Below are 72,089 nucleotides of genomic sequence, written 5' to 3' on the forward strand. Positions count from 1 at the left end.
AGATATGGAAGGTACTGGCGTGGAGGGCTATGAACGACATGAAGGAAATCTGGAAGTCGAACCTGACCAGAGGGCTTAAAAAGAGGACCTTCGTAGCAGTCATAGAGTCCATTCTCACGTACGGATGCGAGACGTGGACACTCACCAAGACCATGCGAAAGTCTCTAGATGGTTGCTATGCACGAATGCTCCGGATGGCTCTTGACGTGAGTTGGCAACAGCACATGACGAACGTCGAGCTCTATAATGACCTACTGATGCTCACCACTAAAATTGAGGAGAGAAGACTGCAACTAGCAGGGCACTGTCTACGCCACCCCGAACTATCTGCCAGCCTAGTCATCATATGGGACCCCAAGCATGGGAGGATGAACCCTGGGCGCCCTCCCAGGACTATGGTCAACACGCTCCTAGAAGACAGTGGCGCGGCTAATGTAGATGAATTGAACACACTGATGAGGGGGAGGGAGAAGTGGAGAGTCCGTCATGGTGCCCGACGCCGGCCCCCTAGGCCTGAGTCGACCTAGTAATAGTAGTAGTAGTGCCATTATGCACACCAACATCCCCTTCGTCCCCCTTATGATGACCTGCTCCATTTTGTGGAATATGGAGAAAAGACTGATATCACAGATTAGAGCTGAATGTATTTTGGTAGATCACCTTAAATTGTTTTATAGCTTATTTGGTTGCCTTTTGTTGGATCTTAAAAGCTTCCCAATCATCCAACTTCCCAATCACTTTTGCTACCTTATATGCTCTTTCCTTGGCTTTTATGCAGTCCCTAATTTTCCTTGTCAGCCACGGTGGCCTAGCCCTGCCATTTGAGAACTTCTTCTTTTGTGGGACACATCTATCCTGCAACTTAAGAACTATTCCCAGAAACTTCAGCCATCTCTGCTTTGCCATCATCCACGCAAGTACCTCCTGCAATCCACCTGGGCAAGCTCCTCTCTCATGCCTCTGTAATTCTCCGTATTCCATTGTAATACTGATACACATGACTTATGCTTCTCCCTCTCAAACTGCAGCATGAATTCAATTATATTATGATCACTGTCTCATAAGAGTTCCTTTACATTAAGCTGCCTAATAATTCAGGGTTATTTCAAAACACCCAGTCTAAGATAGCCTTTCCCCGAGTAGACTCAAGCACAAGTTGCTCTAAAAAGGCACTTCGTAGGCATTCAACAAATTCCTTCTCTTGTGATCTGACACCTACCTGATTTTCCCAATCTCCTTACATATTGAGGTACCCTATTACAATTGTGACATTACCCTTATAACATGCCTTTTCCAGCTCCCTTTGCAATCTTAACCCCACAACTTGGCAACTATTTGGAGGCCCAAATATGATTCCCATAATGTTTTTTTTAGCCTTGCAGTTTCTTAACTCCTCCCACAAAGAATTGACATTCTCTGCCCTATATCACCTCTTTCTAAAGATGTAATTCCATCTCTTACCAACAGAGCCAGACCACCACCTATGCCTTCCCACCTGTCCTTTCCATACAAAGTGTACCCTTTGATGTTAGACTCTCAACTATGATCTTCTTTCAGCCACGACTCAGTGATGCCCACATACTGACCAATCTCTAGCTGCGCCACAAATTTGTCCGCCTTATTCCGAAATGCTGTGTGCATTTAAATACAACTCCTTCGGTCCTGAATTCGTCGCTGTTAGGAATTTTGTTGTACAATTTAAATCTTTGTTTTGTTTGCAGTTGTATCCAACCATTGGCTTGTCCGTCCTTATATTCATATTACATATTACATCATCTTCTTGTAAACCTGCTGGCTCATCCTCAGCTCTATCATACTGGTTCCCATTCCCCTGCCATATTAGCTTGAACCATTACCAACCGCTCTAACAAACCTGCCCACAAGGTTATTGGTGCCTCTTGGATTCAAGTGCAACCCATCCATTTTGTACGGGTTACACCTGCCCCAGAAGAGGTCCCAATGATCCAGAAATCTGAATCCCCGCCACCTCCTATGCTCTAAGTGAATGGCAGCTTAGTGTTATTTCAAATCATAGTTTAATGAAAAATGTGACTACATTTTACTCCATTGGTTTAGTAAATGGACATAGTGTTCAGATACCTTCAAGGATTACTGTTAAGTCACAAACCACTTTAGGATGAAGAACTGGTAGTCCGATAAAGAATTCAGTAGAATATTGTGCTTGGCTAGCTTAACTCATCTGAACTGCACAATTTGCCTGATCCTTAAGGCAGCCAACATGTGATAAAAACAGATGGCAGTTTAAATCTGAACAGAGTCACTTGTACTTTGTCATTGGCTCGACAACTTGCAGCTTATTAGGGAGAGTGAACAGGAAATAGAGAGGAGCTACAGTGAGTTAGTCACCCCGAGGCTGCAGGAGTTAGATAAGTGGGTGACGGTCAGGGAAGGAAGGGAAGAGCTCAGACAGCAGAGAACACCCCTGTAGCCATCCCTCTCAGTAATCATTATCTTCTTTTGGATGTGGTTGACGGGGATGACCTGACAGAGGACGACCACGGCAATCAGATCTTTGGTATTGAGCCTGATTCCGTGGTGCAGAAGGGAGAGAAGAAGATGAGGAATGCGGTAGTCATAGGGGGTTCCATAGTGAGGGGAATAGACAGGAGGTCCTGTCAGCCTGATAGGGATGCCCACGTGTTGTGTTGTCTCCTAGGTGCCAGGGTACAGGATGTCTTGGATCGGGTGCAGAGTATTCTGGAGGGAGAGGGTGGCCAGCCAGAAGTGTTGCTACACATTGGTACCAATAATATAGTCATAGTCATAGTCATAGTCATACTTTATTGATCCCGGGGGAAACTGGTTAAATAGGAAGGAAAAGGGAGGAAGTCCTGAAGAGAGAATTCAGGGAGTTAGGTAGGAAGCTGAAAGGCAAGACCTCTAGGGTGGTAATCTCAGGATTGCTGCCTGTGCCACATGTTAGCAAGTGCAAGAATAGCATGATCAGGCGTATTAGTGTGTGGCTGAGAGACTGGTGTAGGGGGCAGAGCTTCGGGTTCCTGGATCATTGAGGCCTCTTCTGGGGGAGGTACGACCTGTACAAAAAGAATGGATTACACCTGAACCCAAAGGGGTCCAATATCCCAGCGGGCATATTTAATAGAGCTGTTAGGGAGGATTTCAACTAATTTGGCAGGGGGGGTGGGAACTAGAGTGATAGGGCTGAGAAAGGGAAAACAGAAATAAATCAAAAATAGTGTGCATCAGAGATTATAGAAAGAAATGGCAGGAGATGAGTCTTAATCACAGCCAGTGACATGACTTACAGGGCAATAGAGCCGTGGTGCAGTTAAAACAGAAAGCAACAAATATTGGACTGAGAGTGTTGTATTTGAATGCACGTAGCAAAAGGAATAAAATGGACGATCTTGAAATTCAGCTACAGATTGGCAAATATGGCAATGTAGCCATATCTGAAACTTGGTTAAAGGATGGCTGCCATTGGGAGCTGAACATCCAAGGATATACTGTGCATCGGAAAGATAGGTTAGTAGGCAGAGGGGGTGGAGTGGCTCTGTGTATAATATTAAATCATTGGAAAGAGATGGCAGAGGAATGGAAAGTGTAGAGTCTCTATGGGTTGAGTAAAGAAATGGCAAGGGTAAAAGGACCCTAATGGCAGTTGTATACAGGCCTCCAAACAGCAACTGGGATGTAGATTACAAATTACAGCAGGAGATAACAAAGGTGTGTCAAAAAGGCAATATCATGATAATTGTTGGGGATTTTAACATGAAAGTGGATAGGAAAAACCAGGTCAGTACTGGACCTCAAGAGAGAGAATTTGTAGAATGTCTTAGGGATGGCTTTTTAGAACAGCTTGTTGTTGAGCCCACTAGGGGATCAGCTGTGCTGGATTGGGTGTTGTGCAATGATCCAGAGGTGTCAAGAGAGCTTAAGGTTAATGAATCCTTAGGGAACAGTGATCACAATATGATTAAGTTCACATTGAAATTTGAGAGGGAAAAATAAAATCCAATGTGTCGGTATTTCAGTGGAATAAAGGAAATTACAATGGCATGGGAGGGGAACAAGCCAAGGTTGACTGGAATGGGACGTTTGCAGGAAAGATAGCAGAGCAGCAATGGCTGGAGTTTCTGCAAAAAATGAAGGAAGTACAAGACAGATATATTCCAAATAAGAAGAAATTTTCAAAGGGAAGAAGGACATTACCATGGTTGACAAGTGAAGTTAGAGCCAAATTAAAAGCGAAAGAGATGGCATACAAGGAAGCCAGAGCTAGTGGGAAGATAAAGGATTTTAAAAACTTGCAGAAGGAAACTAAGAAGGTCATTCGGAAGGAAAAGATGAATTATGAGAGGAAACTAGCAATTAATATAAAAGAAGATACTAAAAGCTTTTTTAAGTCTATAAAGGGTAAAAGAGAGTCGAGGGTAGATATAGGACCAATACAAAATTATGCTGGAGATATCGTAATGAAAGATGCAGAGATGGCAGAGGAACTGAATACGTATTTTGCATCAGTCTTCACAGTGGAAGATGTCTGCAGTATACTGGACATTCAAGAGTGTCAGGGAAGTGAATTTTGTGCAGTGAAAATTACGACTGAGAAGGTGCTCAAGAAGCTTAATGGTCTGAGGGTGGATAAATCTCCTGGACCTGTTGGAATGCACCCTTGGGTTCTGAAGGAAGTAGCTGGGGAGATTGTGGAGGCATTTACGACGATCTTTCAAGAATCGATAGATTCCGGCATTGTACCGGATGACTGGAAAATTGCAAATGTTACTCTGCTATTTAAGAAGGGAGGCAGCAGAAAGGAAACTATAGACCTGTTAGCCTGACATCAGTTGTTGCGAAGTTGTTGGAATCAACTGTTAGGGGTGAGATTACAGAGTACCTGGAGGCACATGACAAGATAGGCCAAAGCCAGCATGGCTTCCTGAAAAGAAAATCCTGCCTGACTAACCTACTGCAAATCTTTAAGAAAGTTACAAGCAGGGTAGACAAAGGAGATGCAGTAGATGTGGTGTATTTGGATTTTCAGAAGGCCTTTGACAAGGTGCCACACATGATACTGCTTAGCAAGATAAGAGCCCATGGAATTACAGGGAAGTTACTAGCATGTGTGGAGCATTGGCTGGTCAGCAGAAAACAGAGAGTGGGAATAAAGGCATCCTATTCTGGCTGGCTGCTGGTTACCAATGGAGTTCCACAGGGGTCAGTGTTAGGACGGCTGCTTTTTATGATGTATGTCAATGATTTGGACTATGGGATTAATAGATTTGTGGCTAAATTTGCCGATGATACAAAGATAGGTGGAGGAGCGGTTAGTGTTGAGGAAAGAGACATAGATAGTTTAGGGGAATGGGCAAAGAAGTGGCAAATGAAATATAATGTTGGAAAGTGCATAGTCATGCGCTTTGGTGGAAGAAATAAATGGGCAGACTATTATTTAGATGGGGAGAGAATTCAAAATGCAGAGAAACAAATGGACTTGGGAGTCCTTGTGCAGGATACCCCTAAAGGTTAACCTCCAGGCTGAGTCGGTGGTGAAGAAGGCAAATGCAATGTTGGCAATTTCTAGAGGTATAGAATATAAGAACAGGGATGAGATGTTGAGGCTCTATAAGGCACTCGTGAGACCACACTTGGAGTATTGTGTGCAGTTTTGGGTTCCTTATTTTAGAAAGAGTATACTGACATTGGAGAGGGTTCAGCGAAAATTCATGAGAATGATTCCAAAAATGAAAGGCTACCATATGAGGAAGGTTTGGCAGCTCTTGGGCTGTATTCCCTGGAGTTCAGGAGAATGAGGGGGGATCTCTTAGAAACATTCAGAATGTTAAAAGGCCTGAACAGATTAGCTATAGCAAAGTTATTTCCCATGGTAGGGGATTCTAGAACAAAAGGGCACTTTTCAGGATTGAAGGACGTCCTTTTAGAACTGAGACGCAGAGAAAATACTTTAGTCAGAGGGTGGTAAATCTGTGGATTTTGATGCAACGAGTGGCTGTAGGGGCCAAGTCATTGGATGTATTTAAGGCAGAGATAGGTAGCTTCTTGATTAACCGGGGCATCAAAGGGTATGGGGTGAAAGCAGGGGAGTGGGGCTGACTGGCAGAATTGGATCAGCCCACGATTGAATGGCGGAGCAGACTCGATAGGCCAAATGGCCTACTTCTTCTCCTATATCTTATGGTCTTATGGTCTTAATTTTTGTGGATAATTACACCTACTAGAAATGTAAGAATTTAAGCATTGTTTAGTACATAAGAGTCTAACACAGTACCAATGCACACAGTAAGTACAGAAATCAAAAGCCTGCATATATACAGTATGTCTTTGGGAATACTGCGTCAGTCATTCAGCATACTGGCAAGAACAATAACTGACCTAATCATAAAATACAACAAGCCTAGTGTTAGAGGCAACTATTCCTTCCAGAGAAAGGCGTACCCAGCACCTGTTCAACAACTGTTAGTTTCAAAGGGATCTGTCAGCTGGATCTGTTTCTGTCCAGGGTAAATCTGTCAGAGATAGTTTCAAGGGAATTACTTTGATCAAACTCTAACCAGATTTCAGCATAGCCAGCTTCATCGATGGGGGGTGAAATAAGTTTATTTTCATGTCCAAGTTTGTTTTCATGTCTGAAACAATAATTTATTACTTGTGAATTATATGCAATAGTGCTTTGACAAAATTTAAATCTATTCCCTTTTTGAAATGAAACCAGAAAAGTCTGGAAGTTTTCTGCAAGCCAGGTAGCATCCATGGAAAGGGAAAAAAAAGTTAACATTTCAGGATGGTGACTTTTCATCAAAGCAGAGAATCATTGGAGATGAAACAGGTATTAAAATTGAGAGAAAGAGGGGAGGAGAGACAGAAATAAAAAGGAAGGCCTGCATTAGAGTAAGAGATAGAGGAGAGAGTGCAAGGTAACAAAAGTCCAGAAGGGATAAACATTTCTATTCAATAATTTACAGGATTTGACATTACAAATAAAGGAGCACTAACTGCCCATCTCTAGTTGCCCTTGAAAAGGTATTGGATAAGCTACACACACAATTAGACGGGTATGGAGAGGGTAAATGCAAGCAGGCTGTTTCTACTAACATAGGGTGGGACTACAACTAGAGATCATGAGTTTATGGTGAAAAGTGAAAAATTTAAGGGGAACATGAGGGGAAACTTCTTCACTCAGAGGATTGTGAGAGTGTGGAAAGAGATACCAGTGTAAGTGGTTCATGTGAGCTCGATTTTAACATTTAGGAGAAGTTTGGAATAGGTACATAGATGGTAAGGTTATTGAGGACTATGGTCCCAGCGCAGGTCAATGTGAGTAGGCAGCTTAAATGGTTTGGCATGGACTAGATGGGCCAGAGGGCCTGTTTCTATGCTGTACTTTTCTATAACTCTATGAATCTAATTTTGATCTGCTGCAGTCCTTCTCGTGAAGGTACTGTGATAAGATTAAATAGAATTAGTGATTTCCCTGTTGCAGCAGCTATAAACTGGCTTAATATGTTGAGAAGATGGCTGACTCATGTTTACTGTTAGGCTTTGGTTACTCATGTAGGCCTCTCTGGGGCTATTTACTGGAAATCATTTGGTAGTTTCTAGCAAAGTGTGTAAACGTTTTTGCTTTATATGGAGGTTTTATTCACATGTAAGGGAGATAAGGAAGGCTCTGAGGTTGGTTCAAGGGATTTTTGGTGCTTCTCCATGGGCTGGATCATGACCAGTGCCTGTTGACCTTGATGCACTTTGGTGGAAGAAATACATGGGCAGACAATTATTTAGATGGGGAGAGAATTCAAAATGCAGAGAAACACATGGACTTGGGAAAATTGAAAAGCCGGACCTCCAGAGTAATAATCTCAAGATTACTGCCTAAGCCACGCGCTATTGAAGGTAAGAATAGCAGAATTAAGCAGATGAATGTGTGGCTAAGTAACTGGTGCAGGGGGCAGGACTTCAAATTCTTCGATCATTGGAATCTATTTTGGGAGAAGTATGACTTATACAAAAACGATGGTTACACCTGAACTCAAAGGGTACTAATATCCTGGCGGGATTATTTAATATAGCTGTTAGGGAGGGTTTAAACTAAGTTGGCAGGGGGAAGGAAACCAGGGTGTTAGGGTCGAGGAAGAGGAAAATTGAAATAAGTCAAAGGTACTGTGCAGCAAAGATGGCAAGAAGAACAGGCAGGTGAATAGACAGGGTAATTTGCTGTGTGATAGAAATATAGCAAAAATCAGTAACAGATACTGATTTAAATGTACTGTACTTAAATGCACGTAGCATTAGAAATAAAGTGGATGATCTTGTTGTACAGCTACAGGTTAAAGGATACGACATTGTGGCCATCACTGAGTCATGGCTAAATGATGGATGTGATCGGGAGCTGAATGTCCAAGGATACACAGTGTATAGGAAAGATAGGAAGGTAGGTAAAGGGAGTGGTGTGGCCCTGATGGTAAGCAACCATATCAAATCACTAGAAAGAAGGGACATAGGATCAGAAGAAGTAGAATCCTTATGGGTCGAGTTAAGAAATGGCAAGGGTAAAAAGACACTAACAGCAGTTACAATATATACAGGCCTCCAAACAGCAGCCGGGATGTGGACTACAAGTTACAGCTGGAAATAGAAAAAGCATGTCAGAAGAAAAATGTCAAGATAATTAAGGGAGATTTTAATATGAAAGTGGATTGGGAAAGTCAGGAAGGTACTGGATCTCAGGAGAGGGAGTTTGTAGAATGCCCATGGGATGGCTTTTTGGAGCAGCTTGTCCATAAGCCCACCAGGGGATTGGCTGTTTTGGATTGGGTGTTGTGTAATGAACCTGAGGCGATTAGGGAGCTGGAGGTAATGGAACCCCTTGGAAGTAGTGATCATAGTATGATTGAGTTCAGTTTCAAATATGAAAAGGAGAAGCTGGTATCAGGTGTATCAACATTTCAGAAGAACAAAGGAAATTACAGTGGCATGAGAGAGGAACTGGCCCAAGTCGATTGGCAAAGTAAGCTAGATGGAGGGACGGTAGAGCAGAATTGGATGAAATTCCTACAAGAAATAAGGAAAGTGCAGGAAAAATATATTCCAAGAAAAAAGAAAATCATGAATGGAAAAATGGCACAAATGTGGCTGACAAGAGAGGTTAAGGCTAAAATTAAAACAAAAGAGATGGCGTTCAAGGAAGCAAAAATTAGTGGAAAAACTGAGGACTGGATGACTTTTAAAAACTTACAGAAGGAAACTAAGAAAGTCATTAGGAAAGAAAAGATGAATTATGAAAGGAAGTTGGCAATTAACATAAAAAAGGATACTAAGAGTTTTTTTAAATATATGAAGAGTAAAGAGTGACACGGGTAGATATAGGACCGATAGAAAATGATGCTGGAGAAATTATAATGGGTAACAAAGAGATGGCAGAGGAACTAAATGAGTATTTTGGAACAGTCTTCACAGTAGAAGACATTAGCGACATACCTGATAGCCAGAGGTCTTGGGGAATAGAATTAAGTACAGTCAAGATTACTAGAGAGAAAGTACTTGGGAAGCTAAATGGACTAAGAACAGATAAGTCTCCCGGACCGGATGAGGTGCACCCATGGGTTCTAAAGGAGGTGGCTTTGGAGATCGTGGAGGCATTATAAATGATCTTCCAGGAATCACTAGACTCTGGCATGGTTCTGGAGGACTGGAAGTGAATGTAGCAAATGTAGTTCCGCTGTTTAAGAAAGGAGGGAGGCGCAAAAAGAAAATTACAGACCTATTAGTCGGTAGTTGGAAAGTTATCGGAGTCGATCCTCAAGGATGCGGTTATGAAATACCTCGAGGTGCATGACAAGATAGGCCCAAGCCAGCATGGTTTCATGAGGGGAAGATCCTGCCTCACCAACCTATTGGAATTTTTTGAGGTAATCTCAAATAAGATTGACAGGGGAGAGGCTGTGGATGTTGTGTATTTGGATTTTCAAAAGGCCCTCGATAAGGTACCGCATAAGAGGCTGCTTAATAAGATGAGAGCCCATGGAGTTACAGCAAAGATATTGGAATGGGTGGAGCATTGACTGATAGGCAGAAAGTAAAGGGTGGGAATAAAGGGATCTTATTCTGATTGGTTGCCAGTTACTAGTGGTGTTCCACAGGGGTCGGTGTTGGGGCCGCTTCTTTTTACAATGTATATCGATGATTTAGATTATGGATTAAATGGTTTTGTGGCTAAATTTGTGGATGACACCAAGATAGGTGGAGGAGCAGGAAGTGTTGAAGAAACAGAAAGGTTGCAGAGAGACTTGATCAGTTTAGGAAAGTGGGCAAAGAAATGGCAGATGAGATACAAAGTTGAGAAATGTACAGTTGTTCATTTTGGAAGAAGAAATAATCAGGCATATTATTATTTAGATGGGACGAAAATTCAAAAATCGGAAGTGCAAAGGGACTTGGGGGTCCTCGTGCAGGATATTCTAACGGTTAACCACCAGGTTAGATCGGCAGTAAGGAAAGCGAATGCTATGTTGGCATTCATTTCAAGAGGAATAGTGTATAAGAGTAAGGAGGTGTTGATGAGACGCTATGGGGCACTGGTGAGACCTCATTTGGAATACTGTGCGCAGTTTTGGGCCCCCTATCTTTGAAGGGATGTACTGCTGTTGGAGAGTTCAGAGAAGATTTACGAGGATGATTCCTGGAATGCGGGGCTAACATATGAGGATCGTTTGTTGGCTCTTGGACTGTATTCATTAGAGTATAGGAGACTGAGAGGGGATCTCATAGAAACATTTCGAATGTTGAAAGGGTTGGACAGAGTAGATGTGGAAAGGCTGTTTCCCTTGGTGGGTGAGTCCAGGACAAGAGGCCACAGTCTTAGAATTAGAGGGTACCCATTTAAAACAGAGATGAGGAGAAATTTTTTTAGCCAGAGGGTCGTGGATTTATGGAATTCGTTGCCACATACAGCTGTGGAGGCCCGATCATTGAGGGTGCTTAAGGAGGAGATTGATAGTTATCCAATTAGTCAGGGTATCAAGAGATATGGGGAAAAAGCCAGAAATTTGAACTAGATGGGAGAATAGTTTAGCTCATGGTGGAGTGGCAGAGCAGGCTCGATGGGCTGAATGGCCTGCTTCTGCTCCTTTGTCTTGCGATCTTGTGATGTTAACCAAAGAGCTTTAAAGAAAAGAAAGAAAAAAAAACTAAAACGCCCATTTTAATTAAACAATCAAATGTGCACAGGTTGGAGCTCCAGTCTTCCAAAAGCTGATGTGTCTGATGTACTCACGGCGCCAACTCATATTCACCGATCCTCGGTGGAAATCCCTCTCTTTGGTCCATTCCATTCGGATCGAATCCTGCAGCCAGTTCTCTTGAGCTTCTTCTCTCTCCATCCTCACCTAAAAAGACCCTGACCCACCTCAGTGTCCATCACAAAACCTCTGCCCAGTATTCTCTAGAACCTTCTCCCAGTTCCACCCTCCTGATTGGATGACACAATTTTCCTAAACATCCCTTATCTTTAACGGTAACCCATACACTAGCAACAGAACACACTGCTTCTACAGAAAACCATTACATGAAATATCCTACAACATTAGCAGCATAATCTTTACCAAGGTGTTACACTCTCCCCCCACCAAAAATAATCATGTCCTCATGACTTTAAAATTTATCAACCAATCATTAATAACACAGTTTTCAAAGGAATTTCATGATGTGAAGACCTCCAAACCATTTGTAAGTGGGAGTGACATATCTCACTGGGGGGATAGGTGCAACACACTGATCCTCCAATGCGATATAGGCCAGCTTATCCAGGGGTTTCTTGACTCTTTGAGACATTCTTATCCCATCGTCTACTTCTTCAGTCTCAGACACTCCTCGGGATCTTTCCTTTCTACTTGGAGAGGCCTCCCCCGTCCATTACTCATGTCTTCTGGCAAATCAGGTCCCCCTATCACTTGACTGCACTCAGCTTCATTCTCAGTTACTTTGGAACCCAATTTCCCTTCAATGTCCAGCCACAAGCCTGCCTGTCCGCTGCTAGTACCTCCCTCCACCCCCACTGCATCTTCATCAGCATGGGGATGTTTGGAAATCTCCATTAATTATTGGGGAGTTTTCATAAAGTAACGTATATCACACCCCCATTTCCTCATCCTCAGAGTCTGTACAGCATTCAGTGGTTAGGTCCCCTCCAGGCCTTTCCACTGATTGTCTTTCTGTTTTGTGTCACCATAGATGACTCCTTCTAGGTGTAGAGTCCCTGTCTCGTCCTAGAGGTAAAGGGTGGTTCAAATGGAGAATTTTGACACGTTCAGTCCCGTCTTCTGGATTCACCTAAAAAATTAGCATATCTAGTAACTGACTCTCCACTGCATAAGGTACGGCCACCCAATGGTCAGCCAACTTATGCTTCCCTGGTAGCCCCAAATTGCTTCTGAGAATTCTGTTTTGGGGCATCATTTGGGAGAACCTAATCTTTTGATCATATCTCCTCTTGTTTCCTTGATTCTTCTTGGTAGTAGAGAACGCTGCTAGCTCATAAGCCTTTTGCAACTCCCTCCTCATGTCAGACACATACCTAAGATAGGTCTTCTGTGGCAGCTTCCGCAACAGTCCCAAAACAGAGGTCCACAGGTAACTTTGCTTCACACCCAAACATCAAATAATATGGCAAGTGTCCAGTAGCTTCATTCTGTGTACAGTTGTAGCAGTGGACCAGATGCCCCACATACTGACTTCATTTGTTCTTCTTGCTGATATTCAGGGTTCCAAGCATGTCTAGCAATGTACGGTTGAACCTCTCGGGTTGGGGATCACCCTGAGGGTGATATGGCATAGTCCTTGACTTCTCGACTCCAAGCATGCTCAGTAACTCATGTATGAGCCTACTTTCAAAATCTCTTCCCCGATCGCTATGTATCCATTTGGAAAGGCCATAATGAATGAAATACTTTTGCCATAACATTTCGGCCATGGTGGATGCCCTCTGATCCTTTCTAGGGAAGGCATATCTGGTGTAGAGATCAGTAATAACCAAGATATTCGCCGTGTTGCTGGAATCAGGCTCTATGGAGAGGAAATCCGTACATACTAGATCAAATGGCCCTGCACTCTGCAAATAGGATAAAGAAGCAGTCCTCATAGGCAGAGTCTTCCTCTGAATGCATCCATTGCATGACTTACAGTACTCTTCGACCTCAGGGTTCATTCAGGGCCAAACTAATCTCGGACCAATCCATAGGTCTTGACAAACCCCAAATGACCTGAATCATCATGAAGTGACTTTAACAAAATCCTCTCAGGCAAAACCAGCTGGGAATGCCGAGGCCTATCTGTAGGAGACATGACCCAAATAGAACCTGGTTCTTCAACTCCAGTTCGTTTCCTCCTCTCAGCAGTAGAGGTATGGCAGGGTGTTTCATCTTTTCAGCTTGGGCCATATCACCTTTTGCAACAGCTGACCAAACAGTGCCTACACGAGGGTCATCTTGCTGTGTGGCGGCCACTTCCTCAGGACTCAACGCAGGCAACTGCTTCGTACTCAGAGCAGTCGGTTTGCAGTAAGCTTGTGGAATGGTGTAACCAGAAGCTCTCAAATGATCCACAGCCCTATACTGCCATAGCCTTTCCTCTGATTTTTCCATGGAGGAAAACTGACACATTGCTCCAACTTTGGTGCAGGAACATCCTCCCAATCTCCGTCCATTTCAGGCCCTTTATTATGAAGGTCAGGATAGTGTATCCACATCAATGTTCCAGCTTCCCGGCCGGTACTTCAGGCTGAAATCATAGGCAGAAAACAACGATGGCCTATGGCATCCAATTTCTCTGAGGTCAGGATATAAGTAAATGGGTTGTTGTCTGTCGTCGAACTTGGCACCATATAGGTAATCACTTAACTTAATCCATCACAGCCCATTTCAATGCCAGAAACCCCAATTTGTGCATGGAGTAGTTTTGCTCGGAGGGTGACAAACTCCGGGTGACAAAAGCAACAGATCTCAACCATGCGTCCTGATCCTGATATAGAATACACCCTAGGCCCTCTAGACTGGCGTTTGTATGCAATACATACAGCAATTGGGGGGTTTGCAAATGCCAACACAGGTGCTTTCATCAGCAGCTCCTTCAGCAACTGAAAGACCTCTTCCCAGCTTGCTCCAAAAGGCTCCGAAGACCTAAAATAAACCTTATTATTTTCGCCTTTCATCCTCCTCCCTTTCTTTCCCAAGGGAGGGTAACCACACAGAAGCTGATTCAAAAAGTGACTCACTTTGGAGTAGTCCTTCACAGATTTCTGATAGTACGCACAGAATCCAAGGAACAAGCATAGAGGTTTCACATTCTAGGGGCCTTGGCCATGTGGTGTCTGCCTCTATCTTTGATGGATATGTAGCTCCTCTATCCTGTGAGACTATGTGCCCAACGAAGTTGACAAACGTCTTGCAGAAGTGGCACTTGTCCAGTGACAGTTTTAATCCTACAGCTATCAAGAGGCCTAACACCTTCGGTAGCCTCATTTTGTGCTCTTTCAGGCTGGACCTGAACACTATGAGATCATCCAGGTACACCAGCACCTCAAGAAAGTTCATATCCCCAACAGTCTTCTCCATGGCACACTGGAAAGTAGCTGGTACTCCTGATCTGCCCAGGGGCATCCTTTCAAACTGAAAAAATCCAAGCAGACATATGAATGTCATCTTCTCTTTGTCAGCCTCACTCTTAGTTATCTGATAATACCCTCTCCTTAGGTCCAGCACACTGAACCATTTTGCTCCACTCAGTCAGGCCAGTGCATCCTTGATCCGCAGAACAGTATACTGGTCGGGGACCGTGCGTCAGTTCAGTGTTTGATGGTCAACATATATTCCTATCTTCCCATTCTTCTTTCTCACCATCTTTTTGGGTGATGCATTGGGACTCCTGGTCTCAGTGATAATCTCAGCTTCCTTCAGCTTCAGCAGATGCTGCCAAACGTCTTCCGCCTCTGTGGGTGCCAGTTGCCAAAACATTTCTCTGAATGGGGTGTCCCCTGTCACTCGGATGGTGTGGTGAGTACTCTTGGAACAACCCAGATCAAACTCGTCAGTAGAAAAGAAATCTTTGAACTTTAATATCTTTTCGGTCAGTCTCCTTTTCCAACCTCCAGGTACCAGAGAGTCACCAAAGCTGAATGACTTGGCTGTTAACTTTCCCGTTTCAGATGTTTTCTCTCCTGCTTTTCTCATCGGAAAACTAGATATTACAGTCACCGGAAAAGGCTGTGCCATTGGCATTTCCTGCCTGAGGGTGACCTCCCTCTCTGAGGTGTTTCTGACCCTCAGAAAACAGGTGTCACCCTGTTTACCTGTACAACCGACAACTTATGCAGTTCAGGCCTCACCAGTACCCCAGCAGTTAAGTGTGACTCCTCTGCATGGTCTTCTGGAACACCCACCAAGAGAGTCTCGGCATCAGGCATTCTTGGAAATTTGGGGTTTCCTGTCACTCTAGCTCAGCGGTCCCCAACCACCGGGCCGCGGACTGGTACCGGGCCGCAAACCATGTGTTACCGGTCTGCGAGGAAACGATATGATTTGGCAATATGAGTCAGCTGCACCTTTCCTCATTCCCTGTCACGGCCACTGTTGAGCTTGAACTCACGTGAGGTCATTACGCAAGCGTCATCCATGTCAGCGTGGGAAGGAAATCAGCTCCTCGAGCTTGCAAATGACGGCGGGCTGAAAAGTATGTTTGACATAACACCTCTGCCGGCATTCTGGATCAAAGTCAAGGCTAAATATCCTGAGATAGCCATGAAAGCACTGAAAACGTTGCTTCCATTTCCAACATACCTCTGCAATGAATGCAATGAAAACTAAATTGCGGAATAGAATGGACATAAGGAACTCCCTTCGAGTATCGCTGTCTCCCATCACCCCTTGATGGCACCATATTGTTGCAGGAAAACAAGCCCAGGGCTCCCACTGATGCAGTGATATTGGTGTGTTGCAATGATTTTATATGTTCATATGGAGAAAATATGTGCTGTGTGCTTAATATCCAAACGTTACTTAAAATGTTATGATGCTATTGACTTATGTGTCTTATATAGCTATATAACAATTACAGCATGGAAACAGGCCATCTCGGCCCTTCTAGTCGCTACTCTCACCTAGTCCCACTGACCTGCACGCAGCCCATAACCCTCCATTCCTTTCCTGTCCATATACCTATCCAATTTTTCTTTAAGTGATAATATCGAACCTGCCTCTACCACTTCTACTGGAAGTTCGTTCAACACTTACTTCAAGCTCCCCTGTCCTCCCCGATAATTGACTTATCACTACATTCATGCGAGGAAAATATGTGCTGTGTGTTTAATATTAAATTCATTAGATAAACCCTTTTAGAAATCGAGTGTATTAGCCTCTTATCACCTATATTCTGGCCGTGATTAACACCCCCCCCCCGTACAGAATCGTCAAAAACGATTTGTAGAAAAAAAGTCGGCACGTACACGCATGCGCACTGGTGCCCGCCCAAGGGTTCATGGCCATTGTAGTCTTTATTGGGGTAAGCACAACGTATTTGATTGCTACTCTTGCCCGTTGGCAACCCTACCCCCCCCCCCCCCGGGTCAGTTGGTCCACAAAAATATTGTCAATATTAAACCCGTCCGCATTGCAAAAAAGGTTGGGGACCCCTGCTCTAGGTATTTCCCCATGCTGTAATATGATGGGTTTGGACTGGGTGTACCACACAGTTCCTCATTTGTGCTCATCATCTGGCCTAAGATGGGCTTGCACTGTCTCAAAAGCAGCTCTGAACACCAAGTGAATGGCTAAGGCTTCCAGATAACTCTCTCTAATTCTCTCTTTGCAGGCTCCCTCTAGCCTCCCCACAATAGGAGTATTTGTTCCCACAAGAATTGAAGCTTCATCCTTCTTGACTGGGCCTGGACAGACCAACAATAACGTATCAAGGACCTCAGCTACTCCCATGTCTGCCTCTGAAAACTCCAGCTTCAACAACAGTTAACCACCATACAGGTAGTCATCAGTACTAAGGCCTCAGAGCTCTAGGGCACTGAGTGACCTCAATTGTAAATGTGTCAAATACCATTTGTAGAAAGATCTGTAGAGTAGAGTAACCTGAGAACCTGTGTCAAGTATGGCGCCAGCATAAATAGCCTTGATCCACAGGAATACACTGGAGCTTGGCCCCACTAAGCCTTCAGGAATAGGGTTTTGCACTTTAGTTTTTTCCTTGATACATTGATTGGAATATGATCCCCCGAGATGCCAGGCCATTTCCTCACTGGGTTTCTCTGAAGTTTCCCAACTTCCCCTTCTGTTTAAGAAACCGTTGGTTCACTTTCAAAGATTTTCCTGTCCTTCACACTTCCACCTGAAATGTCTCTCCTCACCACAGTTGAGACAGACAATACCGGTCGTTCTCCTTTTCAAGGGACCCCATTCAACAGCAGCCCTCTGCTTAGTACGTCCCATCAATGGGTCCAGCTCCCTATCAGCTTTGCCATGCTTGGTGACAGCACCTGCTGATATCAACCAAGATAACTCTGCTCTAAAATCTTTCATGAAATCCTGTAAAACCCTTGCAGGGGTCGCTTCGGCAACAGGGGCTACTTCTGAGGACTGTACCCTGCTGATAGAGGCCTCCCAATCCTCCACTGCATGTTCCTCCTCTCTTACTTCTCTGATCAGCTCAACAAATGAGGGAAGGGGGACACATTTTGTGATACATTTGGTAGCTTAAGGCAGGGGTCCCCAACCTTTTTTGCACTGCGGACCAGTTTAATATTGACAATATCCTTGCGGACCGGCCGACCGAGGGGGGGGGGGGGCGGGGTGTTGCCAACGGACAACAGTAGCAGTCAGATACGTTGTGTTTTCCCAAAGAAAGACTACAATGACCATGAAGCCTTGCGCAGGCACCAGTACGCATGGGTGACCTCTGCATACGTGTACCAGCCGATTTTATTTCTGCAAATCGTTTTTGGCGATTCTGTTCGGGGGGAGTGTTAATCACGACTGGAATATAGGTGATAAGTGGCTAATACACTCAATTTCGTTTCTATAAGGGTTTATCTAACGAATTTAATATTAAACACACAGCGCATATTTTCCTCGCATGAATATAGCGATAAGTCAATTATCAGGGGAGCTTGAAGTAAGTGTTGAACGAACTTCCAGTAGAAGTGGTAGAGGCAGGTTCGATATTATCATTTAAAGAAAAGTTGGACAGGTATATGGACAGAAAAAGGAATGGAGGGTTATGGGCTGAGTGCAGGTCAGTGGGACTAGGTGAGAGTAGCATTCGGCATGGACTAGAAGGGCAGAGATCGCCTGTTTCCGTGCTGTAATTGTTATATGTTTATATAAGTAAGTCAATAGCATCATAGCATTTTGAGTAACGTTTGGCTATTAAACACCCAGCACATATTTTCCCCGTATGAACATATAAAATCATTGCAACACACCAATATCACTGAATCAGTAGGAGCCCTGGGCTTGTTTCCCTGCAACGAGACGGTGCCATCGAAGGGTGATGGGAGACAGCGATACTCGAACAGGGTTCCTTCTGTCCAGTCTATTTCGCAATTTGGTTATCGTTGCATTCATTGCACAGATACGTTGGAAATGGAAGCAACGTTTTCAGTGCTTTCGTGGCTATCTCAGGATATTTAGCCTTGACTTAGAACATAGAACATAGAACATAGAATAGTACAGCACAGTACAGGTCCTTCGGCTCACAATGTTGTGCCGACCCTCAAACCCTGCCTCCCATATAAGCCCCCACCTTAGATTCCTCCATATACCTGTCTAGTAGTCTCTTAAACTTCACTAGTGTATCTGCCTCCACCACTGACTCAGGCAGTTCATTCCACGCACCAACCACTCTCTGAGTAAAAAGCCTTCCTCTAATATCCCCCTTGAACTTCCCACCCCTTACCTTAAAGCCATGTTCTCTTGTATTGAGCAGTGGTGCCCTGGGGAAGAGGCGCTGGCTATCCACTCTATCCATTCCTCTTATTATCTTGTACACCTCTATCATGTCTCCTCTCATCGAAATTCTCTCCAAAGAGTAAAGCCCTAGCTCCCTTAATCTCTGATCATAATGCATACTTTCTAAACCAGGCAGCATCCTGGTAAATCTCCTCAGTACCCTTTCCAATGCTTCCACATCCTTCCTATAGTGAGGTGACCAGAACTAGCCACAGTACTCCAAGTGTGGCCTAACCAGAGTTTTATAGAGCTGCATCATTACATCGTGACTCTTAAACTCTATCCCTCGACTTATGAAAGCTAACACCCCATAACCTTTCTTAACTACCCTATCCACCTGTGAGGCAACTTTCAGGGACATGTACCCCCAGATCCCTCTGCTCCTCCACACTACCAATTATCCTGCCATTTACTTTGTACTCTGCCTTGGAGTTTGTCCTTCCAAAGTGTACCACCTCACACTTCTCCGAGTTGAACTCCATCTGCCACTTCTCAGCCCACTTCTGCATCCTATCAATGTCTCTCTGCAATCTTTTACAATCCTCTACACTATCTACAACACCACCAAACTTTGTGTCGTCTGCAAACTTGCCAACCCACCCTTCTACCCCCACATCCAGGTCGTTAATAAAAATCACGAAAAGTAGAGGTCCCAGAACAGATTCTTGTGGGACACCACTAGTCACAATCCTCCAATCTGAATGTACTCCCTCCACCACCACCCTCTGCCTTCTGCAGGCAAGCCAATTCTGAATCCACCTGGCCAAACTTCCCTAGATCCCATGCCTTCTAACTTTCTGAATAAGCCTACCGTGTGGAACCTTGTCAAATGCCTTACTAAAATCCATATAGATCACATCCACTGCACTACCCTCATCTATATGCCTGGTCACCTCCTCAAAGAACTCTATCAGGCTTGTTAGACACGATCTGCCCTTCACAAAGCCATGCTGACTGTCCCTGATAAGACCATGATTCTCTAAATGCCTATAGATCCTATCTCTAAGAATCTTTTCCAACAGCTTTCCCACCACAGACGTAAGGCTCACTGGTCTATAATTACCCAGACTATCCCTACTACCTTTTTTGAACAAGGGAACAACATTCGCCTCCCTCCAATCCTCCGATACCATTCCAGTGGACAACTAGGACATAAAGATCCTAGCCAGAGGCTCAGCAATCTCCTCTCTCACCTCGTGGAGCAGCCTGGGGAATATTCCATCAGGCCCTGGGGACTTAGCTGTCCTAATGTATTTTAACAGCTCCAACATCTCCTCTCCCTTAATATCAGCATGCTCCAGAACATCAATCTCACTCATATTGTCCTCACCATCATCAAGTTCCCTCTCATTGGTGAATACCGAAGAGAAGTATTCATTGAGGACCTCGCTCACTTCCACAGCCTCCAGGCGTATCTTCCCACCTTTATCTCTAATCGGTCCTACCTTCACTCCTGTCATCCTTTTTTCTTCACATAATTGAAGAATGCCTTGGGGTTTTCCTTTACCCTACTCACCAAGGCCTTCTCATGCCCCCTTCTTGCTCTTCTCAGCCCCTTCTTAAGCTCCTTTCTTGCTTCCCTATATTCCTCAATAGACCCATCTGATCCTTGCTTCCTAAACCTCATGTATGCTGCCTTCTTCCTCCTGACTAGATTTTCCACCTCACTTGTCACCCATGGTTCCTTCACCCTACCATTCTTTATCTTCCTTACCGGGACACATTTATCCCTTACATCCCGCAAGAGATCTCTAAACATCGACCACATGTCCATAGTACATTTCCCTGCAAAAACATCATCCCAATTCATGCCCGCAAGTTCTAGCCTTATAGCCTCATAATTTGCCTTTCTCCAATTAAAAATTTTCCTGCCCTCTTTGATTCTATCCTTTTCAATGATAATTATAAAGGCCAGAGAGCGGTGGTCACTGTCCCCCAGATGCTCACCCACTGAGAGATCTGTGACCTGACCCGGTTCATTACCTAGTACTAGATCTAGACTTTGATCCAGAAGGCCGACAGAGATGTTATATCAAACATACTTTTCAGCCCGCCGTCATGTGAGCAGTTGATCTCCTTCTCGCGCTGACATGGATGACACGCGGGTAATGACTTCGTGTGCGTTCAAGCTCAACAGTGGGCGTGACAGGGAATGAGGGAAGGTGCAGCTGACTCATATCGCCAAAGCATATCATTTCCTTACGGCCTGGTAGCCGGTCCGCAGCCCAGTGGTTGGGGACCGCTGGCTTAAGGCAATCTCATCATGTGTCTTTGCGACCTTCACAATTTGGTCCATCCTTAATTGATTCACATCAGCCAGTTGAATGGCCCCTTTACAAACAAGTAAAGCAACCGTCTCTCCAGCTGGAAAATGTAGGCAGCTGGACCTTTTAAAGTCTCCACCAGTTGCTGTCTTTTCACATTATCAGAGCACTGCCACTCGTCCAACATCTGAGATGACTGCACTGCCCAAGTCTCATATTCCTCCTCCCCCTCGGAGGTGGGCTTCACTCCTGAGAACATTCTCAGCCTGTGATAACTTTGACTTTCCACTGGTGCATTTATCCACCAGGGACATAATTGCCAATATCAAATCAGAATTTTCAACCCTCGTTAGTGAACTTATTAGACCTTCCACATCAAACAACTCCTTCCTCTCACTCTGCAGAAATGAGAGCAATTTGTCTTTAAAGTCTCCACCCTCAACTACGGGAAACTAGGCTTCCAATTCAGTGCCCTCGGCAACACTGCCCTCTTTTCTGAAAGCATGGATGGCCATGGCCCTATCTCTCCTGGATAGGTTAGTAAGGCATTTGACAAGGTTCCACACGGTAGCCTTATTCAGAAAGTCAGAAGCCATGGGATCCAGGGAAGTTTGGCCAGGTGGATTCAGAATTGGCTTGCCTGCAGAAAGCAGAAGGTAGTGGTGGAGGGAGTACATTCGGATTGGAAGGTTGTGACTAGTGGTGTCCCACAAGGATCAGTTCTGGGACCTCTACTTTTCGTGATTTTTATTAACGACCTGGATGTGGAGGTAGAAGGGTGGGTTGGCAAGTTTGCAGACGACACAAAAGTTGGTGGTGTTGTGGATAGTGTAGAGGATTGTCGAAGATGGCAGAGAGACATTGAAAAGATGCAGAAGTGGGCTGGGAGGTGGCAGGTGGAGTTCAACCCGGAGAAGTGTGAGGTGGTACACTTTGGAAGGACAATCTCCAAGACAGAGTACAAAGTAAATGGCAGGATACTTGGAAGTGTGGAAGAGCAGAGGGATCTGGGGGTACATGTCCACAGATCCCTGAAAGTTGCCTCACAGGTAGATAGGGTAGTTAAGAAAGCTTATGGAGTGTTAGCTTTCATAAGTCGAGGGATAGAGTTTAAGAGTTGTGATGTAATGATGCAGCTCTATAAAACTCTGGTTAGGCCACACTTGGAGTATTGTGTCCAGTTCTGGTCACCTCACTATAGGAAGGATATGGAAGCAATGGAAAGGGTACAGAGGAGATTTACCAGGACGCTGCCTGGTTTAGATGGTATGGATTATGGTCAGAGATTAAGGGAGCTAGGGCTTTATTGTCTGGAAAGACGAAGAATGAGAGGAGACATGATAGAGGTGTACAAGATATTAAGAGGAATAGATAGAGTGGACAGCCAGCGCCTCTTCCCCAGGGCACCACTGCTCAATACAAGAGGACATGATTTTAAGGTAAGGTTCAAGGGGGATATTAGAGGAAGGATTTTTTGCTCAGAGGGTGGTTGGTGCGTGGAATGCACTGCCTGAGTCAATGGCGGAGGCAGATACACTAGTGAAATTTAAGAGACTACTATACAGGTATATGGAGGAATTTAAGGTGGGGGTTTATATGGGAGGCAGGGTTTAAGGGTCGGCACAACATTGTGGGCCGAAGGGCCTGTACTGTGCTGTACTGTTCAATGTTCATAGATCCACTGCTGTCATGTCATCGCTAGTCTGATGTAAAACCATATCTTTGCCCACCGTTTGTTCAAACTGCTGTTCCATGATCATAACTCTCCCTAATACTTTAACGGTACTTAAAACCCTAAACAACAATTCATCTGGGCTGTGGATATCCACCCCAGTCAGAACACAAGCATTAGTTACGGGTGATTTCTTTGAATCGCACCAACACCTAATCCCTACGGCGTCCACAACCACATATCTTAATCACTTTTCCAGACAATAGCTTAACACAGGATTAAACACAAAACCACTTAATCAATTCTAAGAGCAATCAAACAGTATTCAACGAATTCAATCCAGGATGATAGCCCCCACAAAAACTCTTTTTTACTGGGTGTCTCTAGAGATGCAGCTCATTGGTCCTCCTCTAACAGCCACTGGACTCAGCAGTGAGAAAACCCCCCTTTCTCAGACGCCGTATGTTCAGGGTAGATATGACTTAGGTCCCACCAAACCCGTGAATGTCCTATGATTTACTGCCCCCATGCATTCGCCTGTCAGCAAGAAATAGCAGATCATACTCTATACAATTATTATGGAAGTATATTAATGAATGTTAACTGAACCAAAGAGTTATTAAAGGAAAGAAAGAGGAAAAACGGAAAGGCCTGTTATAATTAAATAGTCAAACGTGCACAGGTTGGAGCTCAAATATTCCAAAAGCCGATGTGCCTGATGTACTCACGGCACCAACTTATTTCACTGATTCCTGGTAGAAATCCTCCTCTTGGGCTCCATCAGATCGTACATTCCTGCCGGATCGGACCCTACGGCCAGTTCTCTTGAGCTTCTACTTTCTCCATCTCCCACTGGAAAATCTTCAACCACCTCGGTGTCCATCACAAAACCTCTCCCCCAGCATTCTCTAGAACCTTCTCTCAGCTCCACCCTCCTGACTGGATGACACAACATTCCTAAACATCCCTCATCTTTAACAGTAACCCAAGCACTACCAGCAGAACACACTGCTTCTACAGAAAACCATTATAAGAAATACCCTACAACAGTAGCAGTAAAATCTTTACCAGAGTATGACACTAATGACCTTGTTCTTTAGTTGGGAGTTAAATAAAATTACTTATTATAACCATTTCTGAAGTTGTGCTTTCATTGCTGACTTGTTCACTCAAGAGGAATCAATCAAAACCTGAACTCTGGTTTGAGACAGTTTTGTCCACTATGGTGCTGGGTTGAGGTTTTGTAGAAGGTGGACCCAGTAAAGATTAAGGGTTGATAATATATTTTCCAGCAGCAGTGGAGAGGAGCGTGCAGGTGGTGCCCTTCACACGCACCTGCCATCCTTGTCCTTCTGGCTAGCGCAGCTCACAAGCTTCAGTCGTGCAGTCAGAGCACCTGTGCAATGTTTTGAAGCTGGTTCTCGCTGCCGTCACTCTCTGCCAGTAGTAGAGACAATGGAAGTCCAGGGAGATTGATAGTCTGCCAATCAAACACATTTCTTTGATGAAGTAGAGTTTTTTGAAGAGTTGTTGAAGCTGTCCTCATTCAGGCAAGAGAAGAGAACCCAACACCATTGTGGACAAAACTGTCTCAAAACAAGAGGATTCCAACACATTCTTGACTTCTGCCTTCCCAATTACGGAAAGGCATTAAAACATGAAGAAATTGGTCACTAGCAGCAAGGTACATATCCTCCGACGTTGCTTCATTTGGCAGTGTACGCATGTACAGCTGATTGACAATAAACTGAACTTGAACTTGACTTGCATGCATCCAGAGCATACATATGGATGAAGATAAGAAACTGCAGTTGCTGGAATTGCAAACAAAGCGGAAAATGCTGGAAGAAATGGGGGTAGTGATCAGTCCGTAATTATGGAAGTAAAATGTCTAAGTCTTGACCTGAAACATCTGCTTCCACCTTTTGCCTCCATATATGAGGTAGAGTTAAATTTCTGATCAAGTTGAAGATAGTCAGGGACTTGTTAATCATTAAGTCCCTGGGCAGCATGGTAGCATAGTGTTTAGCACAATGCTTTATTGTACTAGAGACCTGGGTTCAATTGCCCCTGCTGTCTGCAAGGTGTTTGTACGCTCTCCCCATGATTGTACGGGTTTCCTCCAGGCGCTCCGGTTTCCTCCCACAGTCCAAAGGTGTATTGGCTGGTAGGTTAATTGTCCTGTTATTAGACTATGGGGGTTGCTGGACAGTGCAGCTCTAAGAGCCAGAAGGGCCTACTCTGCCCTGTATCACAATAAATAATAAGACTATCAAGAGAAAGCTGAGGTATTCAAAACCTGGCACTTCTGAAGAACAACTGTTACTTGTCACTTATCTTGAATATTGTTTAGGTCCTGATGAATACAAACATGGACAGCTTCATTTGCTGAGGAACTGCAAATGGGTTTGAACGTTACGCAGTCTTCAGCAAACATCTCCATTTCTGACCTTCGTGGATGAAATGGCTAAAGGGGGTTGAACCTAGGACACTGACATGACATACTCTTGTAGTGATGTCCTGGGGCTGGAATGATTGCCGTCCAATAAGCATTATCACCTTCCTTTAATGCATGTGAGAAAATCTTGACGTCAGTTCTGTCCAAGTATGCTTTTACATCAAAGGCAGTCACTCTTGCCTCTGGAATTCAACTCTTTGGCCCACTGTTTGAAGAGACCTGGAGTTGAATGGTCCTGGTGAAACCCAAATTGGGAATGTAAGAACAGGTCATTGGTGCATTTAGGCCATATTGTCAATTTGTCAATGACACCTTTCATTACTTTGCTAATACTGAGATGAAGCTGATTTGGCAGACAGTTTACTTGGATTGGATATGTTGTGCTTTTTCAGAGCAGGACATACCATGGCAGTTTTCCTCATTGCCAGCGCTATAAATGTACTAAAGCTTCCCGGCTAAGGTTGCTGCTTCTTCTGGAGTACAGGTCATCAATACTACAGCTGGATGTCACCTGGTCTACAAGTGTGGAATAATTATCTGAAATTACCAAAGGAATGTGGTAGGAATGGTGTAAATCTGAACTAAAATGCTGGGAATATGGATTATTTGAATTTGCACAGATTGGGGATGTGTAATATGTTTGGTCTAAAGATAAAATGTTTTTGTTGAGCATTGCTGAGAAAATGAAGGAAGCTAATGAGAGACAAGTCTAAGTGAGAGTAAAAATACAAATTAAAATGACAGGGGATTGGTAACAGGATCAAACTAGCAGCCTGTATGGAGGTGTTCCATAAATCAGTCACACAATATCTCCCCAGTGCAGGAGAGGCCACATCCAGGATCCAAAGTATTTCTTTTGTTTTCTTGCCTTTTGATTTCTTTAAACGTTGTACACCATTCTTTGAATTCTCATCTAATCAGTTCCACTCTTTGCATCTGCAGTTTACTTTCTGTTCTCATGCTTATGCTGCTTCAGAACGGATCCGAGCTTTGTATTGGGTTTAAATTGCAAATCATTCATTAAGGTACACACCATATTCTGGACTGACATTGCATATGCAGCAACTGACAGGCATTAAATCTGGCAGTGTGGAATATTTTTGAGATACATTCTTTAAGTTTTGTAGCATTTCAGTTAATGTTATTGCTTCAAGTATATATGAATCTGGTGCCTTGCATCTTCTAGTTGCCTGTCACTTTAACTCCCCATCTCGTTCCAATTCTGCTCTTGCAGTTTATGAACCTCTTTTCATTCTGACAAAAGCTCAAAGAATCTGAACTTCTTTCTTGCCTATTTACTGCCTGAAGTCTCAACACTGGATTCAGAAGTCAGCCTTCCCATCTTGTATCTGGCTAGTTTGATGAAAAGACATTCATCTGTGACATTAACTCCATTTTTCTGGCTCCACAAATCACTCCTGAGCTGGAGGAAAGGTGTCAGCCCAAAACGTCGACTGTACTTTTTTCCATAGCTGCTGCCTGGCCTGCTCGGTTCCTCCAGCATTGTGTGTGTGTTGCTCATATTTCCAGCACCTGCAGATTTTCTCTTGTTGGTAATTCCTGAGCTGTTGAGTATTTCCAGCATTCTTTTTTTAAATTTCAGATTTCCAGCAGCTGCAGTGTTTCTGTCTTGGGTTTTTATTTATTTATTTATTTACTGAGGTAGTGCTTTGAGCCATGTCACCCAGCAATCCCATGAATTAATCCTAGCCTAATCACTGGTCAATTTACAATGACCGATTAACCTACCAACCTGTACATCTTTAGACTGGCGGAGAAAATTGGAGCACCCGAAGGAAACTCACGCGGACACGGGAAAAACATACAAACTTGTTACAAGCAGCTCTAGCACTGTTTATTTGCTCTCTACTTTTCCCTGACCTCAAAAACCTCTTCAAACAAATTAACTGGGATCAGCAAATCTTCACTACCCTCTTGATGTAGGGCTTCAACCTGAAATGTCGACAATTTCTTTCTCTCCACTAATGCTGTTTGACCCATTGAATTCCTCCAGCAGTTTGTATGTCACTTCACCACCTTTATTGGAATGTCAGCTGGCATCACCACTATTTATAGAATTCCCTCTCTTGATCACTATCCCTTCACAGACATTCCTTCCAATTTCCCCATCCTACTTCTTCTCTGCATTTCAAAGCACGATTGACCACTAACGTTTCCTAGCACTGGTTAAAAACAATAATCTGCATTTTCTTCTGTAGACATTACCTGATTTGCTGAACATTTTACTCACTTTCTGCTTCAGATTATTGAATCAGGTTTTCAGCACCTATGAGTTTTTTTTCTCTTTTCGGCAGTAATATCAATCGGATTCAGATGAAATAGCAATTTGATGAATAACACCCAAGCTGGTAAATATTCATAAACTAGAGTGAGATTTTATATCTTATTTCCTTGCTCATTTCCTGTATCATTAGTAGGAAATGAGCAAGGAAACTTATTGTTTGGGGAAGTCTAGGACCAGAGGGCACAACCTCAGGATAGAGGAATGTCCAGTTCGAACAGAGCTGAGGAGGAATTTCATTAGCCAGAGAGTGTTGAATCTGTGGATTTTGTTGTCACAGGTGACTGTGGAGGCCATCGTTGGATATATTTAACGATATAGCAACCTCTGCCTTAATTAATCAGGGTATGAAGGGTTACAGGGAGAAGGTAGGAGATTGGGGCTGAGAGCAAAATGATGAGATGACAAAAAAAATGGCCTAATTCTACTCCTATATCTTATGATCTTATTGTTTAGTCATTTATCAATTGTGCTAAATAATTGTATGTAGGTTCTAACAACCTATAGTGTATGAATATTCTTTTCTAACTTCCCCTTTGGATATTCTCATGATAGTTCTTTCTCCTCTCTGAACTCTATAACCAGCTGAAAAGAGTTCATAATTTTGAAGCAAATTTTGTAAAAGCAAGCGCATTTCACCCTTTATGCTTCAGTGCAATTTCTCAAGTCTTTCCTAGTGATTGTATTCTGATATCATAAAATTCACTGAGCTCCTTCCAGAATTTTAATGCCTTCCATTACAAGATTGCCTTGAAAAGCATCCAATAATTAGCAACATTATGGGCTGCTTGGTTGAGCAGTTGTTGACACCAACCACTACTTTGCTGATCAAGAGAAGGCTAATTACCAGTAATTATTTGGAATGGATTTATCATGCTATTTTGTTGGCAGGAAGTATCTGGGCAATTTTCCACATTGTTGAATAGATGCCACTGCTGTAATTGAACTGGAATGGTTCGGCCAGTGGGGCACTGCACTCAGGGAGTGGAAATCTTCAATATGACTGCCAGGATGTGCTTTAGATGCTGTCTGATACTATAGCTATTGAAGTATCCAGTGGCTTCAGCCACTTTTCCCTATCACAATGGAAAATTCAATGTTCATACAGTATCTTTGGATGGTAGGCTACTGAAAGGGAATATTCCACTTGAGTAGATTTCCCAATTGCACCACACCTTCAGTGTACTCTTCCCACACATATTCACCATTGTCCATTTAGTCTCCTTCTTCCTTAGTTCTCCTTTTCTATTCCCTTCCCATTAATAAGGGCTGTACCACCTAATCCCTTTGCACCTTATAATGGAAATCTTTCCCATTTCCTCCTCAGTCCTGATGCAGGGTCTCAGCCAAAAATGTTGACTTACTCCTTTTGCTTCAACAGATGCTGCTTGACTTGCTGAGTTCTTCCAGTGTTCTGCTTTTTATTTTGTTCCAGATACTGTACCAGCATCTGCAGTCTCTTCTGTCTTGTACAGGGCTGTGCAAAAGTCTTAGGCACATACAGATATAGCTAGGGTGCCTAAGAATTTTGCACAGTACTGCAGTAACTTTATACATTGCACTGTACTGCTGCTGCAAAAAAAATCATTTGTGAGTGATGAGAAACCTGATTCTATCGCTATTGTGGACTGAGAGTGGGGAGGAGGCAGGTAGAGAGGAATCATGGTTGGGAAAAGGTGAGGAAGCATGAAGACATTCTGTAATGCCCAATAAACCCATTGTGTGGAATCAAATTACCTTGCCTGGTGTCTCAGGGCAAGGTGTGTCTGCACCCACACCACTCCCCACCCTTGACACTCCTTTTTTGCTACCTGTCCTACGCCATTTCACGGTGCTCCACCCTAGCTATTCCAAACATGTTTTGCTCCTGCTAGATTTACAAGCTCACTCTCCATTCCACATTGACAAATACAGTACAGTGCAAAAGTCTTAGGCACCTGAGCTATATATATGTGCCTAAGACTTTTGCATAGTTCTGTGTATGGACACATTGCGTAAGTTGGATTCCATTCTGTTGATGATGGGAAAATTCCTAGATTCGCTTCATCCTTAAAGGTCAACCACTAGTCACAAGTGGATGTGATAGAATTGTTTGGATACATTGTTTGTGGGATCATCAAGCCCTATCTATTTCATGTTGCCTTTGCATTAGTAGATGCAGATTTGTATTTAAACCTAGTCAGGTTGACAGTGCATTTTCAAATTGGTCCTGGGGGAGAGTGCAGCTGTTATTTCTGCAATAGCGGAAATAGATACAGCTGTTATTGCAATTTATAGTATTCTTTATGTATTGCACTGTACTGCTGCCGCAAAACAACAAACTTCACGACAAGTGTCAGTGATAATAAGCTTGATTCTGATTCTGATTCCAGTTCTACAAACTGAGATGATAGTCTTGTGAACATGAATCTTGCTACTTATCTACAGTACCTTTCAGTCCTCAGAAGGGGTCTTAAAACAGAATGTGTGAAATGCTAAGTGTATGAAGCTCTTCCTGTTTTTATTGTAAAACTGAAATAAAAGGGTTAATTTTGGCCTAGCTTTTCACTCTGGGCATTAATGCTTGCCTCTACCGATTGGTCAGAGAATACATCTCTAGGTGTAATTCAACCGTTCATACACACACCTTTGATTAAAAATTTGCAATTTTTTATCAAAATTGGTGAGCAAACAGTTGAGTGTTGACCTGAAATTATACATACCAAGAGGCAACAACGTTTATTTATGATATAAGAGCATGAAAAATTAGGAGCAAAAGTAGGCCATCTGACTTGTCGAGTCTGCTCCAGTCAACATTCAATAAAATCATGGCTGATCTGCCTGTGGACTCAGCTCCATGTACCTACCTATTATGTTTGTTCTTTAACAAAGTCAGACTTGTGGGTGTAAAAATGTCAGAACTAATTTATTAATGCAAACATGAGGAAATCTGCAGATGCTGGAATTTCAAGCAACACACATAAAAGTTGCTGGTGAATGCAGCAGGCCAGGCAGCATCTCTAGGAAGAGGGACAGTCGACGTTTCAGGCCGAGACCCTTCGTCAGGACTAACTGAAAGAAGAGCTTGTAAGAGATTTGAAAGTGGGAGGGGGAGGGGGAGATCTGAAATGATAGGAGAAGACAGGAGGGGGAGGGACGGAGCCCTTTTCTTTCCCCCTTTTCTTTCTCCCTAGGCCTCCTGTCCCATGATCCTCTCATATCCCTTTTGCCAATCACCTGTCCAGATCTTGACTCCATCCCTCTGCCCCCTGTCTTTTCCTATCATTTTGGATCTCCCCTCCCCCTCCCACTTTCAGCTCTTCTTTTAGTTAGTCCTGATGAAGGGTCTCGGCCCGAAACGTCAACTGTACCTCTTCCTAGAGATGCTGCCTGGCCTGCTGCATTCACCAGCAACTTTCATGTGTATTGCTAGAACTAATTTATTTACAGATTTACAGTATGGCTTCAGCTCAACCGAAATTTACTCGGGACCTTCAGCCTGCCAGCAGTGTGTGTATCAGAATCAGAATCAGGTTTATTATCATCAGCATGTGAAGTAAAATTTGTTAACTTAGCAGCAGCAGTTCAATGCAATACATAATATAGAAGAGAAAAAATAATAATGATAAATAAAATAAAAACAATGACAATAAATAAATAAATTGCAGTAAGCTTATATTGAGTAGTTTTTAAAAACATGCAAAAAACAGAAATACTGTATATTTAAAAAAGTGAGGTAGTGTCCAAGGGTTCAATGTCTATTTAGGAATCAGATGGCAGAAGGGAAGAAGCTGTTCCTGAATCGCTGAGTGTGTGCCTTTAGGTTTCTGTACCTCCTGCCTGATGGTAACAGTGAGAAAAGGACATGCCCTGGGTGCTGGAGGTCCTTAATAAATGATCCTGCCTTTCTGAGACACCGCTCCCTGAAGATATACTGGGTCTCCTTAGGCTAGTACCCAAGTTGGAGCTGACTAGATTTACAACCCTCTGCAGCTTATTTCGGTCCTGTGCTGTAGACCTCCCCCGCCCCCCCCCCCCCCCCATAACAGACGGTGATGCAGCCTGTCAGAATGCTCTCCACTGTACATCTATAGAAGTTTTAGAGTGTATTTGTTGACATGCCAAATCTCTTCAAACTCCTAATGAAGTATAGCTGCTGCCTTACCTTCTTTATAACTACATTGATATGTTGGGACCAGGTTAGATCCTCAGAGATCTTGACACCCAGGAACTTGAAACTGCTCAGTCTCTCCACTTCTGATCGCACTATGAGGATTCGTATCTGTTCCTTAGTCTTACCCTTCCTGAAGTCCACAATCAGCTCTTTTGTCTTACTGACATTGAGTGCCAGGTTGTTGCTGCAGCACCACTCCAGTAGTTGGCATATCTCACTCCAGTACACCCTCTCGTCACCACCTGAGATTCTACCAACAATGGTTGTATCATCAGCAAATTTATAGATGGCATTTGAGCTAACCCTAGCCACACAGTCATGGGTATAGAGAGAGTAGAGCAGTGGGCTAAGCACACACCCCTGAGGTGCGCCAGTGTTGATCGTCAGCAAGGAGGATATGTTATCACCAATCCGCACAGATTGTGGTCTTCCAGTTAGGAAGCTGAGGATTCAATTGCAGAGGAAGGTTCAGAGGTCCAGGTTCTGCAACTTCTCAGTCAGGCTTGTGGGAATGATGGTATTAAATGCCAAGCTATAGTCAATGAACAGCATCCTGACATAGGTGTTTGTGTTGACCAGGTGGTCTAAAGCTGTGTGGAGAGTCATTGAGATTGTGTCGGCAGTTGACCTATTGTGGCGATAGTCAAATTGCAATTGGTCCAGGTCCTTACTGAGGCAGGAGTTCAGTCTAGTCATAACCAACCTCTCAAAGCATTTCATCACTGTCGATATGAATACTACCGGGTGATAGTCATTAGGGCAGCTCACATTATTCTTCTTAGGCATTGGGATAATTGTTGACGTTTTGAAGCAAGTAGGAACTTCCGCCTGTAGCAGTGAGATGTTGAAAATGTCCTTGAATACTCCCGCCAGTTGGGTGGCATAGGTTTTCAGAGCCTTACCATGTACTCCATTCCACCTTGCGAGGGTTCACTCTCTTTAAAGGCAGCCTAACATTGGCCTCTGAGACAGAGATCACAAGGTCATCAGGTGAAGCAGGGATCTTCACAGCTGCAGTTTTGTTCTCCCTTTCAAAGTGGACATAAAAGGCGTTGAGTTAATCTGGTAGTGAAGCATCGCTGCCATTGCTGCTATTGGGTTTTTCTTAGAAGGAAGTAATGTCTTGCAAACCCTGCCAGAGTTGCTGTGCATCCGATGTCGCCTCCACCCTCATTCAAAATTGTCTCTTCACCCTTGAAAGAGCCCTCAGCAAATCATACTTTGTTTTCTGGTACAGGCTTGAGTCACCAGACTTGAATGCCACAGATCTAGCCTTCAGCAGACGACATATCTCCTGGTTCATCCATGGCTTTTGGTTTGGTAATGTACAGTAAGTCTCTGTAGGCACACATTCATCCACAAAAGTTTTAATGAAGTCATTAAAACTTTATGTGTGTGTGAATGTGTGTGTGTGTGTGTGTGTTTTTGTCCTGTTCAACAACATCACTTCCTGTTCCAGGTGAACCACATACATTGCACCTGAACCTGAGCCCCAGTAAAACTAAGGAAATGGAAGTAGGCCTTAGAAAACAACAGTACAATATCCCAGTCCTGGAAATAAGTGGCCAGTTGACAGAGTGTGTAGGAGAATACAAGTACCTCAGCACAACCCTAGATAACAAAATTACCTTTAAGACCAATGGTGGGTTGATACTCTCCAAGTGCCAACAATGACTACTTTCCCTTAGGAAAATGCAAAAACTTCAGGTCCAGCCATCAATTGTCCAGTCATTTTATAAATGCTTCATTGAATCGATATTAACCTACAATATCACAGCAATTAGCACTATGAATCTCAGCCCACTCAACAGAATTGTCCAAATAAGTAGTAAAATCATTGACCAGGAACAAGAATCTCTCAGCAGCATCCATAAGAGACGGACAATAAAGAAGGCTGAACAAATAGTAGAGGACATTGCACATACACTTTGCACGCACTACACTCTCATGCCATCCGGACGCCGCTACAAGTCCTTGCCCATCAGCACCATGAGAGCCTTATCCAGTTTTGTGCCTTCCTTCAGTTGCCTCCTCCACACCCAATTTTGAATATATAGTATGCATGGCATTTTTGACAGTAAAACAGACTGTTTTATTATTGGTATTTTAAATTACATGCATTAATTTTTAGTTTTTATTATCTATTATGAGTAGTTTACATTGTGTTTAATTATATATAGTGTGGTGTTGTGTATTTTAAGTTCTATGATGTTGTCCTCACCAATGCACAAAGTTCCTCATGGAAATAAGGTGAATTGAATTGCACACTGGGAACTAAATTTCTTTATTATGTAAACATAATAACACATCTTCCCACTTTAAAGAAAACAAACAAAACAGTATGTCCTTCTAAACCTGCAAGAAACAATAATGCTTTTCAACAAGGTATTTACAATAACTTCAATGGAAATAAGCAAATACAGTCCTTTATTCACTAATCCGCTCTCAACCCATCTCCGTGGTGGTTTAATGATCCCTTTTGAACTTCTATTTGATTCCACAGATGTCTTGTTTTCACTTGCTGTGTTTATACCAGTGTTCTTATGAGAAATTTGATGAGCGTATTCATTTCTTTCACAACCTTCTGCCAAAATCTTACCTGTTTATCTCTGTTCTTGTTCTTGCTGTGTGACCATAATTCACTCCATGCCTCATAATGGAGTCCTGAATTACTTCCATGTGACTCTTTGCACAAGTTCCAGCACATAATTCTCTGTAACCTCTGCCATCTCCAACTGGATCCCACCACCAAACACATCTTACCCCCCCCCCCCCACCAACTTTCTGTTTTCTGCATTGCTCCCTATGCAACTCCATTGTCCATTCATCGCTTCCACTGATCTCTGTCCTGGCACTTAACCTTGCAAGTGGAACAAGTCCTACACCTGCCCCTATACTTCCTCCCTCACTACCATTCAGGGTCCTAAACAGTCCTTCCAGGTGAGGCAATACTTCACCTGTGAGTCTATTGGGGTCATATACTGTGTCCTGTGCTCCTGTTGTGACCTCCTATATAGCGGTGAGACCTGACGTAGATTGGGAGACCACTTCATCAATCACCTATGCTCTGTCTTCCAGAAGAAGTGGGATCTCCCAGTGGCCACTCATTTTAATTCCACTTCCTATTCCTATTCCAATTCTACTGACACCATGAGGTCACACTCAGGTTGGAGGTAACATCCAACCTGGTGGCATGAACATCAATTTCTCGAACTTCTGGTAACGCCTCCCCTCCTTCATCATTCCCCATCCCCTTTTTCCTCCCTCACCTCATCTCCTGGTCTGCCCATCACCTCCCTCTGGTGCTACAGAAAGTTGTAAAATTAGTCATCTCCATCATGAGTACTAGCCTCTGTAGTATCCGTGATATCTTCAAGGATCAGTGCCTCAGAAATCTGACACCCATTATTTAGGACCCTCACCACCCAGGACATGCCCTCTTCTCATTATTAACATCAGGAAGGAGGTACAGAAGCCTGAAGGCACACACTCAGCAAGTCAGGAACAGCTTCTTCCCCTCTGCCATCCGATTCCTAAATGGACATTGAATCCATGAACACTAGCTCACTTCTTTTTATTATATATATAATTTCTGTTTCTGTACAATTTTTGATCCATTTACTATACATATATGTGTCTACTTACTGTAATTGATTTAGTTATTTATTTTTTTCTTTCTATATTATCATGTATTGCATTGAACTGCTGCTGCTGTTACTAAATTTCATGACACATGTTAGTGATAATAAACTGGATTCTGATTCTAATTCTTTGAGATGTGCCTCCCTCTGCATTTGATACATTTGCTGTTTGATCCTAACTCTTTGGTTTGTGGTTGCTTTAGAAAATGCCTTGTGCTCTGCCCCACTGTTTTCACAGCATATACTATTGTTTCTGCCCTGTGCAGCTCTTTAGCTTGTGCTCATGTAGTCTCCACTGTCCTACACATATTCACAGCCTTTTTCAGCATTAACTCTTTTTCACAGAGGAAGCCTTCACCGAGCACATTATTTGAAGTTCTGCAAACTATTCTGCCTCTCAAATCTCCAAAGTCACAGGACTAACTCAGTGTGTGAAGCTTAGCTATGTAAGTGTTGGTCAAAGCTGACACTTGTTTCTCGTCACAGAAGAACTTACATCTTTCAAACATGACTTTTTTTATCTGGGGCAAAATACTCCTCATATTTTGTTACAAGAGAGTCAAATTTAAAGTCTGTCTCATCAATTTGAAAGTTGTTGTGGATGTCCAAATCATCTTCACCAACTATGTGTAGAAAGATAGTTGCTTTCAATTTTCCTTCTGCCCCGCCAGCTCTGCCTGCAACTAAATATATATTGAATCATTGTTTGAAGCATTTCCAATATCAGCTAGATTACTGGTAAACTGTATAGGTGCAGGTAGACTTAAGTTATCCATTGAAGAGATTTTTAGGTTATCATCTGTCTCTTGGTGAACTTCGAGACAGTGTGCTCATTGCTGGCAGCTTCCCTCCATCGGACCTTGTACCTCATTCAATGCTGCTGGTGGCATTCAGTTCTGCTTTGTATTTAGACCTCACAGCATGTGATGTTTGTTCTTTAACAAGGACAGACATATAGGTTAAAAACACTAGACCTATTTTATTTATAGATTTACAGAATGGCTTCAGCTCGACCACATTTTACTTGGACCTTCAGCCCGTCAAAGGCGTGTGTCTGTGTCGTTCACTAATGTTGCCTCCGGTTCTGGGTGAACCGCCCACACTGCACACTGGGAACTTGAGTTCTTTATTACGTACACACATAATAAAACACTAACTTTTCCCCGTAACCATTAATTCTCCCGCCATGCAAAAAAAAATCTATCTAATGGTGCCTTGAATATATTTAATGAGGTAGTGCCTAATGCTTCCCTGGGCAGAAAATTTCATAGATTCACTATTCTCTGAGAATAGCAGATCCTCCTTGTGCAGAGGGTGCAGAGGAGATTTACAAGGATGTTGCTTGAATTGGGGAGCATGCCTTATGAGAATATGTTGAGTGAACTCAGCCTTTTTTCCTTGGAGTGACGGAGGATGAGAGGTGACCTGATAGAGGTGTGCAAGATAATGAGAGGCACTGATCATGTGGATAGTCAGAGGCTTTTTCCTAGGGCTGAAATGGCTAGCACAAGAGGGCACAGTTTTAAGGTGATTGGAAGTAGGTACCGAGGAGCTGTCAGGGGTAAGTTTTTTTTACGCAGACAGTGGTGAGTGCGTGGAATGGGCTACTGGCAGCGGTGGTGGAGGTGGATACGATAGGGTCTTTTAAGAGACTTGTGGACAGGTTCATGGAGCTCAGAAAAATAGAGGGCTGTGGGTAACCCTTGATAATTTCTAAGGTAAGGACATGTTCGGTACAGCTTTGTGGGCCCAAGGGCCTGTAATGCTGCAGGTTTTCTATGTTTCTATGTAAATCTACTCCCTGAATCTCCCCTACCAGTGGAAACAACTCTAGGTTATCTATCCCTCTCATAATTTTGTGCTTCCATAAAATCACCTCTTATTCTTCCAAATTCCAGTGAGTACAGTCCCAGGCAACTCAATCTCTCCTCATTGACTAAACCCCCTGCCCCCATATCCAGAATCAACATGGTGAACCTCTTCTGCGCCATCTCCAAAGCTGGTAAATCTCTTCACAAGTAATAAGATCAGAACTGAACCTAATATCTTAGATGCGACTTCACCAGTACCCTGTACAGTTGCAGAATAACCTCCCTGCTCTTAAGTTTGATCTCTCTTTCAGTGAAAACCAACATTCCATTTGCCTTCTTTATGTATCATAAAAACAAAGAAAATTTAGACAGTAGACATTTGTGTCCAGACCCTTCTGACCCGTATCCAAACTCTATTACTCTGCACTCCTGGCATGATGTAACCGACAAATCCTAGACTACTTATTTTAGTACTGTATGCTCTATTTTGGAAAATATTGCAGTTTTTAAAATTCAGCTGGATGAGATTTTATCACTGAAAATAAATTTTAACATAAGCATTTATTTATTTGTCTGTAAGTGCTCTGAATTAAATATTATTTAAAGTGTACTGACTGAAAATTAATGCCTTCCAAAATTGATCCAACTGGACAAATCCTGCAATTTCATCCAGGTGGTGTGATATACAGGCTTTAATATACAGTACTCTGGAAAAGTCTTATACACATGCTTCCAAAAATAATGGACTGAGAAGTTTCTAAATATCAAAAAAACTATAAAGTGCAGAAAACAGTAAAAAAACTAAATCAAATCAATACTTGGTGTGACTGCTTCACCTTTAAAACGGCATCAATTCTCTTTGGTACACGGTTGTGCAGTTTTATAAGAAAACTGGCTGGTAGGTTGTTCCAAGCACCTTGGAGAACTTGCCACAGTTCTCCTGCAGACTTTGGCTGTCTCACTTGCTTCTGTCTCCCAGACAGTCTCAATGATGTTGAGATCAGGGCTCTTTGGAGGCCATACCATCTGAAACCATTAAAAAAAATCCAGTGTGCTTAAGATTTTTGCACAGTACTGTACATGAATTGAGTCTTGTACCAGTGTAAGTGGCTGACAAGTGCAGGTGATTTTGCGCTTAACTTACCACATTTAATACCATCTGATTCTTCCATATTGTTTTGGCCCATTCCCTTGAATTATGGGAGTGAAATTAACAGAAGCAAATGGAAATATCTCCCCTCTTAACTCTCCTCCTCACCCATCCACACTCTGTGGCTTTTGCTAATAAGCAAAGAAGCAATGCTGGCATGTTGCAGAACACAGATGCAAAGATTTAATTGTGGTATTCATTCTGGCATATCACCATACAATCTAACAAGAAACAGAGCCATGTGGTCAACACTCTGATGCACAGTGTTTGCATCTAAATCCAGATATCTGTCTGAATAGAAATACCCTCGTGAAATGAACTAGATGTAAAATGGTTTAACAGCTGCAATCGGCTTTAATGGAGCCAAGCCACATGTTAAGAATTTATTTGCCTCCTGCAGTGTTCCATCAAATGTTTAATTTTTGCACTGTTGATTAAAAAATAACAAAGACATCTATGCCACTTCAACCATTCCGCTGATTAATACGTTTGTACAACATATCAATTAGCATACTATCACCAAATTACAAATGCTTCTTTATTGTTTCTATGTTACTCTGAAGAATTTCCCACAAGCAATGTAAAATGCTCTACATATCATAGAAGATTGCTATTGTCAATGGACAGGTTGAAGGATTATGGTTAAAATAGGTACACAGTAGTTGTTTGGCTCCTTTGTTGATTTGGAATACAATATATTTACTGTCTGGCTCCATTCTTTTTCCATCATTGCCCCAGCCAAGTACTTGAATGAAGTTTCAAGCTGAACCCCAATGACCCTTCTGACTGCAGATCAAATATTCTTATGTGTTAGTGTCACTTACAGAGAGAAAAGAAGAAATGTTTCATTTATTACCACAAACAAGTTATGACACTTCAGTTCAAATCTCACATTGGAGTAGATGGTTGTTATTGAAGACAGCTGCCCCATTTGACCGAAAAGCAGGTACTAATGTTGGACAGACCGTTTCTACGAAGTTTCTGGGAAAATCACTTTAACCTAATGAGAGATACCAAATAAGTTTAAGTAGGAAAACTGATCAAGTTTTCCATTTGTTACAGATCAGATTTGGAGACTGAGTGGGTCAATAACTTGGTAGCATTCTTTATTTAGTCCACATCTTACCAATGTGAATGCTATTAGATTAATACAATTCCATACCAGGTTTTGTGGCAATTTTTCACAAATGAAGGTTGTATATCATACATTTTATGAAATGTACTAAAATTATTCATTCATTATTGAAATAATTGTCACACTTGCAAATGATATACAGAATATTTTTAGTTATAAGAATTCCTGTTCTTATGTATAAAATGTCATATCGCATGTTCATTACTGATTGTTTTAAGTTCACTTCATTCAAGAACCCAGTAGTTGAAGGGAGGTAGCTGTCCTTCAACCTGGTGGTGTGCGACTTTGGGCTTCTGTAACTACTGCCCAATGACAGCTGGTCATTTGTAAAATATTAATGAGCAAATTGGAAAGGATAAACAGTGAAAATACCCCAACATTTTAAGTACAGGTTTATAGTATCATTATTCATCAAGCAAGTCTAATTTTTGTACTCTACAATTCATAATGCGATGGTCAAATGTGTAAATATTGGAGTGAAAACAGTACAAGTTGCGAATTGTAAAGTTAAACAAACATCAGAAGTTAAATAAGGGAAAAAAAATTAATAAGTTATGAAAGCATTTTCATTGCTTAGTGTTTTTTGTTTTATTTCTTTTTTTGTGTGTGTGGTAGAAAATTCCAACGTTTTACCACATTTTATGTAGTTAGTTAAACCAACCTGTGTTTATTTTCACTTTGTTCCCTTCTATCTCTTATTTTTGATTGTGTATTTCTGGAATAGAAGTTCACTGGAAATATGCATCAAGAAATAAATGGGCATTTTCCCACGATTTTCTGTTCAGGTCCAAGGCAAGTAAATGTGCCTTCAAACATCTGTAGTAATCCTGTTCAATATCCATAATTAAGAAGGATGCTTTCTGCAAATGCTATATTAGCATATGGAAGATATCATGTCTGAATGAAGATAGTAGAAGTTTGATTTCTTTTAATCATGTTATTTCCATTTGAACACAAAGTGATATGAGATGGGATCTAGTTCTACACTGAGTGGTGCTGCTTTGCTCTTTCAAATCTTTATTGCAGAAGCACAACAAAGGATTGAACGCTGGATTCAAGATGCACTTTCAAAAAGAACATATTTGACATGGTATTCTTATGAAAATGTATTATTTCCAGTGACCAGAACTCATGCTCTTACATCTAGATATTAGCACTTCCCACAAATTTTCACAGATAGGCATTTCATCATGTATTGGGATCAGAGGGTGGCGAGGTAGAGATAGGTTTCTACCAAAGGGGGTGTAAGGTGCTCCTTCCCTCAGATAGCTTGCAGATCACATTTGAGCAAGGTTGTAGAACTTGATTAGCCATCCCCGCCCAAAAAAAAATCAGGTCACATGAAGCCATGGGAGCAGGTGGTGGATGATTGTATAGGCAACTGGTCCATATCGATTCCACATCTTCTGCAGACAGAAACAGGTGAATTGATTATGGGGAGCAAGGACATGGCAGACCAATTGAATAATTACTTTGGTTCTGTCTTCACTAAGGAGGACATAAATAATCTTCCAGAAATAGTAGGGGACAGAGGGTCCAGTGAGATGGAGGAACTGAGCGAAATACATGTTAGTAGGGAAGTGGTGTTAGGTCAATTGAAGGGATTGAAGGCAGATAAATCCCCAGGGCCAGATGGTCTGCATCCTAGAGTGCTTAAGGAAGTAGCCCAAGAAATAGTGGATGCATTAGTGATAATTTTTCAAAACTCGTTAGATTCTGGACTAGTTCCTGAGGATTGGAGGGTGGCTAATGTAACTCCACTTTTTAAAAAAGGAGGGAGAGAGAAACCGGGGAATTATAGACCGGTTAGCCTAACGTCGGTGGTGGGGAAACTGCTGGAGTCAGTTATCAAGGATGTGATAACAGCACATTTGGAAAGCGGTGAAATGATCGGACAAAGTCAGCATGGATTTGTGAAAGGAAAATCATGTCTGACGAATCTCATAGAATTTTTTGAGGATGTAACTAGTAGAGTGGATAGGGGAGAACCAGTGGATGTGGTATATTTGGATTTTCAAAAGGCTTTTGACAAGGTCCCACACAGGAGATTAGTGTGCAAACTTAAAGCACACGGTATTGGGGGTAAGGTATTGGTGTGGGTGGAGAATTGGTTAGCAGACAGGAAGCAAAGAGTGGGAATAAACGGGATCCTTTCAGAATGGCAGGCGGTGACTAGTGGGGTACAGCAAGGCTCAGTGCTGGGACCCCAGTTGTTTACAATATATATTAATGACTTGGATGAGGGAATTAAATGCAGCATCACCAAGTTTGTGGATGACACGAAGCTGGGTGGCAGTGTTAGCTGTGAGGAGGATGCTAAGAGGATGCAGGGTGACTTGGATAGGTTGGGTGAGTGGGCAAATTCATGGCAGATGCAATTTAGTGTGGATAAATGTGAAGTTATCCACTTTGGTGGCAAAAATAGGAAAACAGATTATTATCTGAATGGTGGCTGATTAGGAAAAGGGGAGGTGCAACGAGACCTGGGTGTCATTATACACCAGTCATTGAAAGTGGGCATGCAGGTACAGCAGGCGGTGAAAAAGGCGAATGGTATGCTGGCATTTATAGCGAGAGGATTCGAGTACAGGAGCAGGGAGGTACTACTGCAGTTGTACAAGGCCTTGGTGAGACCACACCTGGAGTATCGTGTGCAGTTTTGGTCCCCTAATCTGAGGAAAGACATCCTTGCCATAGAGAGAGTACAAAGAAGGTTCACCAGATTGATTCCTGGGATGGCAGGACTTTCATATGAAGAAAGACTGGATGAATTGGGCTTGTACTAGTTGGAATTTTGAAGATTGAGGGGGGATCTGATTGAAACGTATAAGATCCTAAAGGGATTGGACAGGCTAGATGCAGGAAGATTGTTCCCGATGTTGGGGAAGTCCAGAACGAGGGGCCACAGTTTGAGGATAGAGGGGAAGCCTTTTAGGACCGAGATTAGGAAAAACTTCTTCACACAGAGAGTGGTGAATCTGTGGGATTCTCTGCCACAGGAAACAGTTGAGGCCAGTTCATTGGCTATATTTAAGAGGGAGTTAGATATGGCCCTTGTGGCTACGGGGGTCAGGGGGTATGGAGGGAAGGCTGGGGCGGGGTTCTGAGTTGGATGATCAGCCATGATCATAATAAATGGCGGTGCAGGCTCGAAGGGCCAAATGGCCTACTCCTGCACCTATTTTCTATGTTTCTATATCACAAGTCCTGGTTATGCAACCACCGACGCCAGCCAGAAAATCTCTAAGGAGTATTGATAATGGCTGGGGTCACCTGTCTTGTAAAGACATTGCTCAGAGAAGGCAATGGGAAATCACTTCTGTAGAAACATTTACCAAGAACAATAATAGTCATAGAAAGACTATGATTACCTACACAATATGACACGGTGTATAACGAATGAACGAACAAATTGGGATTAGACAATGTGAATGTCAATCAAGAAGTTTTGAATAATCGGATATTTAAAAGGCTGGTGTTGCAGTAAAATCAAGAAATTATGAAAGAAGATATTACAGATTAAAGCTTTTCACATATCCATTTAGATACCCAGAGTATTCTGAGATCAACTTCTGGTTGGCATTTTGGTTGCAGAGTGGCACAGAGCCGCTGGTTCACAGCATTGGGTATTCAACTATAATCTTGACCTTGAGTGTTGTTTGTCCCTCTGAGCATAGTTTTCCTTCAGTTGGTCAGGTTTCCTTCCATGTACCAAAGACATATAAGTTTAGTAGGTAATTTACAATTGTCTTCTGTATCTAAACTTTGCTTGGTGCATAGATGAGTGACAGAATCTGAGAGGAGTTGAGGAGGATGTAGGGAGAATAGAAAATGGTATTTGCATAAGGCCAGAGTTAAAGTGTGGTTGAGATTTGTGTCACACTAAAGAGACTCCCAGATAATATACTTACCAACCGCCCAGTAAGATACTTACCAACTGTCCAGTAAGATGGTGGTGCACTTGGTCGCAGTGACCTCTCCAGGACCACATGCAAATATGTGTCTTAAATGTTTTTCTTGTGATTGCAAGGCATTGTTGGACATTGGTAATAAAAAATACCACAAGTCCAGTTCATTGGTTCATTGGCAAGATTGAGGGCACGAGAGCTGTGTGGTCTTAATCAAAGAAGTTATTGCTGTTTGGGTAACAACAAGCAGGGAATAAATGTGATAATAGTATGCACCAAATGGAGGATTATAATAGAAACCAAAAGACATTGTGATACTGGCGGTTCACATAGATATATACCTGTAAGTTCAATAAATTTGTGAGCAGAGGAATACAGTTTACAATTTGTGAAATAAGAGTAATCCACCTGAGAGCCAAAGAAGAAAGGAGGGGTTGAATAACCTAGAGAATTTGAATATTTTACTTCTTGCATAATAAAATATATCATAAAGTCTTCAAGAAAGATTTTTTCTTATCTTCAATTTTTTAATTTACATTTCTTTCAGTATCTCCATTCAACTTTTTAAAAGACTCAGAGTTGCTTCACACTGTCATTCACTGTACGGAACCAATTCAAAGTCCTTCTATGATTTGTACCCTTAACAGAATCAGAATGAGGTCTATTATCACTGACATATAAAATGCATTTTTGCAGCAGCTGCACAGTCCAATACATAAAATCTTACCATGAGTTACAATAAGAAATATTTAACATAAGTTGTGTAAAAAGAGAGCAGCGTAGTAAGGCAGTGTTCAGAAATCTTATTGCAGTGGGGAAGAAACTATCCCTAAAAAGTTGTAAGTGTTTTCTCAAGCTCCTCTACCTCCTCCCTGATGGTAGAAATGAGGAGAGGGCATTTCCTGGGTGGTATGACCTTAGTGATGGATGCTGCCCTTTCTGAGCCATCAGCTTTTGAAGATTTCCTTGATAGTCAAAAGGCTGGTGCCCATGATGGAGATGGCTGAGTTTACAACTGTCTCAGCTTTTCTGATCCTGTGCAGCACACCAGATGGCGATGCAACCAGTTATAATGCTCTCCAAGGTGCGCCTGTAGAAATGTGCTAAAAGTTTCCATGCCACCCCCAATAAAAGTAAACCCAGTGGCCACCTGTACCTAATATAGTGGCCACTGAATGTATGTTCGTGGTCTTCTGCTGCTGAGGCCCATCCACTTCAAGGTCGATTTCTGTGCATTCAGAGATGCCCTTCTGCACATCACTGTTGTAATAGGTGGTTATTTGCTTTACCGTTGTCTTTCTGCTGCATGGGCAACAGCTTGCTCTCCATATTGTACATCCCAGGCATGTGTACTGCCTTGCATATTGACTACATAGATAGCTAAGGTGAAACATTCGTGGTCAACTCCAACCAACAGAGGCCTCAGTGCCACCTTCCTGTCAGCTTGAGTGAGCCTGGCCATTCTCCTCTGACCTGTCTCATTAATAAGGCATTTTGCGCCATTCTCAAAAAAACTGTATAGATTGTTGTGCGTGAAAATCACAGGAGATCATTGTTTTCTGAGGTATTTAAAAGACCCCATCTGGTACTAACAATCATCGCGCTGTCAAAGTCACTTAGGTCACATTTCATCCCCACTCTGAACAAGTGAACCTCTTGACCATGTCTGCGTGCTTTTATGCACTGAGTTGCTGCCACATGATTGCATGATTTGATATTTGCATTAACGAGTAGGTGTACCTAAATAAGTGACCACGAGATGTATACTGCATGGAACCAAAATATTGACTGGAATTAATTTAAGCTTCAAATTTATACTATCCATAGCAAAGTGTGGCCAAGTACGCATTTTGATTGGACACTTGACATCCTGCATTTGGAAAACATCCATTCATTTACTCCTTATCATTAAAAAAGGATCAGAATGAATGTTCCAGTCAGGACAATCACCGCTGCAATCTAGTTGTTGAGATATCTATTTTCTCAAGATAGAATGTTAATGCAGCTCTAAAATATTCTGCATGAATTATATTTGAGATAAAACCTTGTTTTTGAAAGTTGCAATTTTATTCTGCCAAAATGAGTAATATATCAAAGTTCAATGGACATTTATTGGAAAATGTAGCATTTTGCAGTTATTTATACATGTTCATAGTGTAAGCCATCTTGGAAATAAATGGTGCTCCGAAAAGATCCATTACTTTTGACATTTACCAGATTTATTCTCTGTGCATAGACTTGAGGTGAAAAAGTTAGACCAAATGTTAAGTAATGACCGTCGCATAAATAATGAAATAATGTAGAGACAGTGAAGAAGCAAGATTAAAGTAGACTGTCTGTTAGTTATGTAGAATTGGAGCTTCCAGTTCGTTTTTTATTAAAAAAAAATTGTTAAATCTCTAATAATATAAAAGCAGAAGAAATAGGAGCAGATATAGCCCACACAACTAGTTAAGTCTGCTCTGCCACTCCATTTCATGTATGATTTAATTTTTTTTCAATTGTCTAACTCTCAAGAACCTAGATTCTCTTATTATTCAAAGATCTATAGAAATATGAAAAAAGAAACAGGAGCAGGCCATTTGGCCCTTCAAACCAGCTCTGTCATTCAATACAATCATGGTTGATTCTCCATTTCAACCCATGACTCTCTGTCGTCTCTCCATATCTTGTGGGATTGGAATTGGTTTATTACTGTCACACGTACTAGGGCAAAGAGTAAAGCTTGTCTCACACATGGCTCATTACATAGTGCATTGAGATAGAACAAGATAAAACAAAAATAGAATACACAATAAAATATACCTGCTACAGAGAAAATGCAGTGCAGGTAGACAATAAGGTGCAAGATTATAATGAAGTAAATTGTGAGATCAAGAATCCATCTTATTATACTAAGGGACATAGTAGTAGTCCTTTCTATTATAAAAGCTTGACTTTTTATTTGAACTCTGCTAAGTATTGAGAATTGTGTGTTAATAAGAACAATCAGGTTCGTGGACTGAAGGTGTATTGATTATTATTGATAGTGTGTGTAACTGAATTAATGTAGTGGGTTAAATCTCAAGGCTAAACAATCATATATTCGGTTCATAAAAGGAATCTCCTCCTCTATCTGAACCATATTTGTTGTTATTTTTGGTGCCCTGTCGGTGTTTTGCTCATGGAGGGAGATGTTCCGTGATCATTTGGAAAAATTTGGCCCATCTTTTCATTGGCATAATGAGTGTGAAAAGAGTGGTACTTGTTTGGAAGGTGCAGCCTAACAGAGTGAAGGATTTTACAATGTTTTCACAGATTTTGTGGAGCTTATGTTCACTCATTTGGGCAAATAATGTAGGGAACTGCTAATGCTGTTTCATTATTATTTTAATTTTTTTTTATGTATACTGTGTTCTGCAATTAGCACATTTCATTTTACTCATTTGCAAACCCTTCACTAATGCTTTCATCAGCCTTTCTAGATTTGCCTTACATTTGAAGAATCTGTAATGTCAAATCAGAGATTGCTGGAAAAACACAACTGGTCCAATGACATCTGCAACTTACAGAGCAAACATTAAGGATTTGATTCCACCATATAAACCTTCCTAAGTTAGCAATGTCTGCTACTCTTTGAATGATCTACACATATCTGCTTTCTGTGAAATTATTTAGAATTCTACATACACTTTGTAGGATTAGATAAGCAAGGCTGTAACAACAACATCCATTCATTATTCTGCACCAGATGTTAGTGTCTTTCATGTGCATGTTTTCATTATTATGAAGGCAGATTGACTTAATACTAGGTGAAGTGAAGCTTGGATTTAAATTATTAATCTCCTGTTTTTCACAGTAAGGTAAATGTACAAATAAATATTTCTGATTAGGTCCATTTAGTTCAATCAGTAGAACTCACCTCTTTATAATAATAGAAAAATAAAAGGTAGACCATGTGTTCCTACTTCAGGGAACTACCTGACAGGAAATAAACAAAAGGTCTTCTAACCATCCTCCTGTACACCTGATCTGTAACAAAACCACACAGTTCTTGTTGCAATCTTACCATATTCCACAATGTAAAGCCTGTTCTCAACATATACCTTTTCCATGCCACAAATGATCTCCTCTACTAAGAGCATCTCAGCAGTTTAACTTGGCAAAGGAAGAGCAAACCAAAGCAGCTAGCTGAGGAAGAAAATTCTGCATCAAATAATCACGGTTTTTCTTTTAAAAAGGATTAAATTTACATGCATTCCAGATTTGTGTACCTTATTTATTTACTATTTGAATAGTTATATAAAACATGATGTTTTTGATAAGCCAAAGATTTGAAACAGACTCTATAGCGTGTCACTCATTCTCCAATTGATTCTTGCCACCATTATTCAAGATACTGTTGTGAATGATCATTTGTAAAAACAACATATCAGAGAAGAAAGAGGCAATCGCCTCTGTCCTGGGCCGACGTTTACATGCCAGGTGGCACCGAATTAACTAGCTTGTTTATTTTGGCTTTTTTCATAAAGGCGTGCTGAGTGTGTCCTGGCTACCGCTGCACTCCTGCATGCTTCGCGGATCGGCATCGGTCCATGGCCCGGGGGTTGGGGACCACTGGTCAATAATATGTGACCTGTTAATACACCCATAGAGGAAGTTCAAAGAAGGTTCACCAGATTGATTCCTGGGATGGCAGGATTTTCATATGATGAAAGACTGGATCGGCTAGGCTTATACTCTCTGGAATTTAGAAGATTGAGGGGGGATCTTATTGAAACGTATAAAATTCTAAAGGGATTGGACAGGCTAGATGTAGGAAGATTGTTCCCGATGTTGGGGAAGTCCAGAATGAGGGGTCACAGATTGAGGATAAAGAGGAAGCCTTGTAGCACTGAGATGAGGAAAAACTTCTTCACACAGAGAGTGGTGAATCTGTGGAATTCTCTGCCACAGGAAACAGTTGAGACCAGTTCATTGGCTATATTTAAGAGGGAGTTAGATAAGGCCCTTGTGGCTAAAGGGATCAGGGGGTATGGAGAGAAGGCAGGTACAGGATTGGATGATCAGCCGTGATCGTACTGAATAGTGGTGCAGGCTCGAAGGGCCGAATGGCCTACTCCTGCACCTATTTTCTATGTTTCTATGTTTCTATGTTAAGAGGTGGGTAATTCCAGCAAGGAATATTGATGAACTGCTTCTTCCTGTTCTGAGCTTGTCTTCTGATCTTCACTCTAAAACTATTGTTTTGAATGTGGCATTGATAAACATATACTCAGTCAGAATATGGAGTAATATCTTTGCTTCCAAGTCTGATTTCAGCTTTTGAGCTGAACTTGTATACAAGTTCATGAACATGAAAATAAAACTGCTTTGCACATATTTTAAGTCTACAAGCACCATAAAAATCAAATTCAAATGGAAGGCAAACTAGGGAACATATTTGCATTGTAAATGGTGGCACTCTTGCTCTGAGTCAAAAATTGTGAGTTTAAGTTCTACTCTGCAAAAGTGATAAATGCAACCAATTTGTTATCTCCCAGATGAGGCAATTAATCAGCAATATACGTATTCACCATTTAGGTGGATAAAGGAATTGTGTGGCGTTATTTTGACTAACAGATAAGTTCTTCCAGAAAACTGATAAATATTTTTTCCTTGACAAACATCACTCATAAAACATCATCTTATTTTGGTCACTAATTCTTGCATTAAAATAATATTTACATCCCATATGAATTCTAAATCCATTGGGTGTACAAGCAAACCAAAGTCAGCGTCCTCTCCCAAACTAATGTCCCAACACAGAGTCATCCTTGAAGCTGTGGGCTTCATTACTTTCACCACCAATATCAGAAATAGGCAACCAACTGAGCTCCAGCAGTAAGGTGAAATTGAAGGTAAGCAAAAGTATTCCAAGCCTTCTTGAAAAGAATATAATATTCTCATCAACCTCTGGGAATTTCTTTCTGTGATTTCTCTGAATGGTGAAAGAGTGTCAGAATAGGTACTGAGAACCTGGAATCCCTTTGAGAGCAAGAAAAGAAACTGAAGAAGAGTAGATCCTCTCAAATGACTCATCCTTGAATCTTGTCAAGCACCTTCTTCCTTGCATGTGGGAGAACACATTGATGCATTCACAAAGAAGGCTTGCCAGCGGCTCTGCTTTGTTTGGAATTTGAGAAATTTGGTATGTCACCCAAAACTCTTGCAAATTTCTATAGATGTACAGCGGAGAGCATTGTGACTGGTTGCTTCCCAGCCCAATAGTGATATTCCAATCCACAGGATCACAGGAAGCTGCAGAGGGTTGTAGGCTCAGCAAGCTCCAGCACAGGCGCAAGACTCACCACCATCAAGGTCATCATCAAATGGTAGAACTTTTATTAATACATCAGAATTTGACAAGTCCTGTGTCCATTTGAAACTCTTAAAGTGCAGCTGAATCTGGCAACAGAACTGGCCAAATCTTCCATATAATAATTTTAAAAGAAAGCATACTGAAGGACACCTGCATAGTCAAAGTAGCCATGTAACAAGTGGTGAAAATAGCAATTGACAGGTAAAGTGATTAAAATGTAAAATGTTAAAAGGCAGAAAACAAAGGTATCACTGTAACCAAGGCAAATGGCATGGAAACAAAAGGAAGTGAACTATTAAAAGCTCAGATATTTTAATTAAATGACTCAAAGAGCTCTCGCTGTTATTTATGCTCCAGAAATGCAAAACCATGGTAACTGTAGATGTGGCAAGACAAATATATATAAAATTAATGGAATATCAGTATGGGTATGAAAACAACTTTAAACCAGACAAATGAAGCTTTACAGAAAACCATCACACCTACTTCAATACCTGGAATGAGATTAAGAATACAAATGGTTTCAGGATAACAGAAAAGAAACTGAGCATGTCGGCATGTACACTCTGCAATTTAGAAGGATTATATTTGAGATTATTGAAACGTAAGACTGAGAGAGTAAATTTTGTAAAGCTATTTTCTTTGGCTAGAGTGTAGAACTGTGGACATCAACTCAGGATAAGGAGTCGCCCACTTAGGAGTGAGATAGGCAGAGAATTCTTTGCTGAAGGAAGTGCAAACCTTTGCAATTTTTCTCAGTGAAGCCCTGTTATTGAGCATACATTCAGTAAAGCCAAAGAAGCTGTCAGTGAAACTGTTATCAAGTGACATTTATTTAACAAAAACTTATTGATGCCCAGTTTTGCACACGCAACTCAGCTCCAAACCTTAACATAGCCGTGGTCCAAACATGGACCAAAGAAATGAATTCCAGAGGCAATGTGAAGGCATAAAATATTTACCAGAATGTTCTTCCTACGAGTTCCAGATAGACTGGAGAGTCTGAGACTACTTTCTTTAGAGAACTGATTCCTCCTGCAAAATCTGATGATGTGTAGTCCATATAGAGTAGATACTGGGAGGTGTTCCCTTTGGTAGAGCGGTCAAGGAGAAATCTTTCGCTATAGTCAGTTCTAAGTTTCTTTTAGTACCTGATCAACTAATGCATCCAGCCTACCAAATTATGAACTTGTTAATGTACTTTGCACCTTTTACACGGTTTATCAGGAAGTCATTACCATACATATGATACATCTTTTGTAGAACAGTTGAAAGCAGTAATAAATTGGTAAATATTGAAAATTTTGAAATGGACAATGATATTTGCCTGCACTTACCCTACAGGAACCAAACACCAGCCTGATAAACCCGCATGCATCTTAAGCAAATTGCCTGGTGATACCTGTTTAGCATTGTCCTGCAGAACAGATGATTGTAAATCACATAGAAATATTTGACAACACTGTCACCCTGCCCCAGTGCACCCAGCCCCAGTGTCATACAGTTTCAATGTCTATGAATATCATGAACATCCACTATTCAAATTATACTTATGATAAAAACACAAATAAGTTTACATTAATTAAATCATAAATTAATTTATTTTCCACTGAGCCCATGTAGCTATTACTCTCATTGCTGTAAATAGAACTGCAGAATTAGCATTCAGTATAAACACAAAAGAATTTTCTACAATCCAACATTTACATTTACAATATTGAATATTGCTCCAATTGAAATAGAAGTTTTATTTCATGGTCCTATCATTAAGTCCTCAAGCCATTTGTAGTAAATTCTGCCAGATCATTTTTTGCTTCATGCAAACAATAGTGAATCAGAATCCTTCAAGCAACAGTAGTCTGGGGATTAAATCTGCATTTTAAAATACTCTCTCAAATATTAAATCAATCAACAATTGTCATTTTGGCACGTCACAACTGGCAGACTCAAAATAAATAGAAAATCACAGAGTGATCCTTTTCTCTTTTCTCCCAGTTAGAACATGAGACATTATTGTCTTCTCTTTGCCAACTGGTTAAACTCCGATTCTATTTTGGATTTCCATAATTAAGTAATGAGAATTATCGATCAGCAAATGGACAAATTGTCTTTGACCTTTAGCAATTAATACATGCATGGATTCTTGTCCTACAGAGGAAAAATACATGACTAAAAATAGTAACATAAATTGTGCCTTACACATGAATTCCATGTGCATTAAAGAAGTGTGAATGAGCATATAGTCTGTGTGTGGTATTTTATTTTTAATGCACGAATCTAAAATATCTAAGAATTCCCAAAAAAATCTTGTTGGAATATTAGTCTTACTTGTTAGCCCTGAGCAAACTTCAACATTTCTAGGTCACTCATATATGGAGATTTGAATTATAAACATGGATACAAGGTAAAAAAAAATGAAGGAATAGAATTTCATCTTCTGTAACTTCAGGGAGACACATAAATATTGTAAAGGTAGTGCATTGGAAATGACAGAAATTCTGATCTTGAGTGCATTGACCTTTGAACATACATCGCAGTAAAGGCCCTTCGGCCCATGATGTTGTGCCGACCTTTTAACCTATTCCAAAATCAACCTAATGCTCTCCTCCCACAGAACCCTTTGTTATTTCTTTCATCCATGTGCCTTATAATAATGATGTGACTCAGACACCACTATAGATTGAACAATCATGTTTATTCACCAGACTTCCATTTTACTTTTTCCACGTCCTGACGTCATACACACTCTGACGCTACAAATACTCACACAATACATTACATCCCCCTTCTCAAGACTTTTTTTTTCTTTTTACAACACTGTGAATTACCAAAACAATGCCTCTAGGTATACCGTTCTTACAGTGCAACAACCATGACATAAACTAAAAAAAATCTTACCTTCTTGTATTGTATTCGGGGTTGTATCTTACAATACTAACAGTAGTGTATTTTCTTTTACTAACATAGACTAATAAACCTTTTATTTCACACCTTGGAACTTATGACATGTGTGACTTTGCCTCAAACTGTATGTCTAGTCTCCGTATTGAGCTGGAAGTTTGACTTGTCTCCCAGACCGTGTGTGATACAACTGTGACTGTGCTTGACCTTCATCTGTGTTAGTCTCTCGAGTGACCTCTGTGTCTGTGCGGTCTGCATTGCTCTTGGTGTCATTTGTTTCCATGTCTGTGTATGTGGAAATGTCCTGTGCATCTGTACGTGGAAACTCCCTCTCGCCTGTCTTCAGCAGATGCTTCCTGTTCCTCTTGTAGACTCTTCCATCCGGCATGCGAACTATGAAGGATCTTGGTTGCTGATGTGTGTTCACAACCACAGCTGGTTGCCAAGTGTCTCCTCTCTGTATTCTGACATTTTCACCTGTATGCAGATCTGGCAACTGTCTTGTATGTCTGTCGTAGTAGCTCTTTTGCTTTATTTGCTTGTACTTTTGCTTGTCATGTACTTGAGCATTACCTTCAGGAGTCAGTAGAGTTGTGGATGTTGGCAGTTTGGACTTCAGACGTCCCATCAACAGCTGCGCAGGAGAGAACCCCACACCCTCAATCGGTGTATTGCGGTATTCAAGCAGAGCAATGTAAGGGTCACCGTTGCTGCTATGTGCCTTCTTGAGCATGTTCTTGACAGTTTGTACAGCTCTCTCTGCTTGTCCATTAGACTGAGTGTGGCCTGGGCTGGAAGTAACATGTTGAAATTCCCAGCTTTCTGAGAACCCTCTGAACTCACCACTGGCATATTGTGGACCATTGTTAGTAATGGCAATATCTGGAATACCATGTCTTGCGAATGTCGACTTCATTGCGGTAATGACACCTTGACTGGACGTGTCACTTAACTTGGTAATCTCCAGATATTTTGAATAGTAGTCCATACAAAGCAGATATTCTACACCATTGTAGTGAAAGAGATCTGTGCCAATCTTCTCCCATGGTCTTTCTGGTAGTGGGTGGGGAAGCAGAGGCTCTCTTGGATTGCTGTTTTTGTTTTCATTACAGACAGCACACTGAGACACAATGTCTTCTATCTGAGTTGACATGCCTGGCCAATAGAGAATGTCCCTTGCTCTTTCTTTACATTTCACTATCCCCAGGTGTGACTCATGAATTCTGTTGAGCATTTCCTGTCTCATTTGGTTTGGTATGATGAGTTTTGCCATTTTGAACATTAGCCCTGATGCATAGCTGATTACCTCTTTAAATGTCCAGTATTTCTGCATTTCCATTGGAACATCTTTTCTTTCTGTTGGCCATCCATTCATTGTAATGTCTCTTAGCATTTGCATTTCAGGATCATCTGCAGTCACTTTCCTGAACATGTTCAACTTCTCAGAGATGGGTAGCTGAGGTGTAACCCAGTTGACCTCCAGCTCTCTTCCTAGCAACTCTTCCTTTTGCTTTTTGAAGTAAGTATAGCTCAAAGCATCAGCAATGTACAGTTCTTTTCCTGGCTTATAGGTGACTGTGAGAGTGTACCTCTGTAGCCTGAGAAGCATCCTTTGCAGCCTCATAGGAGCTTGGTAGAGTGGATTTTTGAAGATGCTCTCAAGTGGTTTGTGATCACTCTCAACCTGTATTTCTTTGCCATATACATATTGGTGGATCTTCTCACACCCATAATCTATGGTGAGTAATTCCTTCTCGATTTGAGCATATCGGCGTTGACAGTCCGTAATTGCTCATGATCCACATGCCACAGGGCTGCCATCCTGCAGTATAACAGCTCCTATTCCCTCCGAACTGGCATCCACAGACATCATCACCGGTTTATTGACATCATAGAACTTGAGTGCTGGTGCATTGGTAACCAACTGCTTCAATGTGTCAAAACTTTTCTTTTGTTCGTCTTTCCAATGCCATTCAGTGTTGCTCTCTAGTAGCTTTCCGAGTGGAGCGCTGACCTCTGATAAATTGGGAATGAATTTGGCGAGATACTGTATCATGCCCATGAACCTCAATAGTTACTGCTTGTCTTTGGGTGGTGGTAGCTGTACCACAGCTCTGACCTTTTCATCATCTGGTTTTAGCCCATCAGCACTGAGTACATGACCTATGTATTTGATCTCTGTAGTTCTGATCTTACATTTATCTTTGTTCAGTTTTAGGTTGTACTCACATGCTCTCTCCAGGAGCTTCCTCAGTCTCTGATCGTGTTCCTCAATTGTATCACCCCATATCAGCAATTCATCACTGACGTTGACCACCCCGTCCAGGCCTTCAATCATTTGTGCCAGGGATTTCTGGAATACCTCTGATGCAGAAGAAATCCCAAAGGGTAGACGCAGGAAATGATATCTCCCTATGGATGTGTTGAAAGTGCATAATTTGGAACTTTCTTCATCCAGCTTGATCTGCCAGAAACCTTGATTTGTGTCCAATACTGAAAAGTATTTTGCATTAGACATGCGGGAGACAACCTCTTCAACCGTGAGCAGCGGATAGTGCTCTCTTTTGATGGCTTGGTTGAGATCTTGTGGATCCATGCAAATCCTCGTCTTTTTTTCTGTGACCACTGTCACCATACTATTCACTGAGTCGGTCGGTTCTATTGGTCTTGTTATGACTCCCATCGGTTCCATTCTGTGTAGCTCCTCCACTACTTGAGCCCTGAAAGCTACTGGAATCTTTCTTGGGGCATGCACGACTGGTGCAATAGTTGGATCAATCTGGATATGGTGTTTCTCTGGTAAACATCCTAATCCAGAAAACAAGTCATCAAAGTCTTTGAGAATGTCATTTTCTTTTTCAACACCATAGATTCACTTCACCAGGCCTAGCTTTGTGCATGTTGCTTTGCCTAGTATTGCTGGAACATGTTGCTGTACTATTTCAAACTCAATCTTGTGTTTTTGACCTTTGTACACACAGGTGAGTGCTTTTTTGCCCAGTGGCGGCGTCTTGTGGCCAAAATATGCAACAAGCTTGCAGGTGGATTTTTCCAGTCTTCCTGTGATGTCCAGTGAGTTGAATGTTTCTGCCGACATTACATTGCACTTTGCCCCAGTGTCAAGCTTAAATGTCACATTCCTCCTGTTTGTTATCAGATCTTGAGTCCAATCATTTTCATCCTCCATCTCTGCATTGTCAATATTCTTGATGCATACCCCCGTTCCACTTCAACTGTGCCAATGAACATGTCACTGTTGCCCTCACTCTGTTCCACAGCATGCACTTTCCTTGCGTTCTCCTTTGATTTACACATCTTTGTAAAGTGATTTCTTTTCTGGCATAACTTGCATGTCTGACCAAAGGCTGGACATTTTCTGTATCCATGTTTATAACCATATCTGTTGCAGTTAACTTCCTTTTGATCATCCTGTGGAGCTGGCTTTGTCCTACTCTTGTCAGTTTTCACAGTTTTTATTTTGTGCACTTCAGTCTCTTCATTGAGCACTTTAACCTGACTTGACGTGATCTCGCTGGCACAGCAAACTTCAACCGCCTTTTCTAATGTAAGATCCGCCTCTCTCAATAGCCTGCCTCTCACTTGATCATCTCGTATGCCGCATACAATCCTGTCGCGTATTAAAGAGTCAAGCAGTTTTCTGAACTCACAGTCTTTTGCCTTGCTCTTCAAATCTGTTACATTAGCATCTAAGTTCTCTATTGGTCCTTGAACCCTCGTGAAACACCGGTGTCGGACGTACGGTAGGTTTTTTCTTGGTTCGCGGTAATCTTGAAACTTTTTCTTCAACACTTCAATTTTATCTTGCTCATCATCTTGGAAGACAAACGCGTTGCAAACCTTCATTGTCCCTTCCCCCGCCACATGCAGAAACGTAGCACATTGCACTTTCTCCATCTTTTCAGCTACGTCGCTAGCGGTGCAAAACAGCTCAAACCTCTGGATCCATATTTTCCAGTTCTCAGCAAGATTACCTTGTAGGCTTAACCTTGACGCTGGCTATAACTGTGACATCTTTTACATGTCTTCTCTTCCTTTTTTTTCGCGATTTCTTCTGACACCATGTAATATTGATGTGACTTGGACACCGCTGTAGATTGGACAACCACGTTTATTCACCAGAATTCCATTTTACTTTTTCCACGTCCTGACGTCATACACACTCTGGCACTATGAATACTCACACAATACATTACATGCCTATCTCTTAAATGTCCCTAATGTATCTGCCTGCACCATCACGCCTGGTACACATTCCACAGACCCACCACTCTCTGCGCACAAAAGCTACCATATTTCCCCGTACCATCCTCCAATCACCTTAAAAATCATGCCCTCTCATAATAGCCATTTCCGTCCTGGGTAAAAGGAGCTGGCTCTATCCTATATACCCGTATCAAGTCGCCTCTCATACTTCTTCATTACAATTTTCTTTTTGGGGGGTGGGGTTCATTGTACTATTCTCTGTAAATTCTAGAGATTGCTCTTCGTGAAAATGCCAAAAGAGTCACAGATTCTAAGATACTCAAACCACCCAACAATCATTCCACGGTCAAATTCATTTAGATAACATTTCTTCCCCTGCCTGATGTTTGGTCTGAACCTCTTGACAATTTAAATAATTAAGTATGGGAAATATGTAAAAATATTACCTTAATCCCTATGTCATCATGCTACCACGTTATACGTTCGGGCCTCACTGAAAGTAAGCTCGAAGAATACCTCTCACGTCTTTCCTTTGGATTAATTTAATGTTTTGAAGTACAGAACATAACATTGGTGAAGGGGTATGTTTAGAACGAACCCGAGACACGGCTGCCGACCTGTTAAAGTGAGCAAGGCGTTCGAACTAAAATAAGACGGAGTGAGAAACTGCCTGCATGTGAGCGGTCAGGTCATTTTTTTTTTAAAAAAGCGGGATTCTTCATTAGGGAAGATAACGATCGATTTCTGTAAAGGCTGTTAATGGAAGAATTCAGGATTGATAAAGAGTGAGTACCAGGTGATACTAATCATTAAAAAAACAGAAATGGCTGGCGACATCGGAAAGATTAACAAGTTTGATTACACGACCGGCAATTGGCTCATGTATACTGAACCATTGGAACAATAGTTTGAAGCAAATGAAGTAGGCAATGAGAAGCGAGTGCTACTTTCGCTAAGTTCATTGGGTTTAAAGGCATACAATGTGCCTCGATGCTTGGCTGCTCCAATCAAAACATTCATTAATTGCAGGACGCTTTAGTTTTTGTAAGTGGAATCAGAAAGAAGGTGGGTCCATTTCAGCATACTTGGCTGAATTGAAGAGATTGTCTGATATTGTCATCAGTCGCTAATAGGCTTAATGATACACTAAGAGATCGTTTAATTTGTGGAATCTTAAAAGAAAACATTCAAAATGGTTCCTAATTGAAGCGCGGTTTACATTCTAAGGAGCGGTGGAAATTGCTGTTTCAATGGAAATGCAGGCAGAGAAGCAATTGAGTCGCAGTCAGAAATGAAAGTGAGCCTGAACAAAATTGCAATGTTTCAGCAGAAACTGGCTAGGGCAAACAAATTGTGTTATCGTTGTGACAGGAGCTCACATACTCCAAACAAATGCAGATTTAAAGGCAAAACTTGCAGGAAATACAACTAAGTAGGACATATATGAAGGGTATGCCAGGCAGACAAAAATAAGTGGACTGAACTGAGAAAAGAAAAAAAGATGAAAGTTCAAGTTACAGTGTGTAAAAGAGCACTAATTTGCATGCTGCTGATGAACAATTTGATGAGAGTGGCACAGGATTGTATAGCTTTGAGATTTACAGTGTGAAAATTAGCAATATACAAGCAATATGGCTTAAGCCAGAAGTGAACGGCAAATAATTAAAATGGAATTGGACACTGGTTCAGCTGTTTGTGTCATTCCACAAAATGAGTTTGAAAGGCATTTCAAAGGTATTAAACTGAACCCTGCAGATACCCAACTAAGAACTTGTACTGGAGAAAAGGTAACTGCTGTGTGAATGATATTTATGACAGTGAAATACAAAAACCAACAAGCCAACATTGTGGGAATGTGATTGGCTGAGACAACTAAAACTTGATTGGAGATCCATCCACAATTTGCATGCCACATTCCCTCCAAAAAAGCCAATTGAAAGTGGATTAAGAAAGGTACTGGATGATGTTTTCATACCGAACACCATGAACCATGATCCAATGCAGGACAAACAGGCATTGGTGCCAACCTCAGTGATTCTGCGTGGAAAGCATATTGGACCCAGGAAGGACCATGTTGCTTAGGAATCGTGAAAGTGATGAAAACAATGGAGTATTTTCTTATTAACCATTCCATTGCTCCCGTTATGATTCTGGCTCTTTATACGCACAGAAGCTGAGTGTTTGCAACTTTTTGTAAGCAACATATGTGATAAGGCTTCTGATAGATTAATCAGGCAGTTATTTGCAAAATGTGACTTGGTTTTAAGTTGGATAGAGTTCACAAAGCTTCAGGGAAGTTGCAAACACTCAGCTTCTGTGCGTATAAAGAGCCAGAATCTACTCTGCAATAAAGTTATTGCATGAACTATAAGTGGGAGACAAAAAACTGCTTGTAAATGTAGATGCAGAAACCAAAAGCCAGTTGGGTAAGGAAAAGAGGCAATGGAGATACGAAAACAAAAAATACATCAGATGATGTGGTGGACCTGGAAAGCAAGAGGAGAGATCAGATCGTAACGGGAGCAATGGAATGGTTAATAAGAAAATACTCCAGTCAACTAAATGTATCTTCCCAAGAAAAAGATGCACAAACTAGAAGAAGAAAAGGAAGAAAGAGATGGAGAGAAAGAATGTGAACAAGAAGGAGAATACTATGAAAGAGAGAAGGAAGGTGAGAATGAAAAAGGGATTGAAATAGATCTATATAGAGAAAAGGAGAAGAAAGGTGCTCGAGCTGTCAGAACCATGTCCTGCACTCTCAGAGTCAGCTCCTACAATCACTACAATGACAGCTGCAAGTACCGGCCAAGCAGAGTGATGTACCCTTGTCAAGAAAGATGTTACCGCACAAGAGTAAGAAATCCTCCACAGCAATTAAATCTTCTAAGCCTGAATAGCACAATTTAAAATTTACTATGCTGTGGATGTCTGTATAGAAGTTGTAATATACTGTGTATATAGTTGACATGCATTCTATATTTAGTTAGAGTTTATAGCTAAGCAGGGAAGAATGTTGTGTATTTAATATTTCAATAATATTTGAGTAATCATGTCTATATGTATTGATCAAGCATTCTTGTTTAATTAATTATGTGTTCTAGGTAGAAAGTGTGTTAATTGCATATGTTATCACGCTACTACGTGATACATGCACACCTCACTTAAAGTAAACTCAAAGTTAAATCTGCATTCCCGAACACTCATGTGTTTCCTCTGAATTAATTTAATGCTTTGAAGTCCGAAACATAACCTCCGGGTACTCTGGTTTCCTCCCACAGTCCAAAGACTGTGTTGGGAGGTTGACTGGTAATTATAAATTGTCCTGTGATTAGGCTAGGGTTAAATCAGGGTTTACTGGGCTGCACGGCTTGAAGGACTGGAAGGACCTATTCCATGCAGTATCTCAATAAATAATTAAATGCCTGCAAACTTTTATGCATTGATTTGCTACCAACATAATTGGCTGATTAAATATTTGCATTAATAAGCAGACGTGAGGGTGTACCTTCTAAAGTGAGTTGTATATACAGTACTGTGCAGAAATCCTTGGTAGGAGCAAAAATTTTGATGCTGACCATAAAAGCCGGCTGCTGTCGCAAAGTGGACTATGGGACCTTGGATATTGGGAGAAACTCTCCTGGTACCAGTAGGGATTGCCTGAAAATGAGTTCTGCAAAAGAGGACTAAAGGTCCACCTTAGGAGCCGTCCACAGGCCTAACATAACATAACCCACAGCAGTCTGTCCACCCAACAACCATCACTGAGGCATGCTTGGAGAGTGGCTTTCATTGAATGGTGGAACTGCTCACACAGACTGTTGGCCTGAGGGTGGGTGGGTGTGTGTATGTATATATATCTGCTGCTGTTTTTAAAAAAATCAAATCTCACGATATACGTGAGTAGTGATAAACTTGGTTTTGATATGGGTCTCTATTGTGGACTGAGAGTGGGAAGGGGGCAAGAAAAGTGGAATCATGGTTGGGAAAAGGGAAAGGGAGGGGAGGAAGCAGGAAGCACCAGAGGGACATTCTGTGATGTTCAACAAACCAGCTGCTTGGAATCAAATGACCTTAATTGGTATCTCGGGGCTGAGAGTGCCTGCACCCATGCCACCCCCTACCCCTGGCACTCCTTCTTGCCCACCTGTCCCACAGCCCTCCTGTAGTGCTCCACCCTCGCCATTCCCAATATCCTTCGCTGCCACCAGATGTACAATCTTGCTTTCAGCTCCATATTGACAAATACAGTACTGTACACAAATCAATAGGTTCTGGGACTCTAGCTAGTAAACAAGTGTTTATTTGTATAACACTTTTCAAACATAAGGCAGTTCAAAGGGCTCTGCGTAGAACAAGATATAAAAATCAAACATCAAGTTTCAGAAATATTTAAGGGCAATATAACACAAAAATAGATGTGATAAATAGAAGTTAGAGGGCAGGAGATTCTAATTAAAAGCGAGAGCGAAAAGTAAAATTTTAAGCCTCAGTTTTAAAGAGCTTAAAGTTGAGGCAGACCTCAGCTCCTCTGGAAGGTTATTCAAGCTATAGAAACATAGAACAGAAACAGAAAACGTACAGCTCAATACAGGCCCTTCGGCCCACAAAGCTGTGCTGAACATGTCCCTATCTTAGAAATTACCTAGGGTTACCCATAGCCCTCTATTTTCCTAAGCTCCATGTACCTATCCGGGGGTCTCTTAAAAGACCCTGTCGTATCTGCCTCCACCACTATTGCCGGCCGCCCATTCCACGCACACCATTCTCTGCGTTTAAAAAAACTTACCCCTGACATCTCCTCTGTACCTACTTCCAAGCACCTTAAAACTGTGCCCTCTTGTGGTAACCATTTCATCCCTGGGGAAAAAAGCTCTGACTATCCACACAATCAATGCCTCTCATCATCTTATACACCTCTGTCAGGTCACCTCTCATCCTCCGTCGCTCCAAGGAGAAAAGACCAAGTTCACTCAACCTATTCTCATAAGGCATGCTCCTCAATCCAGGCAACATCTTTGTAAATCTCCTCTGCACCCTTTCTGTGGTTTCCACATCCTTCCTGTAGTGAGGTGACCAGAACTGAGCACAGTACTCCAAGTGGGGTCTGACCAGGGTCCTATATGTGGAGCATAGTAACTAAAAGCTGCTTCATCATGTTTAGTTTTGACCCTGGGGATGGTAAGCAGACCAGCCCCAGATGACCTGAGAGCTCAGGAAGGTTCATAATGCAGCAAGAGATCAGAGATGCATTTTGGCTCTAGACCATCTAGTGCTTTATAAACCAGTAGTAATAGTTTAAAGTCAATCCTCTTATGGATAGGAAGCCAGTAGAGAGATCTGAGAACTGAATGAATGAATGATCTTTATTGTCATTATAGATGGGTACCATGAAACTCTGTTTGGCTTCCACTCAGGCAATTAAATAAAGCGGTAGATAAGAACAAGGCAGCAATAGAAAAACAGTAAGAAAAAGATAAGTAGCAGAAAATAAGTTGCAGCAGTGCCAGAATATCACAATAATGAACAGTAGCTGGGATTGATCATAACTGGTGAGAGCTGCTACTATACTTAGGGTACTTAGCAGAACTAAGAAAAATACAAGGCCGAGAGTGAGCCGAGTCACTGCTGTGTCCACAAGCGCTGCCATCTTAAGGAATGAGATGTTCTACTTTTTTGGTCTTAGTGAGGGCTCAGGCAGCAGCATTCTGAATAAGCTGCAGCTGTCTGAGAGATTTTTACAGAGACCTGTGAAAATGCCATTACAGTAGTCAAGCTTACTAAATAAAAGTAAAAGCATGGACAAGTTTTTCTAGATCTTGCTGAGACATAAGCCCTTTAACTCTCACTATATTTTTAAGATAGTAGTGGGCTGACTTTGTAATTGTCTTAATGTGGCAGTTAAAATTTAAGTCAGAGTCAATCACAACACGAAGGTCTCTGGCTTGCTTTGTGGACTGTAACAACAAGGATTATAAGTGAGCAAACAAGAGAAATTCTGCAGATGCTCAAGCAACGCACATCAAAGTTGCTGGTGACCACAGCAGGCCAGGCAGCATCTCTAGGAAGAGGTATAGTCGACGTTTCAGGCCGAGACCCTGTCCTGATGAAGGGTCTCGCCTGAAACGTCGACCGTACCTCTTCCTAGAGATGCTGCCTGGCCTGCTGCGTTCACCAGCAACTTTGATGTGTGTTGTTCTAAGTGAGCTCTGAGTTTTAATTGTTCTTTTTTGGCACCAAAACAATTATTTCAGTTTTCTCTTTGTTTAACTGGAGGAAGTTTTGGTGCATCCAATCAGTGATTTGTTCAGTACAGTTTTTTTAGTGATTGTATGGGACTATAGTTAAGGTAAGATATTTTGTTGCTTACCATGATTTGAGCTAGAGGGAGCATGTATATGTTAAACAGTAGAGGCCCTCATCTAAACCCTTGGGGACCTTTGCTATCCTCAGTTATTGCAGAGAAGCAATAAAAAAAACAAACGCAATATTCAGATGTACTGCCAGGTCAATAAAGTAAAAGTCTGATAGCATCATGCTGATGCCACGTGATCAGGGATTGTATTTAGCTGTGCTATGTGTAGGACAGAGAAACACAAAATGCAGCAAAGGAGAGACATAGGAGAGAAACATTGATTCTGAATTACCTTGTTGATTTATGCTTGGCTTTGTGATGCGGTGATCTGGGCGAATATGGCATCATGATGTAGCTAGAAATGACAATAATTACACAAGGTTTCCAAATCTGTTCTCGGCTCAGATCACAACAGTGAAGCTTAAAATCTTTAGTATCAAGCTAATTAAAAACCTTGCCACTAACTGTGTGAGACAAGTAGCTTACACAACCAGCAGTAATACATAGAACTTGATATATTGGTCCACAAGTACCATTCCTTCCAGTAGACAATGAGTCAATTGCTTCTCTGAAAATATAGTTCAGAAAAAGTAAATAATTTTATGATGTAACTCTCCGGAAAAGTTTATGAAATGTCTTTATTTGTCCGCCTTTTACTCATCTACAGTACAATAACCGGAACCATACATGCATCTTCTGTAACTGACCATTTTTCATTGTTACTATTTCACTTACTGTTTTCTCTTGATGTGCAATTTCATCAAGGGAAGATGTTGCGGTTGATTGTTAAGGATGTGGTTTCAGGTTACTTGGAGGCACTTGATAAAATAGGCCTTAGTCAGCATGGTTTCCTCAAGGAAAATCATGCCTGACAAACCAGTTGGAATTCTTTGAAGAAGTAACAAGCAGGATACGCAAAGGAGAATTGGTTGCTGTTGTATATTTGGATTTTCAGAAGGTCTTTGATAAGTTGCCACACATGAGGTTGCTTAACAAGTGAAGAGCCTATGGTTTTACAGGAGAGACACTAGCATGGATAGAGCATTGGCTGAATGGCAGGAGGAAAAGAGTGGGAATAAAGGAAGCATTTTCTGGTTGGATGCCAGAGACTAGTGGTGTTCCACAAAAGTCTGTGTTGGGACCATTTCTTTTTACATGATATGTCAGTGATTTAGCTGACAGAATTGATTTGTGGCCCAGTTTTGCAGACAATATGAAGTGGAGGGGCAAGTAGTTTTGAGGAAGTAGAGGGGCTATAGAAAGGCATACAGATTGGGAGAATGGGCAAAGAAGTGGCAGATGGCATAGTGTTGGGAAGCCTATGGTCATGCACTTTAGCAGAAGAAATAGCGAAATGGAGAAAAAATCCAAAAATCTGAGGTGCAAAGGGACTTGGAAATTCTTGTGCAGGATTCCCTAAAGGTTAATTTTCAGGAGTCGGTGGTGAGGTAAGCAAATGCGATATTAGTGTTCATTTCAAGTTTATATTTAGAATATAAACCAAGGATGTAATGTTGAGGTTTTATAAATCACTGGTGGGGCTGCAATTGAAGTATTGTAAGTAGTTTTGGCTTCTTTATCTAAGAAGGGATTTGCTGACATTAGAAAGGGATCAAATGTGGATCACCAAAATGTTTTCAGGATTGAAAGGCACAACATAGACCGTTTGTTCAAAATGATCAGTTTACTGATTAATACAGAATTATCTTCCCCTTCCCTGTACCTCCCCCATCTTGCTTCCTCGCCTCCACTTCTCTCTTCACACTAACTCTCCTTTTACTTTCCACCTTTCCCATTCCTACCTACACTCCTTCCCTACCCGGAATCCTACGCATGGTGACTGAGAATAGCAGCAGTCTCTGGAGGAACTTTGAACTCGTCTGTGCCTGTAGTCTCTGTCTAATGACCTGGGACTCATACTGGGCCTGAAGCTGATCTTTTTCTCACCTGTCCCACAACATTCTGGAACAATCTGCCCCTCATCCTTCTCTTGAGCCAGCTCCTTATGAGCTGAATCCATGAGGCGCTCTGGACTCGGCGACCTGCCTGGGAGCCACAACCTTCGGCTGGCACTCCTTCATGAACCCTCTTGGTGCTTCCATCCCTCCAGCAAGGTATAAGTCGGTGTGGGGAACTTGCGTTAGCCAGCTGCCTGGGAATGGGGAGGAGGAAGAACCCTGCCCCTTTAGCAGCTGGCTCAGAGCCTAGGTTCCCAAAGTGGTTCCAAACCCAGAGGATGGTGTCTGCTCCCAGGACATCCTGTTCTGCTTTAGATCAGACGTAAAGGAAGTGGGCTCTGATTCCCACTGGCTCCAGGTCTTACTGCTCTCCCGCTGATGATCCCAGCTCCTCATTGATGGCCCAGGAATTATGGGCCCAGCGGTAGGAGCACAGGCTGTTTGAGGAGGCAAAAAACTCAGCCTCCTGACCCTCGTTGCAATGCTTGGGCATGGTTTAGGGAGACTGGTCCTGGTCTTGGTCCTGCAGGTGACTCCAGGGTAGTGCACTGGGCTGAATGACAGGCGATCCGATACTAGATTGGCCCCTTGATGGGGCGAGGGGAAAGGGAATCGCACTACTCCTGAGCTATGTCAAGAGGAATTGGATCCCTGGCTCCCTGGAGACAACCTCCTCCCCCTCCTGGGTAAGATCCTTGCCACTGACTTGGGCCTCCTCCTCCTCCTCCAACAGGTCTGGGTTTCGGACTTCCCATTTCCCTGAAACAGCTGGGGGTCCTCTACCACTGAGGGGGAGATGCTGGAGGTAAGTGCTCTCCCAGATCCAGATGTAGCAGGCCAGGTGTTGATAGTAGCCAGCTGCAACAGTGACGGGGACCGGAGTAGGTATAGCGAAACTAGGGGCCTATCTGCGAAGGTCTTAGTTCATTTGTCCTTCTGGGGTAGGTGTGAGTGATGTCGTTCATAAGCACTATCGTTCTCAACACTAGGATATGGGACTCCATAAGCACCTCCTAGACATGCCTCCTCCACACCAGTACATGAATAAGCCCTCCAACAAAATGGCAGCCCAACTGGGGATGACGGGTAGCCAAAGACAGAGAATGCTCACATGTTAGGGGCATTCTTGAGGATGGACAACAAGTGGCAGAGATTTGTTGGTGTTGGTGAATAGTGGGTCATGTCCTTGGAGAGAGAGAGGGAGGGAGAGTGGTTAGAATATCCAAAGGAAAAGAAATTATTCCACAATGTGCATGGTGTTTCTGGTGTGCTTCTGACTCAGGGAACATGCAGAAGGGCACTGTGCATAGTGCTCCAAATGCGGCTCTGATTCAGGAATACAGAGTTACGAAATGTGCATGGTGCTCGCATTGTGGGTCAGGCCCATGGGTATGGATCTCCCAGCGTTAGTGTGATCGAGGGATACAGAGATGGGAACTGCATAATACACCCAGAGTTGGTTTTGGTCCAGGGGCTGCAGTGCTTGGTGCTCCCAGTGTGAGTCTGATCCAGCCCTTCTAGACTTAACCAATATTCAACAATCCCACTGCCCAACCCTCAGTACCTGTGACTGATATTCATGGCACACTTGCATTGATACTATTTTCATCAATTTCTCCTTTGGATAGTCATAGTCATAGTCATACTTTATTGATCCCAGGGGGAAATTGGTTTCCATTACAGTTGCACCATAAATAATAAATAGTAATAGAACCATAAATAGTTAAATAGTAATATGCAAATTATGCCAGTAAATTATGAAATAAGTCCAGGACCAGCCTATTGGCTCAGGGTGTCTGACCCTCCAAGGGAGGAGTTGTAAAGTTTGATGGCCACAGGCGGAATGACTTCCTTTGACGCTCTGTGTTGCATCTCAGAGGAATGAGTCTCTGGCTGAATGTACTCCTGTGCCCAACCAGTACATTATGTAGTGGATGGGAGACATTGACCAAGATGGCATGCAACTTAGACAGCATCCTCTTTTCAGACACCGCCGTGAGAGAGTCCAGTTCCATCCCCACAACATCACTGACCTTACGAATGAGTTTGTTGATTCTGTTGGTGTCTGCTACCCTCAGCCTGCTGCCCCAGCACACAACAGCAAACATGATAGCACTGGTCACCACAGACTTGTAGAACATCCTCAGCATCATCTGGCAGATGTTAAAGGACCTCAGTCTCCTCAGGAAATAGAGACAGCCCTGACCCTTCTTGTAGACAGCCTCAGTGTTCTTTGACCAGTCCAGTTTATTGTCAATTTGTATCCCCAGGTATTTGTAATCCTCCACCATGTCCGCACTGACCCCCTGGATGGAAACAGGGGTCACCGATACCTTAGCTCTCCTCAGGTCTACCACCAGCTTCTTGGTCTTTTTCACATTAAGCTGCAGATAATTCTGTAACAAAGTTTCCTACCGTAGCCCTGTACTCAACCTCATCTCCCTTGCTGATGCATCCAACTATGGCAGAGTCATCCAAAAACTTCTGAAGTTGACAAGGCTCTGTGCAGTAGTTGAAGTTCGAGGTGTAAATGGTGAAGAGACAGGGAGACAAGATAGTCCCTGGTGGAGCCCCAGTGCTGCTGATCACTCTGTCGGACACACAGTGTTGCAAGCACACGTACTGTGGTCTGCCAGTCAGGTAATCAAGAATCCATGACACCAGGGAAGAATCCACCTGCATCGCTGTCAGCTTCTCCCCCAGCAGAGCAGGGCGGATGGTGTTGAACACACTGGAGAAGTCAAAAAACATGACCCTCACAGTGCCCGCTGGCTTGTCCAGGTGGGCGTAGACACAATTCAGCAGGTAGACGATGGCATCCTCAACTCCTAGTCAGGGCTGGTAGGCGAACTGGAGGGGATCTAAGTGTGGTCTGACCATAGGCCGGAGCAGCTCCACAACAAGTCTCTCCAGGGTCTTCATAATATGGGAGGTCAATGCCACCGTCTGTAGTCATTGAGGCTGCTGGGGCATGGCTAAAAAGCACCTGGTGAAACTCTTCAGCATCTTCTCCAAAGTCTGCACATCTTTCCCACAATGGGGTGATCAGAGCTGAGTGCTATGCTTCAGAGGTGCCCTGAGTATAATTTCATGTAGTTGCACTGAAAGTTCTTGACCCTTGAACTCAAATGTTTGACTAATAAATGCAAGCAGGCACTCTATTAAAGTGTGCACCAACCTTCAGAGAGCAATGGACTTAGACCCCAAGATCCTTCTTGACCTTTATGAGAGAGCAAAACTCAAGATGTATAGTAAACAAATGCTTGTTCAGAGTGGGTGCAAATTGGTCGAGGTATTTGATAGTTCCTATGCAATGTGGAGTTAATTTTTCAGACGTGTCATGGTTACAGAGGGAAAATTAGAATCGTAGACTGTGCACGAGAGGAGACAGGCAAAGTCAGAGGGATGAAGTTCTTCCTCCTGCTCTAATTTCTCACTGGATTTATTCATGTCAGAGAACTAAACAAGGAACACCATGTGCAATGACACAGAATTTGCTTCAAGATCCTGAAGAACAAAAGGATACGTTGACCTCTTGAATTGTTCCTTTGTCTCGTGTTCTCTACAGTGGGATAGGAACAGAGGGAACTACAGTTTGTGTTTGACCTGGGATAGCAATAAGAACAGTGTAGAAGTATCTTTACTCTGTGTCTGACCAAGAGAATGTGTGATGGGATGTTTTGAGGAATTTTCCCTCTGTATCTGACCCTAAGAGTGTGATTGGGAGGTATAGACACAGCTTCACTATTTCTGATCCAGGGAATGGGTATGACCTACCCACTGCACATAAAAACCACCACTATATTATGGGAGACAACTGCATGTCCAATGCCCATTTCCAGAGAGAGAGAGGATGACGTGATCAACGATTGGTCCCAGAATCAGATCTAATATCACTAGCAAATGAGAAATTGTTTTGTGGCAGCAATACATTGTAGTACATAGTAATGAAAAACTATAAATTCCATCAAGTATATCTAAAAAGAAATAAGTAATGCAATTAGTGAGGAAAAATAAAGTGGGGTAGTGCTGATGGGTTCATTCAGAAATCTGATGGCAGAGGGGACGAAGCTGCTCGTGAAACACTGAGCATGTGTCTTCAGGCTCTTGTTCTTCCTCCTTGATGGTTGCAATGAGAAAAGACAAGTCCTGTGTAATGGTCGCCCTTAATGCTGATTACCGCTTCTTTCAGGCGTCACCATTCAAGGGTGTGTAACACTCAGTCTCAGAGGTGGTATAAGATGGTGTGTCTAACTCCCAGTCCCAGCAGGAGGAGGAGGAGGAAACACAGACATTGCCACAACTGAGCATCTTCCTCTGAGCCTTTGCTCTTCACAGCAGACCAAGCCAAAGAGTTACCCTGCGACTCCCCATGCATATTTGCCCACTAGAGCACACTTTCTGCCTCCTGGGGAAATTGCTGTGTACTCCATCTTCCTTATCATCAAGTCTTAACCTCCCAGTCCTCTGACACTCAACTCGTAAACTCTCACACACTGCACTCTCCGGCTCACCCACCTTCCATCTGTCGTCTCACAGATAGGTATTGTTCTAACTAGAGGCGCATTTGGTTGCTGTTGAAAATCAGCGATTTCTGAAGAATTCAGTGGTGTGCTGAATGGAGAGAGGCTCTGATATGCTCTCCACTCACCGTAGCCACTCTGCAAATGTCTGCATCGATGTTCACCTCACTAACGTTGGGGAGGGGGGGGTGTAGGGAGCTGCACTGGAATGGAGGTGAGGCTTCTGAGGGGTTGAGAAAGGGGACCAAACTCCACTCCCCATCTTGAAATATATTCGAGAACCACCATTGCTCCCTGATCGCATAATCCACAACCTTCCTCTCTTGTCCAGCCCTGCCCTTGCAGCATGGGATGAGGCATGTTATTCTGTCTTTTACCTGCCTTTTACAATTCCTGAATTGGGCAGAAGACAGAAAAACTCCTGAAAGCTTGTACCAATAGACAATAGGTGCAGGAGTAGGCCATTTGGCCCTTTGAGCCAGCACCGGCATTCACTGTGATCATGGCTGATCATCCACAATCAGTACCCTTTTCCTGCCTTCTCCCCATATCCCTTGGCTCTGCTATCTTTAAGAGCTCTATCTAACTCTTTCTTGAAAGAATCCAGAGAATTGGCCTCCACTGCATTCTGAGGCAGGGCATTCCACAGAATCACAACCCTCTGTGTGAAAAAGTTTTTCCTCAACTCCGTTCTAAATGGTCTACTCCTTATTCTTAAACTGTGGCCTCTGGTTCTGGACTCTCCCAACATCAGGAACATGTTTCCTGCTTCTAGCGTGTCCAATACCTTAATAATCTGGACTATTCCTCTTCTCACCCTGTCTCTTGCAAAAACGCCATCCCCTTCTCGCAATTCCTCCGTCTCCGCCGCATCTGCTCTCAGGATGAGGCTTTTCATTCTAGGACGAGGGAGATGTCTTCCTTTTTTAAAGAAAGGGGCTTCCCTTCTTCCACTATCAACTCCGCTCTTAAACGCATCTCCCCCATTTCATGTACATCTGCTCTCACTCCATCCTCTCGCCACCCCACTAGGAATAGGGTTCCCCTGGTCCTCACCTACCACCACCAGCCTCCGGGTCCAACATATTATTCTCCGTAACTTCCGCCACCTCCAACGGGATCCCACCACTAAGCTCATCTTTCCCTCCCCCCCCTCTGCATTCCGCAGGGATCACTCCCTACACAACTCCCTTGTCCATTCGTCCCCCTCATTCCTCCCCACTGATCTCCCTCCTGGCACTTATCCGTGTAAGCGGAACAAGTGCTACACATGCCCTTACACTTCCTCCCTTACCACCATTCAGGGCCCCAAACAGTCCTTCCAGGTGAGGCAACACTTCACCTGTGAGTCGACTGGGGTGATATACTGCGTCCGGTGCTCTCGATGTGGCCTTTTATATATTGGCGAGACCCGACGCAGACTGGGAGACCGCTTTGCTGAACATCTACGCTCTGTCCACCAGAGAAAGCAGGATCTCCCAGTGGCCACACATTTTAATTCCACATCCCATTCCCATTCTGACATGTCCATCCACGGCCTCCTCTACTGTAAAGATGAAGCCACACTCAGGTTGGAGGAACAACACCTTATATTCCGTCTGGGTAGCCTCCAACCTGATGGCATGAACATCGACTTCTCTAACTTCCGCGAAGGCCCCACCTCCCCCTCGTAACCCATCTGTTACTCATTTTTATGCACACATTCTTTCTCTCACTCTCCTTTTTCTCCCTCTGTCCCTCTGAATATACCTCTTGCCCATCCTCTGGGTGCCCCCCCCTTGTCTTTCTTCCCAGACCTCCTGTCCCATGATCCTCTCGTATCCCCTTTTGCCTATCACCTGTCCAGCTCTTGGCTCTATCCCTCCCCCTCCTGTCTTCTCCTATCATTTTGGATCTCCCCCTCCCCCTCCAACTTTCAAATCCCTTACTCACTCTTCCTGCAGTTAGTCCTGACGAAGGGTCTCAGCCTGAAACGTCGACTGCACCTCTTCCTACAGATGCTGCCTGGCCTGCTGCGTTCACCAGCAACTTTGATGTGTGTTGCTTGAATTTCCAGCATCTGCAGAATTCCTGTTGTTTACCTTAATAATCTTATATGTTTCAATCAGATCCCCTCTCATCCATCTAAATTCTAGTGTATACAAGCTCAGTCACTCCAATCTCTCAACATATGACAGTCCCGCCATCCCGGGAATTAACCTCGTGTACCTACGCTGCACTCCCTCAATAGCTAGAATGTCCTTCCTCAAATTTGGAGACCAAAACTCTACACAATACTCCAGGTGTGGTCTCATCA

The sequence above is a fragment of the Mobula birostris genome, chromosome 2 (assembly GCF_030028105.1).
Source record: "Mobula birostris isolate sMobBir1 chromosome 2, sMobBir1.hap1, whole genome shotgun sequence".
NCBI lineage: Eukaryota > Metazoa > Chordata > Chondrichthyes > Myliobatiformes > Myliobatidae > Mobula > Mobula birostris.